The 72,089-nt window shown below is 40.7% G+C and overlaps 1 long non-coding RNA gene across 1 annotated transcript; it reads left to right on the forward strand.

Moving 5' to 3' along the window:
* The first annotated feature begins 19,977 nt into the window (after window positions 1-19,977).
* LOC126284770 (uncharacterized) lies at window positions 19,978-52,124 on the forward strand. The gene is made up of 3 exons (XR_007551554.1): window positions 19,978-20,087; window positions 37,050-37,214; window positions 51,422-52,124. It is a non-coding gene; the product is annotated as an uncharacterized LOC126284770 (long non-coding RNA).
* Window positions 52,125-72,089: the final 19,965 nt, after the last annotated feature.

Genomic DNA, 72,089 nt, shown 5'->3' on the forward strand with positions numbered 1-72,089 from the left:
CATATTCATAGTCTCCTTAATGGCACGCAGCTTCTTGTGTGTGCTGTTATGCCATTCCATCTCCCAAAGCCGGAAAACCTTGCAGTGTAAGACAGAACGCAGGTCATCTCCAGAAGTGGTTTCCGCATCGCCTATTTGGTCAGCCTGTTAGTAAGTTCGTTACAGAGCATTCCGAAGTGTCCTAAGGTCCACACAAACACCACAGATTGGTGGGACTGTTCCAGGGCAAAGATGAACTCCTGAATGGAAGCTATCAGAGAGTGGCAAGGTTAGCACGGGTCGATAGCTTGTAGGCTGCTCAGTGAGTCAGTACACAGGAGAAATCACTTGCCAGGGCATGAGCTGATGTACTCAAGAGCATGAGATATGGCTGCCAGCTCTGCTTCTAACTGGCAAGGAGTGCTGCTCCACATGTCCTCCATGAATATATGCGAAGTCTATGTGACCATCAGCCATTGAGCCGTCGGTGCAAACCACTTCAGAGCCGCAGAACACGTCAAGAATTGAGAGGGAGTGACAGCAGAGAGCAGCACGGTTAACAGAGTCCTTAGGGCCATGCAAAAGTCAGGATGAAGCTGCAGCCGAGACGTACACCATGGAGTCGTACATGAACCAACCACAAGTAGAGGTGGTAAAGGGAAGGACTCCCGTTCGGAGAGAAGGGACCGCACGCGAACTGCAATACTTAGCCCCGATCTGGGCAGCCGATGCGGGAGATGGACTGCCACGGTCAGGAAAAAGAGATGGTAATTCAGATGCTCAGGGGAACTATGAATGTGTGCTGCCTAACTGGCGAGCAGTTGCACACGTCTGATCTGCAGTGGAGGGACACCAGTCTCCACCAGTACTCCACCACAGACTCGTCCTAAGAGCGCCTGTTGCTAATCGAACCCCAACGTTGGGAACAGGGTAGAGTAAATGCAATGCTGAAAGTGCTGCCAAACCTTAAACCACACTTCCACAATCAATTCAGGATTCGACAAGGGCTCTGTAGAGCTGCAGCAGTGTAGAGCGATCTGCTCCCCAATTGGTGTTGCGCAGGCAACAGAGGGCATTGAGGTGCTACCAGCACTTCTGCTTAAGCTGGCGAAGATGAGGGAGCCAAGTCAATCAAACGTCGAAAACTAGTCCTAAGAATGATATGTCTCCATTACAGTGAGTGGATCGTCATTAAGGTAAAGTGAGGATTCTGGATGAACAGTACGACCCTGATAGAAGTGCATGACACACGACTTGGCAGCTGAAAACCGGAAGCCGTGGGCTAGAGCCCATGATGGCGCCTTGTAGATGGCTCCATGGCGCCACTCAGCAACAACAGTACTGGAGCAGCAGTACGAAATGCAGAAGTCGTCTGCATACAGAGAAGGTGAGACAGAGGGCCCAACAGCCCCTGCTAGACCGTTAATGACCACTAAAAATAGAGAGACACTCAATACAGAGCCCTGCGGGACTCCAATCTCGTGGATATGGATGGAAGTCACCAACTTGGATCGAAAAGTACAGAGCGACAGCAAGTTTTGGATAAAAATCAGGAGTGGTGCCCCGAGACCCCACTCACACAATGTGGCAAGGATATGATGTCCCAAAGTTGTGTCGTATGCTTTACCTAAGTCAAAAAAGACAGCAGTCAGGTGCTGCCATCTGGAAAAGGCTGTTCGAATGGCAGACTTGATGGACACAAGATTATCAGTGGTAGAACGACCCTGGCGGAAGCCACCCTGAGATGGAGCCAGCAAGCCACATGACTCCACGACCCAACCCAACTGCCAACATACCATATGTTCCAGCAGCTTACAAGGAACATTGGTGAGGCTGATCGGCCGATAGCTATCCACATCAAGCGGGTTTTTCAGAGTTTGAGCACCAGAATGATGGTGCTCTACTGCCATTGCGATAGAAAGACGCCATCCCACCAAATCTGGTTGAAGATGACGAGAAGATGTAGCTTTTAGGAAGATGGAGATGTTTAATCATCTGTCTGTGGATACGATCAGGCCCAGGAGCAATGTTGGGGCAATGTGCAAGGCACTGAGGAGCTCTAAATGGGGTGTTATAGCTGCATTGTGTAGTGAATGAGAAGACATTCCCTTCCAGCTAACATACAAGGTACCAGGGTGAATAAGATCCACTGCCATTCTTAGCCTGACGTTCCTTCCATGGTGTGGCCAGGGAGGGGAACGATTTGTGGTCATACTTCTGTGCATTGAATTGAGCTCATGATCGCTTAGAGAGCAAGAGAGCAAGAGACGATGGACTACACTTCATTGCGTGTCATCCACCCTCATGCCACCCTCTCCAACCAGGGGCCCTCCCCACAGGTGCCACCCAGCTGCAGCAAAGGCCACCTGGCAGGATGGCCATTACCGGGTGTCCAAATGCCCCAGGGGGATGGGCATCTATGCCTTGGCATACGTGGGGAGTTAACGGTGCAGGCACCAGCAGAGCAATCCCTGTGTGGTCAAGGGGGCTACAACCAACAGGGTACATGGTGGCACACCACAACAGAATGGCTACCGTGTTGGATATCAGGTGCAAAGAAATCCATGGTCATTGTCGATGCAGAAATCAACACTGCGTAGTGCATGGTGGAAAACGCACCCAGGAATGTGTCCTCGCCCAAGAGAATGGGCAAGACTGCAATGCGACGACGAGAAAGTGGGATAACAACCTCAATGCACAATGGACACGATGCACCTTGTAAGGTGCCCTTCCCCAATTGGCTCGCTCTTCAGGAAAATTTTTAAGAATGGAGATCAAATCCTACAGGGGCCCATCGCATAAAGGCCGAAAGTGTGAAACTGCTTTTAGTCGCCTCGTGTGACAGGCAGGAATACCTCTGGACTAAACTAACCCCCCGACCTGCAGGGAGGGAACATCGTCAGGCTCTGGTGCAGAGGATCGGGATGAAGTGAGAGCATGATCTAGCTCCCTCATAGTAAAGGCAGTTTCTAGCACTCATGATTCTGAGAAGAGAAGGCTATCGCCCGAGCCGCCTCCGCTCGTTTCCGATGGAAAAAGGTGATAGTGGGAGGACTCGAAATCTCAGCAAAATGGTGGCCCAAGGTAGCAATAGGGTCCACTATGACCGTCTGCTACCGTCATGCCAAAATTGGGGAATGGATCTTGGTACCAGAGAACCATCGAGTTGGCCTACACAATGGAAGAGGGAGTGGAACTGTTAAAAGAACTAGTGAATAAAATCGGGACAGAATTTTTGCTTTCCCAAAGAATGCGACGACACAGTGCATGCAACTGTTTGTAATGAATGCAGTTTGCCATCGAAGGATAATTAAAAACGCGGAGAGGAAATGCCCACGCGAATTGAGTCGCGGCACACCTCAGCCCACAAAAGGACCGGGAAATGGTGTGGTAAAGAGGAAGTGCGAGGAATGGAACCTTCCGCAGCGTTAAGGATAACATTTGTAATATAATCTACCTGCTCTTCACAACGGAGGGAAATGATGTTCGTGGAAGTTCGCCAGGGAGAAGTAAAACCTGCAGTCGGGAAGAAATGTGAGAGCTCAAAGCGGTCGTGAGGACGCAACTTTGTTTCCTGAAGGAAGAGAACAAGTGGACAGTGCGACACTAAGACCAGCTGTAAACACTCTTTGTTGGATCAAAGGGCGTGAACGTTCCATCGCAGGAGAATCATGATGAAAAAATGAAGGGGTGTTACCTTGACGGTTGCCGAGTGTCAGCCCTTCAAGACTGACTGTTACAGGGTGGAGAGGCTGGAGGATCCTGCTTCATGAGATCTACAGAGGCGTCGGCATTCTCCCTCTGTCTATCTGCAGGGTCCAGGGCAGAAAAACGTCTGGTGTTGCGACTAGTGATGTGGAGGTCAGCTGGGCGAAAGTATCACATGGCGACACGATCGAAGAGGATCTCTGAGGCGGCGAAGGAGAAGAACGTTTCCCTTTGTTTGACTTCTTGGACCTTTCCGGTTGGAAAAGAAAGACTCAGATGTTTATTATTGGTTGGAGGGGCATAGGAAGTCTTCACAGGAGTATTTCTTCTGTTCTTTCCGGTCTGCCAGTTATGTATCAGGTAACTTCGGCCCTGTAGGTGAATGTTTGGTGTCTTGTTGCACAGCTGGACGAGAAGATGGCAATGCTACCAAGACACTGGGCGACTTCACAAACGCAGTGCTGAATTTGAGGTTGCATGTCTCTGTAGCTGTGCCATTCATGGAGCGAGATGTAGCAAGAACATGGGTAGTTTGTGTATTTAATTTACAAACACTTCGTGCTAAATGGCTGAGCCACGATGATTAGAAGTCGCTGGCCACTGTCAAGAGGAAGCTTTCGACATCAACTTGCGAGAGACCAGGTAAAGCACTTTTTCCTTTACCTGAATCACCAGGACAGCTCACTCATCGATACACATGGGAAAATCTCGAAAGTGTATGGCATGATCGCCACTGCAGTTGATACAGCAGAGAGGAGGCGGCAATCGCCTTCATGCACAGCCCTACCATAGGTTACGCATTTGGCTGGGCGTGGACAAGACATTCAAGTTTGGTTGAAATGATGGCACCAGTAGCAGCGCATCAGGTTTGGAATTTATAGTCTGACTGTGGTAACTTCATTGCCTGCTTTGATTGTGCAGAGAAGCACCATATAAAGGTGAGAAAAGAATGCTTGTGGACACTAAGGATGTATCTACCTTTTTTATCACCCAGTGGACGGCAATGACATCCTGATCAGAGAGGTACATTTGAATTTCTAACTCAGTCACATCCTCGAGGAGCCTCATGTAAATAATACCATGGAAAGAATTCAACGTTATATGGCCCTCGACATTAACAGGATAGGTGAGGAGAAGTAAAATTGCAAACAGTTGTGCTTAATAATCAGAAGTTGTCTCCAAAAGCAAACTGCCATTGCGTAAAGAAGAGCAGGATTTCACAAGGCCAGCAGTTGCATCAACCCCTTTCTGAATAACAAACGGATTTACCATTCCAAATGAATGTCTTCAACACGTGAAACCACGAGGAACCATGTTGTAGCTGGGTCTTTGAATCAGGAGCTTCATTTAATTTACATTTGGTGGATGTGGACCGCGAAGATGGTGATTGGCTCATTACGAGAAAATCCTCCACGATTGACAGCATCTCCGATGGCGCATTCCCTCCAACTGGATGCTGCCCCCTCAGAGAGAGGCTCGCCCACCTTAGGTGACTGTTCACAGCTTAGGTCCCACCTCCCAAAGATCTGACAGAGGGGCCAGTCGGCAATTTGGGAAGGTAGCAGCTCAGGTCATCATACCTCCCTGAGCCTGGCCTGTACCAAGGGTACGTGCGAACCCTACCTGTCGAGCTGGGGCCGGGAATTGCACGTTACCCAGTCACCTGTTACGCATCTGACGCGTGAGCTGACCTTCAGGAGCGCACAGGGATGAAGAAGAAGAAGAAGAAGAAGAAGAAGAAGAAGAAGAAGAAGAAAAAGAGGAGCCTCAAAAGCTGATGCGGAGGAACGATGGGAGAAGGGGAACGAAGAAAGAAAAAAACGAAAAACAGTGGTGAGACTGTTCTTATGTCATCTACTGAAAATGCGGAATACATTCCCAAAAAAAGAAGACACGTTCCCCAAAGGAGTGGAAAAGGACAGACATGCAGCACGGAAGGAAAAAGATGCTGCGAAGACGGGCCCTGTGGTAGCAAAGTACAAACCCGCTGAAGAGTGGTGAGCCCCCTGGGGTGTTACCACTTGGTGTCGAAGGCTTCCTCTTGACAGTGGCCAGCGACTTCTAATCATCGTGGCTCAGCCATTAGCACGAAGTGTTTGTAAATTAAATACGCTAACTATCCTTATGAATTACTCTACTCATTATGTCAATCCAAATCAACACCTCTACAATGGTACATGATATTTTTGACTTACTGCAGTATTTTCTTCATGTGATATCGTTACAACTGAACAGTTTTCACATTTTTTTTCTTTACATGCGCTGTGAAACCTAAACCAATTTCATGATTCTAGGTTAAAGTATTGTAAAGATTGTGATGAATGTTTGCTAGTATCAAAATATGACAAATGGCTGTATATTTTGATTACAGTGACTTAGATGCTTCAATTTTTTATACCGCCAATGAACAGCAGACGTTAGTACCTGTCAAATTTGATACTCGTTCCAAACAAAATTGTCTTAACAGTCCGACAGACTCAGTGATCTTATAAGGGTTCTATTTTTGCATATTGAGGTAGAGAAGACTAGAAAAAGCGACAATTTACGGTAATTGCCTTGGGCTAGTCCGGTACAGCAAGGGTTGTGGATTCGATCTCGTCCAAAGCGAATTTTTACTTTCTTTCCTATTATTACTCTTTCACTTTTGATAACTGACACCCGCTTTCATTATGCTGGTTGTCAAACTGATTTCACATTTAATATGTGGCTTATAGTACAGTCCTCAGAGCAACATCGGTTACAAGATGTTCTTGAACCACGAGCATTCCAACGACGGCACGTTGCCACAGCACCACTAACTTGACAGTGGAAAAACATCTGTCAACATTTTGTAATGCTGGTTTTTCCATTAGCTGATTTTGCACCTATAAACCAGCGTCTGTTCTTTTCCTTTATATTCAGTAACATCAGAGCGTGTTGATGCCGACATTAGTAAAAAAAAATTACACGATTCACTGAGCCCCGCACGTGCCAGTCTTAAACCGTACTCGCTCGTTTCTCTCACCATCTTTTTAATGAATGGCAAGTAAATTCGCTTCACCTGCTTTCCGGATTGTCTCCTGTACAAAAGACACAAGGTGAACGATTTCAGGGTGAGATAACGTGTCAATCTACATCACGCTTCGGTCCACTCTCCAATCACCATCCCCGTCCTACCCTTCTCATAAGACAGTTATGTTCAAGTAATTTGTTTTTAAATGTACAAACATACACGAGTTCTGTACAAACGACAACAGTTTCAAAAACTTCAAATATTAAATTTTTTTCGAGATGACATTGGCCAAGGGTTTCTTTCGACGGTATATGTATTCAAATTAATTATACTGTAAATAACTGTTGGCGAAGTGGTGTACGGGGAATACTGACAAGAGACCCGGTCTACGGTCTTCCATGCTAGGCTTTGGCGCGAAGATATGTAGCGTTCGACGGCCGTCCACCAGCTACAATACTGAAGTATGAAATTACTTGACAGGTGTCACTTCACGCCATGGAGCTCGTTTCCTCCAATCAGAGCTCTCAGTGTCACGCCCGAACAGTTCGTGGTAGCTCAAATGCCACTACGATTTCGCATTTCATACACAGCAATAGCCGAACACTACTGGATTCTTCTGCACTGGACGCGATTCAGTGTCACACATACAGCCGTTAAAATCACAGGGATCAGTTTACGTAAGGTAAGCTACGCACGACATTACACTGAGATGAATTTTTGAAGGCTGCAATTCATCGTTGCTCGTGTAGTACCAGTGCAATAAATGTAACAGCTTTATTCAGCACAATGGCTTAGGGGAGTGGCTAGTGTATTAACCCGTTGTATAGAAGGTCGTGGGTTTGAATTTCGTGAAATACAGCGATTTTTATTGAATCTAATCACAAGACTTTCATTATAATTCTTATTCAGATACTTGATTTAAATGTAATTTTGCCACCTCATTTTCACTCTCGTATTGTCTTTTAATTTTCCTTCCTAATTTTTCCGTTGAATCTACCTGTATCGTCTAAAACCTACAACCAAGGCCGCTCATCGTGTGGGAAACTGGCAGTTGGAATAGCCAGATTGAGGATGGTTTCAGGCAACCAGTGAATGATAGCGAGAGTTTAGTTTTTTAGCGCTGAAATTTAACATTTTTCTGTGTTGAGTTTCATCATAAAGGTTAGCTTTAGTCGTCGTGAACAAACTGATTTTATTAACGCCGCTGGTTGCTGCCGTCGTTTTCTCGGATACATGGCACATCACGACGTTATGCTTAGATTAGGAAATGAGTTTAAATTCAAGTCTACAAAACGCGTCGTCTGCCTCAGTTCAGTCAACTGTCACTTATAATCAGCTGTCAACAGAGCGTCTCCCATTTCCGTTCTACCTCGCGATTGCCGCTTCGAACATTGCTCCGCATTACACATTAACAGCGTTTGTGAAGAGACGCGCCGATTTGCGTGTCACAAAAACCGAGCAGTAGCCGGCAGCCGATGCGGCAACACTGTAGCGGAAAGTGACAGCCAACTATTAAGTGACTTTCATCGAACTATAGTTCCCAGTAGTCGACGATGAAAGTGAATGAACAGTGTAGTACTAGCCTTTTGTATTATGTAATAGCATCTTTGCACTCATGAAGACTACTGTAAACTAGAGAAAAAGTGAATGAGGCTGTGGTGTTTGAAACACAGTGCATTTGTTTTCGCGAGGATGAAGATTAATTCCCAACCAACGGTATATCCCAAACTACTTTAGACAAATGGTGGGATGGCCCCTACGTCAAGGCCAACTACTTGTCAATCCTTGTGAAACAAAACCAGTCCGATATCCTTAACGTGATTCGCAGATGAAAACCAACACCTTTTGAGCTCCAAATATTTTTGATACAGGCCAGGGCCCGAAGTGTAGCTATCAACTCCACTGTAGAATTTTGTGCATTCATTAGGTAGAAAACGCTGTTCGAAAAAATTAATATGGGCGTTTTCTTCGTCTAGCGCCGCTTGTGTAGAGCTGATTGTACGATACATGTTCTAGAAGGACTAAGTGGAATTAATGGTGAATTTCTCGAGCTGAATCAGCCTTAATGCCGTGCCTAAGGTCACATGGTGGGACAGGCACCATGCTGGTACTTGTGATGTCAGTACATGAGTTCAAGCTTAGGAAGTTGAAACTATTCCGCTTATAGTTTCTATTCCTTTTAAAAACTCGTTTCTTCCTCGACTTTCAGCTAATTGTTCTTATGCCAGTGTGGAATATGCCATGTACAGTGCTAACTAAATGATTAATTTCTTATTTACAATACTATTTCACTTAATTTCCTAACTTGTGTCAATTTAGAAATTTCTGTTGATACTGGTTTATTTACTATCTCTGTGAACTTTGTTAATTACAAGAAATGGTCATTGAAATTGTTACAACAATATGTAATGGTGAAATCTGAGTAAGCTAATCAGTAATTGCAATCGTGTGGATGCCACTCATGAAGTCCAGTGCAATGTACATCTGTTGGCCCAAACTTTTTAACCAGGTAACTCTTGATTATCCAGTTAAGCCCGTAATTACAAATTTGCATAAAATAACAAAATTTCAAACATGACACCTAAATACACGAGTAAGTTGCGACAGAGAAGGTCAGGAAAGTTTTGCAAACGGTGCTTCTCAGACTGCACTAGAATTGTCAGTGAGCTAAGTAGTGCAGGTTACAAATTTGGTGTAGTTTTACTTTCCTTTTACAGAGCAGTTAAAATTCCTTCTAACCATATCTTTTTGAATAGTGATGGCACTCCAAAACCTAAAATAATCACTCACTCTTCCCTCGCATCTTTCCAACTCTCAGGTACATATCACTTATTAATCTCTCTTCCGAATACGTGTCAAGTCTGTAACCAAAATCATGTTGTCATTTCTGAATTCCTCCTACCTTTCCGAAACTTTCCATTTATGGCTGTTGTCAGCCAAACTATCTCAGCATTATTATATCTTTTACGCAAATATTTAGTTTTTTCTAGTCCTCGAATTGTGTAAATGTGTTAGCCCCCTTGTTAAATTATTTACCATATGCTTTCTTAGTTTTTTTTACTATTGTACCTGGGTTTTTCTTTAGTACTCTCTACCACTCCCTCCTGTTTAGCACTGCCCAATACTCCTCAATGACATTTTCTGCGAAAGCATGAAATCTTATGAACGCATATTGCACATTTGCACCCCAATCCAATTTTACTCCTAAAGTGATACACTACCTCCGCTTTACATGTTCATCTAATCCAGTGTCAGTTGATTTTTCAAGCTACTATAAATGATATTGGATATCTTGCAACGACTGGCTCAAAGTGGGTGCCACTGAAACGGTTCCTACCGCTGCCTCGCTTGTCAGAGCTATGACTTCTAAAACCCTCTTTTCAGGCACTTATGCTATCCTCTATTTTTGAGATGGTGTCTTTTTCCTTCTCTTTCATAGCCTCAGTAAGCTTTTGGAAGACATGACAACAGTTTATTTCATTTCTTCCATGCCTACTCCCTTTGATTAGGCCCAAAACATTTTTTCCAACTCATACCCGTCTGTTAGCTATAATTTTACTTGTATAAATAGTGTTATGACATTTATATTTTACATTCTACTGTCCTTTGTTTTATTCATCAAATCTTTTTCTACTTATTGTTTATAGGTGATATTGGAGGTATTAATCCAAATGACTCAAAGCGAATGCCACTGAATGATTCCTACCCCTACCTAATTTGTCAATGCTATGGCTCTCTTAAGACCTTTTCAAGCACTTATCCTTAATTTTTGAGTTGGTCTCTTCCTTTCCATCTCTTCCCCAACCTCATGAAGCTTTTAGAAGACATGACAACAGTTTATATCATTTCTTCCTTGCGCACTTTCTTTGACTTGGCCCAAAATATTTTTCCAAGTCATTTTCCTGTTATCTATAATTTTACTTATATATAATTATTTCAGTTTTACATTCCCCTCTACTCATTTGTTTTTATTCCCTGTGTGTGATTTTCCACTTCATGGTTTATTTCTACTTTGAACTTCTCACACTGCTCTGAAGTGATTATACTTTCCTCTAGCTGTTGATTAGCTCCTCCATAGGTTTTTCCGAATCTCTCCTCTCTTTAATGTACGTGAACTACAGCTAAATTCAGTGTCTCACTGGACGTTGTTCCTTCGAAACGATTTCTGACATTCAGGTTTTACTCACACAAAATTTCATCTTCTCTCTCTTCGTTCATCAGCTGCATTCCATCTTCTTCAAACTGTCTCAATAATTGCTTAATTATTGTTTCTGACACTTTTATATTACTTCTCTCGTCATGCTGCATCTGACTACTGGAAATTTTGAACAAGCTACTTCAAAGGTTCTTTGACAAGATGGGCTGTGACTTACTACTTTTACCATAGGGACGACTACTGCAGGAGCCACCTACAAACTAAGTTTGGTTGCTCAGGTGGCTAAATGTGTGTTAGAAAAACACACACACACAGACACACACACACACACACACACACACACACACACACACACACACACACACACTTGTTTAGATTACCCAGCTGCAGGCAGTTCAGATAATAGTGTAACAGACCTCTAAGTATTAGCTTAAAACCCAAAGAAATGCCACTCATAAACTCTAGCATTAAAATCCTAGTGACCAAGTGCTGAATCACTGGAAAGAAAGTGCCAGAGTTTGAAACGCTTCTAACCAGCGGTTGGGCTAGCTAATAGGTACTGGAACGTGACAGACTTTAAACAGAGTCGTGAAATTTTTAGGTAAGTCTAAGTGTATATCGAAAAGATAAGCTAATGGAAAATGAAGGTGGTGAATTCTTCGCAACACACAAATTCATTCTCACCAAGATGGAAATTGAAGTTGCATGCCATTTCGTTTGGACATGACTGGGTCCTATCGACCACCATACCCATTTCTAAAAGAAACCAAAAACATTACAAAAATAATATGTATCAAGTCTGCAAGACAGTCAAGTCGAGATTAACATTTAATTGACTTATTTCACTCAATATCATGAGAGCGTTGATCTTTGACCTAAGCGACATACTCAACCAACTACTCCGAACTCTAAATTCCAATGACTGACGACGCTCTTATTAAACTGAGCAAACCCGGTCAGTAAAAAAATATTGACTGCGACTTTGGCTGTCATGCAAATTTAATTTCAACAGTGGGTATTTCCCATGCAGCAATGCCTGCTCTCACTAAATCTCAGATAGGTTTAGTGATTCAGCAATGAAGGAGACTAATCAGCCAAGAAACTATTGGGATACTTATGGTTTTGTAAGTAATGGGTACATCCCATGAAACACTAACTGCCTTCACTAAAACTTCTGAAGAGAACACAAAGGAAATATATTACATTTAACAGCAACAGTACTGACCTCTTAGAATGTCCACATTGAAACTGGCAGCATCCAATGTATCCATCGTTAACGTTGCATCTGCCTTACTTCTGCAGCTGAAAATTTCTTTAGTTGACTCTTCCTCAGGCACTTCTTCATGGGCTGGAAGCAAATTTATACCGAAGAGAATTAAACCCTTAAACTACTAGCACCGAACTACAGAGTGTCTGGGACGAAAGGGCGAATTTGAAATTTGCGGCATTGTCATATAACGGTTAGTAGCTGTTGTTTGTTATTTGTGATCCTTCCCATTATATAGCTTTTGTCTGATGAGCACTGTTGTTTGATGTTTATTTTCGTCATGGAGCAGATGAAAACTGAGCAACATATCCAAGTGATAAAAAGTTATTACAAAATCAGTTAAAGTCCAAAAGCAACCGTCCATGAATTGCGTATGACACTCGGACGTTAGACTACTCCAACCAAATTATTAGTTCGGAAGTTGATCCTGAAGTTTGTTTCAAACGTTCAGAAATCAGGACGACCGCATTCTGTTCGATCACAAGAAAACACTGCTGTCGTGCGCGACTGTCACCGTAAGCCCCAGAAAATTGGTTCGCTGACGAGCTCAATTGAAATTATCAGGAAGTTCGCGGCATGAAATCCTTTCAAATGATCTGAAAATGCATGGGTACAAGACTGAACTTACACAAAAGTTGAAGCCTGCACATCATGTAAAGAGACCGATTTGCTCAGTGGGTCTTGGCTCGACAAGCAGCGAACGAGAACTTCACAAAGTGTAATTTTCTCAAATGAGGCTCACTTCCATCTCAGCGAAGAACTGCAGAATATTGGGTAATTAAGTCCGCGAGTGACTGTGGAAGAGAAGATGCAGGACCTGTGGTGTTGGTTCTCGGCAGTAGTGTTCGGCCCTCATTTTTTTAAAATGAGGGTGCTGCCGTCAGGTTTTTCCTCTTATTGGCGAAAATGACGATTTTGGTTTCGACAAGATGGTGCAACATGTTACAACCCTTGAAACGATTGCTCTGCTGAATGAAAAATTTCCTCAAAAAATTCTCTGAGGGGGCAACTAGAAATGGACTGCCGAATCATGCGATCTCACGCCTCTTGACTTTTCTGTGGGTATTCGTAAAATCAAAAGTGTACGTGAACATACCACAAACAATCCACCAACTGAGGGATTATATTAAAAAGGTTATTAACGGCATTTACCAGATGTCTGTGAACGCGTGATCGAGAACAATGGAAGCATTGCTCGTTGCCGCGAGGCCTTGTGTGGTCATATGGAGGATATAACTTTTCGTACATAAATGGAAGAACGTACTTTGTGTGTTTGTAAAAGCATTACATTTTCAATACATTTTGTATGTTCTATAGCACTTAAGTATTCGTATCTACTTCCCGGACATTGTCTACAACGGCATCGTGACTCGTCTATTGAACAAATTCGATGCATCCACACATGAAAGCTTTGTACTAGAAATGTATGCGATTATATACAATTATGAATCAGAACTATTGACGTTAAATGAAATATGTGCTACATGAATAAATCCACCGAGCAGTGAGTACAGACCAAGAAACGTGAGGAGCAATGGCAGTCCTGATTTCATCGGAACATTTATAGCAGACGAAAAATTAATGGTATTCAAACGTAGTGTTATCATATAGCGATCTACGGAGACCATGTACATATTTTCTACTCATTGGAAAGAATGGTGGGGGCACTCGAAAATGTGGTGCTACTTTTAAATTTTGTTTGGCTTATGTAACGAGAAAAATCACATTTAAGGTTCTCCAGTGTAACTATTGTAACAAGTAATTTATCTCTTTTACCTGTATAACTCAAGTAATCGAGTAAGGTGGGAGTTCCACTTATTAGGATGGTTTACATCACATGCCGAGCTGGGGAAGTGAGCAAAGTGCTTCAAATAGCTCTGAGCACTATGGGACTTAACATCTATGGACATCAGTCCCCTAGAACTTAGAACCACTTAAACCTAACTAACCTAAGGACAGCACACAAAACCCAGTCATCACGAGGCAGAGAAAATCCCTGACCCCGCCAGGAATCGAACCCGGGAACCCGGGCGCGGGAAGCAGGAACGCTACCGCACGACCACTAGCTGTGGACCCGCAAGTGAGCAGGGCCCTGCCAGTTAAAGGAACCAGTTGCCTCCATTTAAAATTCCATCACTTAAAACACTTCCGAAGTCACCTAATAGGCATACAAAAAATACACCATTGAGTACACAGTGCTAAATCTTTGTCTATTACACTTATCTTTGGACGTCAACTTTGATACTTCCTTTACTAGAGCAAGTCTGTTGGCGAGTCCATTATCTGCAGCGAGTATGTAAATGTTCGTTTAATAAACAAACAGCTTTTTCTTGCTGCAATCTATTCATGTTTCAGACGTGTTTCGCCTTTTACATTAAGGCATCTTCAGTTTATTCAGTCGGAAATAGTCTTGCTTTTATGAGCCATACTCTTAGATAAAACTATTCACGTCAGTGCTTACATTAATACATTACTACTTTGGGCTGTTCCTTTTTCCAGCGAAATCGACGAAGGAAACAAAACCACTATTCCCTATTAAATGCATTTAAGATGCCATAACCTAAAAGGCGAAACAAGAAGCATTGAATAAACAGTGGAGGAAAGAAGGCGCTTCAATTTATAAAAACGAACGTTTAGTTCAGAAACAGTTTCCAGGAAAATGTCTATCCCAGCTCGCGTAATAAAAATATACAGTTCACTGTGAAACGTTACGCAGTTTGAAAACTGCTCGTCATTAGAAGTATCACTAGCAACTGGTTCTGGAAAATCTTCGCCGAGAGCACCGAAAAGAAGCTTTCCCTCGGCAGGAGATTTTAAGCAGTGCCGCTGCCTGCATCGCATCCAGTCCTAAGTTTGCAACTGAAGCTGTGATTATCCTCATGAAGAGGGGGGCAATTACTTTGACCGCCGTAATGCATAAACTGCAACGTCTAATTTACACGTGCTCCCCGCCAACGAGCATACATTTCTTTCTCGAAGGTAATAGTTTCGCCGGTGCTGTGAAGTTTCCAACGTCAAGTTATTGCGTCTTTATAAATTTCGGACGTAAGGACCGAGGATATTTAAAAACCACATTAAACAAAGACATTAAGAAGTTGAACTTGGAGCAACACGAAGGAAGCTGCTGACCATGAAGTATCTGGCAAACAGAAAGTTACAGAATTAACGACGTTAAGGAGAAAAATCGAGGCGGAGACAAGTTCATATTTCGCACTATAATTTGAAGTGTTGTTAATAAACCCTTCTTGCCGTATGTTTCACGATCCACCCATAGCAACACGAAAATAGGTAATGGTAAATGAATGCGCAGAAACAAACGCAGCTGTCTAAAGGGTCGAATATTGGCGATTTAACACAGAAAAACTGATTGCCGGTTAGTGCAGTCGCTACGGCTCCCACCTCTCGTTTAACACTATGCCGTCCAGCCACACCACAGTGGTGTCGTGTGCATAGTATCGCTCAGTGAATGGCGACGACACTTAGTATCTTTTACGTTCTGCTTGTATTTTGCTTTTTATAAATACATGTGCCCTTTCAGCATGGCAGACGAAGGCGACGATACGATTGTTTACGATAAATGCGCGGACGTCTTGTCTGACGCTCCGGACGACTTGGCAGACTGGGAAGACACTGAATATAAAAATAATGAAAGTGAAGCAGAATCGTCCGAAGATCGTCAAATACGTCCTGGAACAATTCGGCGAACGCTACGGATGCTAGTTAATTCAGATGAATCCGAAGAAGCAGACAATTATTTTTACATTTTTCCGACAATAAACCAAATGATGCCGACCGGCTTTTCAAAGAGCAATTCGTAACTGGTTATTTTTCCAAAAAGTTTAAAGAAACCTTTAATCCAAGTCAAAACATCTCAGTTGATGAAGGCATGGTACCGTGACGTGGACGGTTAAATTTTAAAATTTACAATCCGTCGAATATTACAAAATATGGCATACTTATTCGGATGCTGGGTTATTCAAGTACGGGATACATTACCCCATTCAAGATATATTTCGGCGCTGGAAAGCCTTTGGCAAAACCAGTGATGAACTATTGACACCTTATGGAAAATTGAATCACCTCTACATGGATAATTATTATAAGTGTAAAACTTGCAGAAAAGTTACTTGAAAATAAAATTCGATTTTGTGGAACGATACGGAAAAATACAGGATTTCCGGAAAAATTAAAGCTCGCAAAAGTCAATGTGTTTGAAGCTTGTCACCGGAAAGGTGAAGTAATCGCACAGGTATGGAGAGCTGCGAAAACTAAAGCGATACGAATGATCTCACAATACTTAATGCCACTTTGACACTCAAAGATGATGTAGGAAAACCAATTAAACTATAAAAAACCCCAAAGTGTATTAGACTACCACAATACATGAGAGGAGTGGATCGGGCAGACTAGTATTTTAGATATTACCCTATATACAGAAAAACTAGAAAATGGTTAAAAAAGGTTTGTATGTACCACTTTAATTGTGCATTATTTAAAGCGTTCCGTACATGGCAATATTTCAATACAGACCTCAAGAGTCTCCGATTTCACGATTTTTTACTGAAAGTGTCTGAATCGTGGAAAAACGACCATGTACCTGCTTCAGAGTAAAACTTGGGGGTTGCCACTACATCGCGCACGTCTCATCCTGATCCAGTTGACAGACTTCCCGGTCACATAAAGCAACACCATTAATATTTATTTGCGAAACGAATAAACGACAACGAAGGAACTGCCACGTATGTTCCAAAAACAAAAAGAGAAAAACTAAATGTGGGGTTCCGTTACATCTTGGAGACTGTTTCGCTGCATATACGAAAGAGAAATAGTACCAGAGACAATGCAAATAAGCAAATATATGAAACACGTCTTGTAATTATTTACGTATGTAAATCTTCGAAATTTTATGAAAGCAGGGGAACAGGGTTGTGAACTTTGAGAACTAACGATGAGATTAGTAAAACTTAATTTATAATGTCAAGAACGGCCGGCGACTAGCCAAGTAATCCGAATCAGGGCTGTCGGCGCCAAGCGAATAGATCTGTACGAAACGTGCGGACGGCAAAGTTAAGTTCCGTTTATATTACAGCAGCACGCTTTACATGTGACTATTCTGAGCATATCTGAGGCTTATCGTAGCTTACAATAGTTAGTATGAAGAAAAACCTTGCAGGAAATGAAAGCAGGTAGTAGAAACGCAATGAAATAAAGTACACACGTCACTGTCAAAAGCTGGTGTCGAGTAACTACAGGTTGCCCATTCCCACTGGCCGTTTACGGCAAGAATTACGTCGAACCGCTCATTTCGCAGAAACAATCATTGGTACCTCCCGTCTCCAATTTTGTTTCCAGCCGCAACCCCCAATATCAACCGGATTCAAATGCAGGAACTTTTCCTTTCCGAGCACCACCCCTGTGGGTGGCGGCTTTAATGAAGTGCAGCTGAAAGTAAACGTTCTGTAAACTGGTCCGTAACAACTTCCGAATGGAAGGTAAGCTGATAGCCGTAACAAGTTTATAGTCGCCCGTGACGTGTTCAGCAACTGAGGAGAGCAGACTGCAGGCTCTAGTCTGGTGAGCTATTGCTTCTCTAGCGTACTCGCCCACAACAGCCAATGTTAAAACCTGATACTGGATGTTTCGGGTTATTGTCCTCTCGCTTTTCAGTCTTACTGCCTGCGCGGCATTTTTCTGAGTCGTCGTTATGTCAGACGCGTATATTTGCTGGTTTGGCCGTCTGTCCTTTCAAGCAAATAGATTTCTGCACAAATCTATAAATTACATTACCTCTGAATACATTATGGGAGTGAACAGTGATCAGTGTTTTACAAATATTTACTATCAAAAGCAGTCTTGAGCACTATTTATTACGGTGACCGGTTTCGACCACTACTGTGGTCATCGTCAGAGCAATCAGTAAGAACCTCCTTCTGCTGGAGAATCTTCAGCAGGAGGTGGTTCTTACTCATTGGTCTGAAGATGATCACAGTAGTGGTCGAAACCGGTCACCGTAATAAACTGTGATCGAGATTGTTTTTGATAGTAAATATCTATAAATTACGATTCAAGCGGAGGTTACTGAAATAGGAAAGAAACCTTCCTATTGTTTCGCGTTGACCAGCAAATGTTAGGAGACCTACACACGATTTTAAGTCTACTATCATCTGTACAGTTCATGTTGAAATATCTCGGTATGTATGCACTCACGGCCTCTTGCAGTGCAGCTAAGCTGCAACTAGGGTGATTTAAAAATTGTTAAAATATCAGAGGTTACTAGATTTAATAAAAATCATTTACACAGCCAGGGAGGAATTTTCTTTGAAAAAATGTCGAAGATTGGCTGTGGTTGCCCGCCCTACAAAACAGTTGTCCTCGGAATTATCCAACGGAGGGCTGAGTATCACTGCAGCTGGGGTGACTTCAGTTATCCTAAATTAGTTAAGAAAACTGTTGTATGGGGTAGGTGAGATTGTAGCCAACAAAACGTGCACACTTGTCTCACGATGACTCAGAAAAGTGCCTTGTTTACTTAGAATGTTACTTAAAATTAAAAACGATCTCACAAATCGAAATTAGCTTCCCCAATAGAAAAATTGAAGCCTATTATGGCGCACAAAAATTTTAGATGTAATCAGTCTTCCAGAGACCGATAGATTTCAATATGTGACACGTGTTCTCAAATATAAGATGTGTGTATTTGGCTCGGGAGGAAGGCGTGGCTGATAGTTACCCGCGACGGCGACGGCGACGGCGACGGCGACGGCGACGGCGACGGCGGCGGCCCGCGGCCGCTTGCTCTGCCCCGTGGAGCCGCACTGCGCGGCGGGCCTCGGGCTGTGCGCCCCCTGTCGGGCAACAGATTATCGGCCGACCGATCTCGTGTCAGCCTGCACACGTCCCGGCCTGAGGCGCCGCCGTGTTGTTGTCGTTTGTGTAGCTCAAGTTAGACGTGTTTACTCCCTACGGCATACAGCTCGGCTTTACACAAAAAAAAGCGCGTATTTGCCCTGGCTGTTTTCAAAAGGAAAAAGACGAGAGAAAGCTGTCGGCAAAGAAGTGACCAATGCAAGGAAAGAAGTTCGTCATGTTATGTTACGCAGCTAGGATTCGACGATTTTCATAACTACTGAATGAACTGCACATTTCTGAGCTACTGAACAACACAAAACCACTCTTAACGAAAAACAAAACAGTCATACGAGAGGCTGTAAGGTGCGGGGAGAGGCTATTGGCAACTTTATGATTTCTAGCAGCTGGCAGAAGTTGAGAGGACCTCAAAGTCAGTGCAGTTGTATCCCCACAGTTGTTAACTAAAATGATTGCTGGATCCTACAACGTGATTTATAGTTGACTGAGGAAATAAATACTGCTAAAGGAAAATAAATAAAACAAAATACGTTCGTCTAAATGTTATTAATTTATTTATATATGTAGCGTAAAGAATGATTGTGAGCTTAAGAAACTCATTTCAAATTCGAACAAGGAAGACTACACATGATGGTGGCGCACATCATCTAATGAACACAATAACAGGGACATAAGAAATGAAACATATAGCACCTGTCAGACAAGTGAAAAAAAAATCCCACACTTCGGCCCTCATAGCAGAGCGCTTGGATGTAGGTGTTTCGGTTTTTACATTTAATTTCCAATAAGTATCAGAAATCTCTCATTCTCGCTAACTGCAACACCGAAACCATTAAATAATAAAAATGAAAAAAAAACTTTCTTGCATCTGTATTTCTATACTCCTCGCACGACGTGTCCCACAAACATGTACAGTGTTTAAATTTCTCCAGAAACTCTGACCTTAAAGTTTGGCCCGCCTCGCACCCTGTCGTATATAATGAGAACGGCATTTAATCCCGCGCAGTGACAAAAGAGGAACTTTGGTCGGGAGGTTGGCACGACCGTGCTGCAAGCGGCACAGTTGGTTGGCTGGAGGCGTGAGGGGGTCGTCAGTCGAGTGGCTATCTCCCGACAAGGTATGTTCGTTGGTCGGCATGTCAAAATGCCTGCACACGTCCAATTTGTAGATCAGTTGGTACCTGTGTACAGCCTTTAAGGCTCACATGTTCAGTAATATTGACAAACCGTTAATATGTTGACTGTCTGAGGACGTATATTTTCGTCACTAGGAATTCTAACAAACAGTACTGACACCTCACAAATATTCTCAGTATTGTCAGTAAGTAGTGAGCGTGCGAGGTCCAGAACTGACTTTTGACATTATTCGGCTGCTGACAGAGCTCCACTAACTAGCCACACGATGTTCGTGTTCACGGGTTTCAGTTCGTCTTTCAGTATAGCATCTAAGATTCAGTTTTTCAAGAGCTCTTGTAACACAAAAGAGTGCCAAAAGAACTATGCAATGATAGCTGTATTTAGCATAGGATGGTTAATGAAGGATTGACAGTGGATTACTTTCTTTATTAATTTCAAAACATGGTAGGCCTCGCCATATACTGTACATGCAATGACAGCGAAATACCACAAAACGCATAAAAATGTTGTACGTTAATTATCTGAATACATAATTGCAGGCCAGATACAACTAATCCATAGGTTTCAATAGCGTTTTTCCTAATTTCCTAACTTCGGGATGACCTGCCTCTCGCCAGAAATCTTAAAATTACACCTAATCTCTCGCCGACTATTATTGCCTCTTTTATTAAGATGCTTTGCTTGTCTATTTTATGTCGTATGAGCACGATTAATTTGTCGTGAGATCCAGAACTCATCCGAAAATTGTTTATGTAATCTTTGCACTACGCGTTTGTGGTTTCAGTCAGTAAATTAACATATGAAAAATTGCTGTTTTTTCAATCATTGCCGGACCCATTTTCTCTTTTTCATTGTTTTCTGTTTTTGACCTCCTGTAGCTAAAATAACTGCGGTACACGCTTTCTTTTGGGTCTTCCATAATTCAACCTTGTAGAATCGCGTTCTTAACTGACGTATTAACATTTATTTATTTATTTATTTTACATATTAGTGCGTAATATAGGGCACACGCTTCGACGTCACGACTAAATCGCTCCAGGCAAATGCCGGTGTGGTTCCTTTAATAGGGCACGTCCGATTTTTTTCTCCACCCTTGACACAATCTGAACTTGTGCTCCGTCTCTGATGACCTCGATGTCAACGGGACATTTAACTAAATCTTCCTTCTTCCTTTTCCGCCTGCCAAAAGTGTCAACTGAGCTGCCTAGATTTATTTAGCCACTGTTTGTCAATCTTTAATACATGAGACAGTCTTCCAGGTGCTGAAGGAGTATCCGTTTATAGCAAGCACTTTGTACATTTTTCTCACGTGCTCTTCGTGTATGGAATGTTTTAAAGAGCATTTGCGAACTCAATTACTGCCTAATTATTAGTAGCACAATCTGGATTCTGCATATATTATCTTACCAAAAATATTAGGACGCCTGCATTGTGCTGGCTACGAATCACGCAAAGCAGCCGGCAGCATTCTCGCCGACAGGTGCGTAAAAGAACGAATGCCTCACAACCACACTGGGCTCCACTGTACATAAGCCGAAAGTCAGCGCGTCAGTAATGATGCATTGTTATTAGCAAGTCACAATCGTGTCATACTGTCCCTAGCAAAGTTCTCCCATAAAAGGAATCTGACTGCTTTCCTCAATAAACCGGACAAAAGGTAAGAAATGAAAACAGCGATTGCCCTAAACAAATAAGTTGTCCTGACGTTGCACATTCTGTAGCGTAATTTTAAATACTTTGTGAAACCCCCAGTCCTTGAACTGTTCACCGATCCTCTGCAATTCGCTGCACTCTACCAGCACTGCTATAAGCAGCTTACCTGTCTTTTTGTGCATACACGATTGCTCTCCAGCCAGAAACACCTATTTATGCAGTAATAGTAGGTGTGTATATGTACTACAGTGACAGCTACATTAAATCACTAGTAGTGTGCCCGCAGTTGCCCGGTTATGTTTTTATTTCATTTCTAGCAGACCATCTCCTCCTCTCTCTCTCTCTCTCTCTCTCTCTCTCTCTCTCTCTCTCTCTCTCTGTGTGTGTGTGTGTGTCCATCTCCTCTGCCTCCCTCTCTCCCCATCTCCTTCTCCCCCTTCTCTGTCCATCTCTTCCAGCCTCTCTCTGTCCATTTCCTCCAGCCTGTCCCTGTCCATCTGCTACTCCTTTCTCTCTTTGTCCATATCGTCTCTCTCTATGCCCATCTTCTCTTTCTACATCCATCTCCTCTTCCCCTTTCCCTGTCTACCTCCACCAGTTTCTCTGTCCCCCTCTCGCTGTATCGTACAATGAAGTATGTGGCTACTGTCTGCCAAATGTGATGTGAATGGAGTTGGTACCAAAGAAATAACACATTTAAAAATCATGACATCAAGACTGATGCGACAATTTTACTGGATGAACAGCGAAAATGTAGTAAGCAGTAATTTTTTTCTCTTTCCTCATTTTGAAGAGGTTGTTACCGAGAAAAAGTTTGGTAAAGCTTTGAAATTATGTGTAAAGTTTGTTGCGAATCACTAAGTGCCCTCATTCTCAAATATTGAATGAATAAAATCTGGGTGTTCTTGCGCCGTGGTCTAAACTTTTTCACCCCTACCCTACCCCTCTGATAGGTGGGTGGACCTTCTTTCCAGCCAGTAAGTGATACGTGTACCAAGTTTGGTTGAAATCGGTCCTGAGGTTTCGGAAGAGATGTGGAACATACATACATCCATACATATATACATAGTACATGCAGTTTTATAATATGTATGCATTTTTTTTCGTTATCCTATTTTGATTAATGTGCGTAGTTCGTGGTCTCGCCGTAGCGTTCTCGCTTCCCGAGCACGAGGTCCCGGGTTCGATTTCCGGCTGCGTCAGGATTTTCACCTGCCCCGAGATAACTGGGTGTTGTTGCGTCGTCTTCATCGTCATTCATCCCCATTACGATCGGACGAAGGCAACGGCAAACCACCTCCATTAGAACTTTGCCCAGTACGGCCGTGCGGTTCTCCCGCATCGTTCCCCTATGCTCTGTCAAGAAGCATGGGACTCCATTTCCGTTTTTATCCATTTTGATTAATAAAGCCTATAGGGTTCTCAAAGCTATACTCAAGTTATCTGCGAAAACATCATGAAAATTCGTCCAGTTGTTTTGGATATTATCGTGTTCAGACAGACAGACAAGAAAATGTTCAAAAATGGTTCAAGTGGCTCTGAGCACTATGGGACTTAACTTCTAAGGTCATCAGTCCCCTAGAACTACTTAAACCTAACTAACCTAAGGACATCACACACACATCCATGCCCGAGGCAGGATTCGAACCTGCGACCGTAGCGGTCGCGCGGTTCCAGACTGTAGCGCCTAGAACCTCTCGGCCATCCCAGCCGACAAGAAAATGTTAGTAAAATTTTAAATTACGGTATATTTTTTTCGGATATCTCATAACCTGATCTATTTGTAGAGTTTTCGATAGTTGTGATCAACAGTCAGGGATCGGTAAGCACATGGGCCCATCGTGACAATCAACGTACGTCTGTTTTATTTTATTTGTAATACACCACAAAACGCACTTGAAAATCGGTATGAATTTACCGAAACGTGTCATGCAGGAGATAAATAATTCTAGTTTGGGTCTGTCCGGGTCGGTGCTCGTAGGTATTCTGTGGCGGTTTAATGCCAGCAGCACAGTGGGCACTGCGACGCACACTGTTACGTTTTCTGTATCGTTAGAGCAGTAAGGACTACACACAGGTGTGAAGCATCAATTACCCGTAGGTTCCATCAGTATGTGAGTATTAAGAAAATGTTTTGTGCACTGAAATGGAGATACCTCGAAGAAAAACAACGGTCTTTTCGTGAAACATTGTTGACAAAATTCAGAGAACAGGCATTTACAGTTGTCTGCAGAATGATTCTACTGCTACCAAAGTACATGTACGGTACAGAAATTAGGGCTAGTATGGAAGCACATAGACAGTCATTTTTCCCTCACTCTGTTTGCAAGTGGAAAAGGTAAGCGAACGAATAGTAGTGGAAAAATTTCGTCTGTAAAGCGTTTTTGGGGTATGCTCCTGTCCGTGAAAATCTGGTGAGATTTTTTTTTCTTCTTTTTATCTTACGGCTACGACCTTGCCCCAGTGGTAACGCCGATTCCCGCGAGACCGCCGAGGTTAAGCGCTATCGTGCTGGGCTAGTTCTTGGATGGGTGACCATCCTGTCTGCCGAGCGCTGTGGCAAGTGGGGTGCACTCAGCCCTTGTGAGGCAAACTGAGGAGCTACTTGATTTGGAGGTAGCGGCTCCGGTCTCGGAAACTGACATAACGCCGGGAGAGCGGTGTGCTGACCACATGCCCCTCCGTATCCCCATCTGGTGACGCTTGTGGCTGAGGATGACACGACGGCCGGTCGGTACCGCTGGATCCACCAAGGCCTGTGGACGGAGTTTACGTTTTTACGGACATGACTGCCGAGTATGCGCAAAGTAATTATAGGTGGCCGTCTGTCCAGTTCTGCAGCCCGACACTCCATCAGCCGCGACCTGCACAAAGTAAAATGCATGACATTGCTCCCTGCCTCCTATGAGATGCCGCAATCCAGTCTCTAGGCGAGTGCCAACAGATGTAAACTGATCTGCAAAGGTCAAGACACATAGCCTAGACTAGATATGCAAGGAGTGCCATTTTAGTATTCCACACAGAAGTCATGGATTCTAAAGGAAAAGATGCTGTACATTCTAAAACGGTACTAAATGGTCATACCTTAGGCTAGGGTTCCCCGTTTTTATTGTTTAGATTGCAACGTAAGGTATGTGCTTGAAAATTAAATGTAGAATATATTAAATATAAGGGGCATTAGCAAAGGACGAGCCAGATGCTGTAAAATCAAAACCGCTGGAATGATCGTAATGCCATAACGATGCTGCCCTTTAACACAAAACGAAGATAGACCACCTTATCCATATGAAATAAGATTAAAAAACAAGATTTACGAATCAACAGGAAGGACAACAAGAGACCATACACAGCAAAGAAGAAACGAAATTCCGGAGCATGCTGATAAAATAGCTCCATATTTAGCCATCACATACAAACAATCGCTCATTGAAAGTCGCACAAGAAACACCAATACCCAAGAAAGGAAATAAGAGTAATCCGCTGATTTACAGACTCATATCATCAACGTCGATTTGCAGTAGGATTTTGGAAAATATACTGTGTTCGAACATTATGACTTATCTCGAAGAAAACGATTTACTGGCAAACAGCCCTACGGATTCAGAAAATATCATTCTTGCGGAACACAACTAGCTCTTTATTCTCACGAATTAATTATTACTATCGACAAGGGATGTCAAACTAATTACATACTTTTAGATTTCCAGAAGACTTTTGACACCGTTCCTCACAAGCGACTTCTAATCAAATTGCGTGGCTATGGACTATCGTATTAGTTGTGCCACTGGATTCGTGATTTCCTGTCAGAAATGTCATAATTCGTAGTAATTGACAGAAAGTCATCGAGTAAAACAGAAGTAACATCTGTCATTCGCCAAGGAAGTGTCATGGGCCCTCTGTTGTCCCTGATCTACATAAACGATTAGGAGACTATCTGAGTAGCACTCTTAGATTGTTTTCAGATGATGCTACCGTTTACCCTCTTACAAAGACGGTTCAATCCCGTCTCCGGCCATCCTAATTTAGGTTTTTCGTGATTTCCCAAAATCGTTTCAGGCAAATGCCGGGATGGTTCCTTTGAAAGGTCACGGCCGATTTCCTTCCCAATCCTTCCCTAACCCGAGCTTGCGCTCCGTCTCTAATGACCTCGTTGTCGACGGGACGTTAAACACTAACCACCACCACCACCACCCTCTTACAAAGTTATCAGATGATCAAAACAAATTGCGAAACGATTTAGAGAACATATATGTATATTAGGAAAAGTGGCAATTGTCTCGAAGTTATTAAAAGTAAGAAGTCATCCACATGAGTACCAAAAGGAATCCGCTAAATTTCTGTTACACAATAAACAACAAAAATCTAAAGGTTGTAAATTCAACTAAATACTTTCGGATTACGATCACATAGATAATGTTGTGGAGAAAGCAAACCAAAGACTATAATTTATCAGTAGAACACTGAGAAAATGCTACAGGTCTACCAAAGAGACAGTCTACGCTACGCTTGTTCGCCCTCTCCTGGAGTACTGCTGTGCGGTGTGGGATCCACATCAGATAGGATCGACGGACGGCATCGAAAAAGTTAAAAGAAGGGCAGCTCGTTTTACGCTAAGGCGAAATAGGGGAACTGCTCCACAGATATGAAACGTGAATCGGCATGGCAACCATTAAAAGAAAGGCGTTTTTCTTTGGGGCAGGATCTTCTCATGAAGTTTCAGTCACCAACTTTGTCTTCAGTGTGTGAAAATATTTTGCTGGCACCCACCTACACAGGAAGGAATAATTATCACAATGAAATAACAGAAATCAGAGCTCGTACAGAAAGATTTAAGTGTTCATTTTTCGCGCATGCTGTTCCGGAGTTGGACGGTAGAGAAATGGCGTGAAGTGGTTGAAGAACCCTCTGCCTGTCACTTCATTGCGAATTGCAGAGTAATCACGTAGACGTAGATGTAGATATAACTTCATACAGCAGTGGCATGTGTAAAAACTACATATAAGTTCACGGATAACAAGAAAAAAAATTACTAATATTGTTTAAATTTCAAATAAAATAAAATGTATATGTAAATGACATTATTATAAAATCTATAAATGCACATGGCTGAATAGAGCATAAAAAAGCTCTCAAGCAGGTTGCCCTTTTGTCCCTCTCAGAGCAGGGAATCAAAAATAAAAAATAAAATAATAAACTCGCAGCTAGACGGACTCTGGCGCCAGAGCGAGCGCTTGTGCGCGTCGGCCGCCCACTATACCCCGTCGTGCTCGGAACAGGCAGTGCAGGCCTGAGGTTGGTGAGAGCTGCACGTCTGTTGCCTTTCACCATATCCTCCCGCAGTTAATGTGTCACACACAACGACAAACTCACTTGGAATTATTGCGGTTGACTCCACTGCCGCCATCACACGTTTCACGAAGCCAGGGCAGCTGTAGGTCCCTCACTGCATTTTCGAGAGGAAAGGATAAGGAATGACTTGCGGTAAATATTACCACAAATACACTTCGATAATGTAGTATGTGAGTGTCAAACTCACAACGGAACAAGAATTGGACGGAAAGATGATCTTTTCAGATTTGACCATTTTGTAAAAAAAAACGCTAGACATGCATTTCAAATCTACAGGAATTCGACACGAACCGATGTGATTATCAGTGCCCATTTCAATCATCCTCTACACCAGGCACATGCATGCTTGTACTCTATGAAACGTAGAATAAAATACTTCCCACCATTCAAAGATAATACGAATATACGTGTCTCGTTGCTTCCGTGAACTCTTTCCTGACGAGTGAGCAGAAAGTTTTATGAAATTGTTGGGAATACCGTTTACTCCCGGGCTCGTGTGTCTTTGACATAATTTTTATTATGGCATTTATTACTTCTTCGGACACTGTTTCTTACAAAGTAGGTAGTAACACCCTAGTGCAACAGATATACATACAACCGTTAAACCATAATGCTGTTTTTGTATTTAGCCACATATTTTTCTTTCGTTCTCTTGTAAGATGGTAAATGCTCCACTCATTATCTGACTGGTCACCGTAAACATTAGATGTGGTGATTTTACCTTCTGGTACGCTTTCTTGAAGCTCTAAAATCTTTTTATTATTATTATTTAAATCGCTTGCTCAATCTATCCCCACCTGCTTGCGCAAGAAAGTAGCCGTATGGGGGAGGGGGGGGGGGGGGGCGGCAGGAGTCCGAGTCCTGCCTGTCATTACATACCACGTATTTGCCGTGTAGTGAAATTGAAAGATATAAGGATGATCAAAAAGTTTCCGTTTGAGGGGATTTTGCGGTGTTTTGCAACTTAGAATGACTCCGGTGCGGGTATATAAGGTTCAGAAATGGTTCAAATGGCTCTGAGCACTATGGGAGTTAACATCTGAGGTCATCAGTCCCCTAGACTTAGAACTACTTAAACCTAACTAACTTGAGGACATCACACACATCCATTCCCGAGGCAGGATTCGAAACTACGACCGTAGGAGCAGCGTGGTTCCGGACTGAAGCGCCTAGAACCGCTCGGCCACAGCGGCCGGCTCCCTTACCATAGGTTACGGCCAATTCCTTTCGAGTTCCCTTTATTCCTGACAGATTACCATTCCCTGATAGAAGCAGCCCCTCTGCTTAAACGAAAATAGCTGCAGCGAAGGTGAGCCGAACATCTCTTCGGAGACTCCCGGCACTAAAAGCCACATTTACATTGGAAGGCAACTAGCGATAGTCATTTTATACTACGTATCTGTGAATAAAGTTGGTTCATTTGTCGGACTGCGATATGCCATGTCTTCAAGTTTAACTACAAGAACGATATTGTACTGTGAAATGTGTTATTCGTAATACCCTTGCAACAGTGACTCCAGCCGTCACAACTCTAACGTACTTATAGATAAACGTCATACAGACGACAATGTATGTTGCAAATCCTCCTCCCGCCGGAGGTTCGAACCCTCCCTCGGGCATGGGGGTTTGTGTTGATCTTTGCGTAAGTTAGTCGAAATAGTGTGTAAGACCAGGCACAGATGACCTCAGCAGTTTGGTCCCTTAGGAATTCACACACATTTCAACATTTTTGCAAATCTCAGAGGAGTTTATTGGCATCAAACACTGTATAACCATAGTCTCATGGGTAAACACAAACCCAATTATGAGACCATATAAATTGAAGTCTAGTTGGAAGTACTGCGTGAATCAGTGTTAAGATCCCAAAACTGTGGCTCACAGTATTTATGTGTTCTATTTTGTATCAAGCTGGCCGTTGAAATAATAATTTAAAACATTTTGATCACTTGAAAACTGATTCTAATAAAATGAAAGATACTTTAATAAAATTTGAATTGAGGAATATGGGTTGCTTTGATGTGCTGAAGAAATTCTGACTTGGTTTCACATAAGTCGTAAATTTAAATACGAGATTGTAGCATAAGATGGTTCAAATGGCTCTGACCACTATGGGACTTGACTTCTGAGGTCATCAGTCCGCTAGAACTTAGAACTGCTTAAACCTAACTAACCTAAGGACATCACACACACCCATGCCCGAGGCAGGATTCGAACCTGCGACCGTAGCGGTCGCGCGGCTCCAGACTGTAGCGCCTATAACCGCTCGGCCAATCGGCCGGCCGTAGCAGGAGAAAAATAGCCACTGTCAAAAGAACTTTGAACCTGTTTCACTTTATAAGTCTTTCAGCTCAATGTTTAGCTGCTTCTGCTCAGCGATTGTGAAACTTATATTAGAATGTCGAACTGAATTTTGTTAGCAAAGAGGTAATACATTAATGTATTTTAATTCGTTTCGCAAGTTGTCATATTGCCAAATAAAGAAATATTTAATTTAACTGAAGGCATTGAAATACGTCGAAACCTACACATCGAATCAAAACAAGTTAAATTCCAATGTTTGTCTCGGAAGGGGTATCCAACGGTACAACACTCGACCCGCCACCCGACCCATGCGTGGGTGGCGTGGGGCAAGTTTGAAATCTACAATGAGAACCCCCGTTTTATACTGCAGATTACAGTTCTACGACAAAATCGACATACGTTTTGTCTGAAACATTTTCTTCGTTTCGCCACAGACTGCTCTGTAATCGGAGAGATAGAAATGGGTACACAATCGTAAATTACGACATGCTACTCAATGGCCCTTGAATATCCAATGGCACGTGGTACACCACCTCCTTGCTACAAGGGTAAAACAGGCCAGTATTTCATAGCTTCTAACTGGAAATCATATTTGCAGTGTTGTATTCCTCCATCGTATACAACAGGGGACTCCTCGATTCGGCACCGCGGCCGCGTTGCCAACGACAGCGTATGCACTACGACTGGAGCTCACATATTGTGCAGACGTGGACCAGATAGCGACTATAAATATTGCGGTACTTGTGCAGTGTTTATTGCCTTCACATCTAGCTATCATTTAGCGAATAGACGTGCAACTAGACGAATGTTGCAACCACAGAAGGAAAAAACTGAAATTATCCTAAGTTGTGGAGAACGTAGGAGGAATGTTGAGGCTGCTATTGTCTAGTGTGCCGAGCGTTTTCCAGAGAAAGCTAGCTCTCGTTCGTTCTGGTACAAGGTTGTGAATGCACTTGCCTGGGGGCGATTTAGGGAAATCACGGAAAATCTAAATCTGGATGGCCGGACGGGGGTTCGAACCATCGTCCGAATGCGAGATCCAGTGTGCTAACCACGGCGACAACTCGTTTGGTGCAATCCACGGATAAGCGCTCACCAATTACACCGCGATTCCAGTATGTTAGCAGGTGTTCGAATCCTGCCTCGGGCATGGATGTGTGTGATGTCCTTAGGTTAGTTAGGTTTAAGTAGTTCTACGTTCTAGGGGACTTATGACCACAGCAGTTGAGTCCCATAGTGCTCAGAGCCATTTGAATCATTTTTTTGTTAGCAGGTACTGCGTCGTCATAAATATCATCCGTGCCACCTATACTGCATCAAGAACTTCATGGCGCCGATGTCCATAACGTGGTAATGTTTTGTGAATGGGCATGTCAACAAATGCAAATTACCTCTACGTTCTTTGGGTCTACATTTACTAACCACGGTAGTTTTAGGCGGTATGACAAGAATTACTGGAGTCTAGAGAATCCCCACTGGTTACAGCAAGTTGAACATCTACGACCTTGGTCGGTATGGCATCATTGGGAACAAACTCATTGGTCAGTATTTTATCGATGGCACGGTTAATGGACACAAATATCTAACGTTTTTGGAACAGGAGCTATCGGTATTACTGCAGGATGTTACGCTGGACATTCGTTTTCTTGTCGGCTGGGGTGGCCATGAGGTTCTAGGCGCTACAGTCTGGAACCGTGCGACCGCTACGGTCGCAGGTTCGAATCCTGCCTCGGGCATGGGTGTGTGTGATGTCCTTAGTTTAGTGTGGTTTCATTAGTTCTAAGTTCTAGGGGACTGACGACCTCAGCTGTTAAGTCCCATAGTGCTCAGAGCCATTTGAACCTGTACATTCGACAACTTGTGTGGTTTCAGGATGACGGTTGCCTAGCTCATTACGCCACTCAAGTACGGTAGGTATTGGACCGTGTTTACACCTGTCGGTGGATCGGCAGACGTGGCCCTATTAACTGCCAGGTCAACGGATTTGACGTCGCCTGTTTTCTTTCTGTGGAGATATTTAAAAGATAAGTGACCTTCCCCCCTCCCGTTTGGATACCCTCCTTTTGCTTTTACTCTCCTCCACCCCATTTCCCCCCTCAACTGCCTTCGTGTCTACTCTATAGTGCAATTTACGCGAGTGCTCAGTGTTCTGTGTCCCCTTTTCTTTAAGTGTTGTGAGCAGATACCATACTGTCGTTAGGTGTGTTTCTTAAATCTTTCGAACAGAAACCAGACTGTCGCAGTGTTGTTTTTTTAATTGTGCCTGTCTAATTCCTATGTGTTTTAATCAGCATCACCAACCCTTCGTTTTTATATTTTCACTCCCCAAATTTTCGCCATGTTACAATTTCAAACAGTCGTCGTTTTATCGTCTGTCTCTACTGTTTTTTATCTACTCGTTATGTTCTTAACTCTTCTGTAGGCTGCAGAGCGGCATGTTACACTGCTGCCAACCCCCCCCCACCCCCCCCCCACCCCCACCCCCACCCCCACCCCCACCCCCACCCTACCCACCACCCTGCCTTTCTGGGGGTCAGATTTGTTAAAGGGGCCCTTAAAAGAGGCTCATATTTTTCATTTTATGCTGAAGGCACATGTATTTATTCATTACTTTTATGTTTCTTAATTTGCTTTAAGGGCGGCCTTCCCCAGAGGGGGGAATCGGAAAAAAAGAACAGGCCGCGAAGACATCGTCGACCTCATCGGCCATTTGAAAAGTGAATCACTAAGTGTATCGAAGTTGGCAGTACTATGTTTGAACACTTACTCAAATTAGAATAGTAGAGTAGCGTTCACTTCGGCATGTCGGAAGACTGCAACGTTGCGAATGGGGATTCCAATCAAAAGTTTTGAAATACGGGCCTCTCCTACCATCGCATCGTGAAGGTGCGGTCCAAATTGCCACTGCATTTTCAAGGGCCATTGAGTAACATGTAGTAAAATACACTTGTGTACTGCAGCATCTCTATTTCTCCGATTAAAGTGCCGTCCGTGGCGAAAGGAAGAAATTGCTTCAAAAAAATGCCTGTAGATTTTGCCGCAGAATCGTAATCTGCAATAAAAAGCGGGGTTCCCCATTGAAGATTTGAAAGTTACCTCACGCCACCCACACACGGAGTGGGGAGTCGAGTGTGGAATTATTGGAGATTACAACTTTCTTTGATACAATGTGTAGTTTTGCAAATATGCCAATGTCTTCAGTTAAAATGAACGTCCTGTATATATACAGGGTGTAACAAAAATTTACAGCTCATATACAGAACACATTCCTCTCACGTAGATGAAGAAATTATGTTTTCCGAACATGGGTCTAGAAAGGCTTTGTTTCCATGTCTCAACTGATTTTCTCCAACTCGTTAATCATGGGAAACAGACACGAACAAACACGTCAGCAACATGTGAGGAACGTGACCTGCAATTTGTGCCGCACCTTTTCGTTACACCCTGTATACTTTTTATAATATGTCATTTTCTTGCTTAATTTTATAGACCAAATATTATTTGTATGAAGGCGTCCCTTAAAGCAAATTATGTGCATAAAAGTAATAAATAAATATATTTGCTTTCAGCATAAAATGAAAAATATGAGCTTTCTTAAAGATTCCCCCCCCCCCCCCCCCCCCCCCTTGACAAAATCCTGGCGACGTCCTTGGCTTTCGCTTGCACTTCACGAGTTAGGAGGTAGTAATATTCGATTTTCTTTTACTCTTTGTCACTTTTACGAACTTTCATATGAATCTACTGCGGCATGGTAGAAATGCCTCCAGCTGACCCATAACTGGCAATGAGCACCCATTCGATTTACAGCACGGTACAGTTTAATTCCCAATATCCTCTACCAATTAATTTGGAAGAGGTAGACCTCTTTACTTATGTTATTAGGGCGTGGTGGTTGGAAAATGTGATAATAGTGACATCTTTGCCTTTAAATATGTCTGCTTGTGTCTGTGTATGTGCGGATGGATATGTGTTTGTGTGTGTGTATGTGTGTGCGAGTATACACTTGTCCTTTTTTCCCCCCTAAGGGAAGTCTTTCCGCTCCCGGGATTGGAATGACTCCTTACCCTCTCCCTTAAAACCCACATCCTTTCGTCTTTCCCTCTCCTTCCTGAAGAAGCAACCATTGGTTGCGAAAGCTAGTAATTCTGTGTGTGTGTTTGTGTATTTTGTTCATTGTGCCTGTCTGCCGGTGCTTTCCCGCTTGGTAAGTCTTGGAATCTTTGTTTTTAATATATTTTTCCCATGTGGAAGTTTCTTTCTATTTTATTTACATCATCAGAAAAAGTATACCATTATACAACACATAGTTGAAGAGACACATAATAAACATGTGTGGAAATGAAACTGCAGGGTGAAATTTGCTACAGATACAGGTGAAATATGTTTGTCATGTATGTACATGGACAAAGCCAAAGGTCAAAAGTTCATCCTAAGAAAAGCCATGGGTAAGAAGCCCATTCAAAACCCCTGAAATAATTTCAACAAAATTTGGCTCAGATATAAAAAAAAGATTTGGAAAGATATATTGTCAGTGTTTATTAGGATGGGTTGATAACATGGAGAGACAAGGGGGAGAGAGATGAAGATTGACAGACAGAGAAAGGTAAGGAGGAGACAGACACAGTTAGGGACAGGAGGAGGTGGACAGTGAGAGGGGAGATGAGTGGCTGGACGTGGAGACAGAGGAGGGAGAGATGGAATAGAGAAATGGTATCTCATAGAGTATATGGCAATATCACCATTACTGCTGCATTCATAAACCATACAAAAATTTCAATTCCTCTTAATGTCTATTGTTACTCGGATCTTCTCAAGATGAAAACACTGGTAAAAGTGAACCTCTCAGCAAATGGACTGTGTCTCACACAACAAAGAAATTTATAAGTTTGTGACAACCACTGAAATATAAGAGGAATTTGCAGAATATGTTGTGACAGTGGGCAATATGTACAAGATTGAGACTCAAACACGGGCCTTCATTTCACATACCTGTCACCATAATTATTATATTGATATCAGCACAACTGAAGCTATAACACATTCATTTAGACTCATTGTTCCACCTATGAATTCATCGTAATCTGACATTCTCCTATATAGTATATGAAAATATCATAATTAACGCAATGCTCTTCTAAATGTTAATGAAAGAATTCAGTTTGCCTTCTTTCAGTCACATAGTCTCAAGGTAAAAACATAGGAGAAAGTGAATCTCTTAGGGCATGGAATATGTCTCATACATCAACAACAAATTATAACTTTGCGACAACTGATAAAATATTAGAGAAATTGGAGGAATATGGTGTGACAGATGAAAATACATACTCACACCTAGACACTGGTTTCTCGCATATGTTGCCTTAGTTATTATCATTTCAGCACAAATCATGGCTGACACATTGATTGTCACTCATTATTCCACCCATGAAATGCAAGTAATGTAAGGTAATTGCATAGCAAATAGAATCTCTTCTATTCATGATGGTAATTGGATAGATAAAAAAGCAGTGGATTTTTTTTATCCATCCAGTTACGTAATATTGTCAAAAATTGATTATATTCATTGTTATATTAAGCAATGTAAGGTGACATTCATCCATGGGGTTTGTGACAGCATCACCATTACAGAAGTGATCTTGCAAACCACAGATAATTTTTTCAATTGCATTTAATGCCTTCTGTGAATCACATATTCATAACATAAAAACACTTATGAAAGTGAATATCTTAGGACATGGAGTATATATATCACACATACAAGAAATTTACATATTAGCCACATCCATTAAAATGTCAGAGCAATTTAAAGAGTATGTTGTGGTAGGGGACATCATGTACAAGAATCGATTGTCACATCTATCCCCTTGATTATCATGTTTATATCAAAGCAACTCATGGTCCACAATGTTCATTGCAACTCATTATTCCACCTATAAATTGCTGCAAGCAGAACAATAAGGTATATGTCAATATCTCCGTTACAATAGCAGTCTTGTAAACCCTAAACACAAATTTTAATTCTTCTTAAAAGCTTCTGTCATTTACAAATTCTAAAGACAAAATCATTGGTGTAAGTGAATTTCTTCGAACAATACGTCTTGCTTATCAAAGAATAACAATGACACTGTCCCACAAACTCACGACCTTGTAGACAGACACTCGATGAGCAGCAATTACTGAGATGACGTGGTCCTGCGAACTGGGAGCTCAAAGGCAGTCCACTGCTAATCCCATTGACCTAGAATGCTAGGCACCTGTATGCAGTCACAAGCCAACACTGCAATGCTGCGCCTTTCGGAGAGGGTGTGAGAGTGAAAGGACACCTCGAGCCGTGCAGTAATAGCAGCAGCAGGCGTAGTCCGTAGCCAAGACTAGTAGTGGATACTTGAAGCAGCATAACTGACTTCCCTGGATGGACCATCAACCTAACTACACACCTGTGGAAGGAAAGAGCGTGTGGTATCACCTTAGCAGGTGACTGTGCAGAAATAAATTAGTGCCAGTGATGATAGTGCTGTGTGCTGCAACATGCACACCACTCAGTGGCAATGATTGTGTTGCTGGACACTGTGGCAGCTTGACTGTACACAGTACCTTGCACATTCTATTTGTAGACAACCTCCTAGGTGAGGCAGGTGCAGTACCTGGCTCTCAACATATACACATAAGTGTGGTGGCCCAAATATGCAGAGGGCACCCTGTATATACATCACAATGATTGACATATCATAATATAATATGTGCAAGACAAGGGCCAAAACCTGGAAACTTGTCTCTAACATATGTTGTGTTAATTATTACAGTTCTCTGAGAACAACTCAAGGCCTAAAACATTTTTTGTCACTCATTATTCCATGTGTGGATTGAAAGCACACTAAGGTGACATTCTCCCAAAGGGTATATGGCAGTATCATCATTACAAAAGTGGTCTTATAAACCACTAACTGTGCCTGACAGTGTTAGCCACAGTTAAACAATTATTTATTAAAAAAATGCCCAGGTATGAACTTATTCCAATCTTCTAGTTGTCCATGTCCTCCATCCATCCATTCACTTCACCCATTTCCTTCACACCTATCTCTCTGTTGATCTCCCTCTCACCCTTCTCTCCCCCCCCCCCCCCCCCCCCTCTCTCTCTCTCTCTCTCTCTCTCTCTCTCTCTCTCTCTGTCCATCTTCTTCTCTTCACTTCCACTGTCCATCTTCTTCTCTTCACTTCCACTGTCCATCTGCTCCTCCCCATTATCTGTGTCCATATTCTCCTTCCCTCTCACTGTCTATCCATCTTGTCCACCTCCCTCTTCTCTCCATCTCATCACACCCCACCCTGCCACAGAGCAGACTGGTGGTTATTACCCCCCTCCCCCACAGTATTTATTTCTTGTTTCTAACCAATATGTGAACTAAATTTGGTTGAAATTGTCCCATGGTTCTAGGATGAGCTTTCAGCCTAATGTTTTGCCTATGTATGCACATATAAAAGTTATTTCACATATATTTAACATATTTCACATGTATTTGCATGGATATTTCCCTTATTATCTCTAGCAAATTTCAGCCCGCAGTTACATTTTTAGGCAGCTCAATGATTATGACATTGTATTTACAGAACTATGGGTTTACAATAATATATTTTTCTAGGTACATTCAGCTATATGTGTGGATACTGTCTGAGAAACAGAACTGGTGGCAAAGAAGAAATAAATTTCTCTCAATGAGATAACATTCTGTAAAGTTTTGAATGTATGTATAAAGTTGTTGCAACTCATTAAGAGCTCTCATTCTCAAGTACCAAATAAAGGAAATGTGAGTATTTATGTATCATGTACTACACTCCCCACCCCCCACCCCCTCCCTGTAGGTAGGTATATAAAAGGTTTCTATGTGTTAATTCACAATACAAGCTACCTCCTTTCCAAACTTCTCTCTCTCTCTCTCTCTCTCTCTATCTCTTTCTCTCTCTCTCTCTCTCTCTCTCTCTCTCTCTCTCTCTCTCTCTCTCACTCACACACACACACACACACACACACACACACACACACACACACACACCACACACTCTTTGGCTTCGGTAATCTATATAAGATAAAAAAATTGTCAGTTGATCGTAGTGTCATCAGTGAATCCAATATTTTCAAGACAAAAACACTGGTAAAGTTAATCTCTTAGGACATGGACTATTTATCAGAAATCAAAGAAACCACTGATTTATCATACAAATTTAAACATTATGCTGGAAAATTTGACAATATACACAAGACCACAACTCAAACACAAATTCTGGCTTTTCACATGTCCCACCTTAATTATTATGTTTAACTGGGCATGACTCAAGTCCTGACAACCATTGTCACACATTATTGCACCTATGAATTGCAAGCACTGTAAGCAAAATGTCTCCTATTAGGTATATGGCAACATCCCCATTACAGAAGCAATCTTATAAACCATAAATAAAAATTTCAATTCATCTAATGTCCCCTGTCAATCACATACAACAAGACAGAAACATTGGTGAATGTGAATGTGTTATGGTATGGAATATATCACAGAAATCCAAGAAATTTATAAATTTACAATTGATGTGTTCTTAACTGAGTGGTGTGGGTGGATGTAGTGAAACACACTATGAAATAAAATCTGTTTTTTACAGGAACCAAACTAAATACAATTTCTGAGAGTAATGTCTACACAACTTGAGAATAGCAATGTCGTGACAAGCAGGAAAGAATAACTATACAGTCTCATGAGGCACTGAACTCTTAGACAGTCACCCAATCAGCAGCAAGCGCTGAGATGATTCAGTCCTATGGAGCAAGGAATCAGAAGCAGTTTACTAATAGTGACACAGTCTTATGTTGCTAGCAGCTCACAGGCAGACGCAAGCTACCTCTGTCATTAGGTGCACTCGAGAGTGGGTGCAAGTGTGAGGTGACACCATGGTGTGCAGCAGGATTGGCAGTGGCTGGTGTGCTCCACAGCAGAGACTCATAGCAAACACTTGAAGCAGTTATTTGTATCTCAGAGATCTGGACATAACTGGGTCTCCCTGTGAAGAGCACAGCTAAGTACCCATCTGTGGAAATGTACAGTGTGAGGCATCACATGAGCATGTAACTGTGTGGACATAAATTAGTGCCTGTGACTTACATGCCATGTAGCAGGTTGGCACATCCAGCCGTTGTGGCAGCTTGACTGTACACATTGTATTGCATCTTCTATTCACATTTAAGCTACTAGGTGAAGCATACACAAGTACTGAAATGTTGGTAAAATTTAATCAGTATGATGTAACAGTGGTCAATACATGCAAGACTGGTGCTCAAACCCAGACATTTGTTTCTCACATCTGTCACCATAATTATTACAGTTATTTGAACACATCCAAGGCCTGACACATTCATTGGCAGTCATTATTCCACCTATGATTTGCAAGCGCTGTACAGTCAGAATTTCCCATAGTGTGTATGGCAACATAACCATTACAAGAGCAGTCAAATAAACCTTAAACAAAAATTTCAACTGATCTCAATATCTTCTGTCAGTCACATTGGTGGGAGTGATTCTCTTATGGCATGTAAAATATCTCACACATAAAAAAATTATAAATTTGCCACAACCAAAAAAATATCAGAGAAACTTGAAGAATACAGTTTGTATTTGAATAATATGTGCAAAACTTGGACTCACACACAGTCAGTAATTTCTTGCATCTGTCACCTTTTACAGTAACTTGAACACTTCTCAGTGCCTGACACAGTCACTGTCACCCGTTATTCCACCAATAGAATATATGGTAACTTCAACATTATAGAAGCACGCTTAAGAATCAATGGTTCTCAAACTTTCTTCCTCCAGGCTCTCCTTCACGAGGAGAAACAGTGTCAGGCTCCTCTCCTAACCCCCAGTCTAGTTAATTAATAAAAATTCATTTCTTAAGATTTTCTTTGCCTTGTTCTCTGTTTTACAAAATCGCTTTAGGAGGAATTTACACAACAGAAACCAAAACTACATGAATTATTATAACTAAAAATACCATTATCACATTTACTGTCAGAGACAACAAAGGACTTGGAAGATCAGTTGAACGGAATAGATAGTGTCTTGAAAGGAGGATATAAGATGAACATCAACAAAAGCAAAACGAGGATAATGGAATGTAGTCGAATTAAGTCAGGTGCTGCTGAGGGAATTAGATTAGGAAATGAGACACTTAAAGTAGTAAAGGAGTTTTGCTATTTGGGGAGCAAAATAACTGAGGATGGTCGAAGTAGAGAGGATATAAAATGTAGACTGGCAATGGGAAGGAAAGGGTTTCTGAAGGAAGTCATTTCTGAAAGTATTTGTATGGAATGTAGCCATGTATGGAAGTGAAACATGGACGATAAATAGTTTAGACAAGAAGAGAATAGAAGCTTTCGAAATGTGGTGCTAGAGAAGAATGCTGAAGATTAGATGGGTAGATCACATAACTAATGAGGAAGTATTGAATATGATTGGGGAGAAGAGAAGTTTGTGGCACAACTTGACAGGAAGAAGGGATCAGTTGGTAGGACATGTTCTGAGGCATCAAGGGATCACTAATTTAGTATTGGAGTGCAGTGTGGAGGGTAAAAATTGTAGAGGGAGACCAAGAGATGAATACACTAAGCAGATTCAGAAGGATGTAGGTTGCAGTAGGTACTGGGAGATGAAGTAGCTTGCACAGGATAGAGTAGCATGGAGAGCTGCATCAAACCAATCTCAGGACTGAAGACCACAACAACACACATTTTCATTCATTCAGAAATATGAAATGAACAATATTTACAATTCAACAAACATGAATTACAAGATCATTAAATTTTTAATTACGTAGCTCAATGGGATGATTTTGAAAAGTAAGTTTCTCAAGATATGGCATGATAGCAGAAACAGGCACTCGAAGTCTTTGCTTACATTTAGCTTCGAATGGTGGTTCAACTTCGTAGGTGCCAAAGCTGCAAATCCAGTCTCACGCAAGTACATTGTTGCAGAAGGAATAAGTATCTTCAGTGAACATTTCCTCAGTGTTAGCAAAAAAATTGCTAATATGTCTGCAAAACTCCAACAAAGACACTTTATTAATTTACTCTTCAGTGAAGTATCATAAATGAGAGCAATACATTTTTCCAGTTCTTTTATATTTAGACTCAATAGTCCAGCAGAACTTTTGAATGGAGTTTTAATCCAATTAAATTCATCAAAATCATCACTGAAATACCTTTTGAAGTGAACTTTCAGTGTTGCAAGATGATTCAGAAGACAGGATTTTATCTCCATTGGAAGTAACAGAATATCAACAGATTATCTGTGTCCTCTATCAATGATACTATAGTAGTGAATATATCTAGCATGCCACTTTCCATTTGGTATTGCCACAGTTCTAACTTCTTTATGAACATCTTCACTTTTTCATTCCAAATAGTAAAGTTCCATGATTACCTCGAAGTGAAGAGTTAAGAATACTGAGTTTCTCATAAGCTATTTCCAGTAGAAAAGCTCTGTTGCAGAAACAGTCTGCTAGAGAGTGACTTTCCACCTTTAAGAAACAGGATACCTCATTCCTCAGTTCATACAGTATTTTTTGTACTTTACCCACTGAAAGTCATCGAAAATAACTAAAAAAGAGCATTTGACTGTGTTCACCACCAGTTTCCTCACATAGCACTTTAAAAAGCCTTGATATATAGAGTTTGCCTTAGTAATATTATGATTACTGAAGAAAATTTCACCAGACAAGGTCACTAATAAAGCATTTTATTGGATGACCAGATCTGTTATGCAGATCTGCAAAAGGATAAACAGAAGTTGATAGGAAGGTTTTTTGCAAATCATGATGTTATAAGTTGAAAAACTGTCTTGTTACATAACCTATGGCATTACAACATACCATCAAACAGGGTGATTTGGACGATTTTGTTGTTATTTTGATTGTAACTTTCGTATATATTGTTAGATTAAATTGATTGTTATGGAAGTGGTAGGCCATATGTGTAATGAATAAAATATCCCAGAACCAGAAAGTGTATGTGTAGATATATTTATCTGAGGTAGTTAAATTAAGTGTCCCAAATCACCCCATGGATTTGGGTGATTTCGAACACGTGTTTTTTTTTTTAATCTCTGTCCGAAGTTACAGTATATAGAGGGTGAATTCAGACAATTACTGCCTTTTTTTAAATTCTCCATGCTTTTTATTTGATTTTGGTGACACTTTACACATTTTAAAGAAGCCCTTTCCTACAAATAAGTAATATGGAATGATATAATGAATTTTATGTATTACAGATACGTTTTTATTTTGCAAGAATTTAAATAAACAGTCACATTGTTCACTTGTGTATGAGCTCATTTAATATTTTCGCTTAAGCAAATGGAAAGATCTTCTGACTGTCGTTTGAGGAATAAATACACCCATTCTTCTCCTGGCAAGGTATTACAAAATTTCTTCTCTTTTCAGCTAGATTTATCAAGGAAGCCTTTAACTAAATATCTCGTATCCAATTTAGTGAAGGGAAATCCCCAATGTGCAGCCCTCAAGATACCTTGCTTCAACATTTCTTCTTCTTCTTCTTCTTCTTCTTCTTCTTCTTCTTCTTTATTTATCACTGGTTGTCCCATTTTTTATGTGCTTTCTGCACTTTATTTTGTAGGGTTCATTTAGGTATACCATACAAATCACATGCTTTTCTGTACGATAATTTACCACTCTGAATATCACGAACAGCTTTATCTAAAAGTTCTGGGTCATAATAATACCGTACTGTAGCACCTCTCCTGCTCTTAAACGTTCTTGGCATTGTCCGAAATCACCCCACACAGTACACAGTTTTACAAAAACCATCGTTATTTTATAACCTTCATGAGAAACTCTGCAAACTTGTACAGAAATTGTCTAAATGCTGTTATCTGCTGAGCGCATCGACAATTACAGTTACAATAACTTCCCACTCGGCACAACAATAGAAAGTTTCCACTTTACGATAATGCATGAATTTTTAACACTGAAACTGTTGGTCAATTATTCACCTAGGGAAACAATTGATGCAAAATAAAAGTTGTGGAAAGTGATAAATGCAATCTTGCACTTAAAATAACTGGTGCACAGAAGTTAAAATAAGTAACTCTTTGTCTCTATGCAGCTGTTGTTGTTGTTGTTGTTGTTGTTGTTGTTGTTGTTGTCTACAGTCCTGAGACTGGTTTGATGCAGCTCTCCATTCCACTCTATCCTGTGCAAGCTCCTTCATCTCCCAGTACCTACTGCAGCCTACATCCTTCTGAATCTGCTTAGTGTATTCATCTCTTGGTGTCCCTCTACGATTTTTACCGTCCATGCTGCACTCCAAAGATAAATTTGTGATCCCTTGATGCCTCAGAACACGTGCTACCAACCGATCCCTTCTTCTAGTCAAGTTATGCCACAAACTTCTCTTCTCCCCAATCCTATTCAATACCTCCTCATTAGTTATGTGATCTACCCATCTAATCTTCAGCAGTCTTCTGTAGCACCACATTTTGAAAGCTTCTATTCTCTTCTTGCCAAACTATTTATCATCTATGTTTCACTTCCATACATGGCTACACTCCATACGAATACTTTCAGAAACGACTTTCTGACACTTAAATCTATACTTGATGTTAACAACTCTTTCCTTGCCATTGCCAGTCTACATTTTATATCCTCTCTACTTTGACCATCCTCAGTTATTTTTCTCCCCAAATAGCAAAACTCCTTTACTAATTTAAGTATCTCATTTCCTAATCTAATTCTCTCAGCATCACCTGACTTAATTCGACTACATTCCATTATCGTCATTTTGCTTTTGTTTATGTTCATCTTATAACCTCCTTTAAAGACACTGTCCATTCTGTTGAACTGCTCTTTCAAGTCCTTTGCTGTCTCTGATAGAATTACTATGTCATCGGTGAACCTCAAAGTTTTTATTTCTTCTCCCTGGATCTTAATACCTACTCCAAATTTTTCTTTTGTTTCCTTTACTGTTTGCTCAATATACAAATTGAATAACATCAGGGATAAGCTATAATCCTGTCTCACTCCCTTCCGAACCACTGCTTGCTTCCCTTTCATGCCCCTCGACTCTTCTAACTGCCATCTGGTTTCTGTACAAATTGTAAATAGCCTTTCGCTCCCTGTATTTTAGCCCTGCCACCTTAAAAATTTTAAAGAGAGTATTCCAGTCAACATTGTCAAAAGCTTTCTCTAAGTCTACAAATGCTATAAATGTAGGTTTGCCTTTCCTTAATCTTTCTTCTAAGAAGACGTAGGGTCAGTATAGTCTCTCATGTTCCAACATTTCTACGGAATCCAAACTGATCTTCCCCAAGGTCGGCTTCTACAAGTTTTTCCATTCATCTGTAAAGAATTCACGTTAGTATTTTGCAGCTGTGACTTATTAAACTGATAGTCCAGTAATTTTCTATGCAGTAGCAAAGAGAAAATAAGCCACACTGTCCTAATTCGCCCCGGTGTCCAAAATCACCCCGTTTGACGGTACTTACTCTTTAAAACATTTTACAACACATTGTCCACTAATGATGCAAGTTACTTCATGTTGTATGTGCACTTCCCACTATCATGAAGGTCACTACACATCGGCATGTTAAATATAAAAATATTATGAAGAAACAGAAACAAAAAAATAACAATATTCAAGTGATTACAAGTAGCTATTTCTGTTCACCACCAGTTGGCAACTGAGAGAGAAATGGTGTAAACACAATGACCAACATGTATGTCTGCCAGGTGGCACTATAGTAGTTGACTGGATAATCATCTTGTATATAGCATAAGACATACACTCCTGGAAATGGAAAAAAGAACACATTGACACCGGTGTGTCAGACCCACCATACTTGCTCCAGACACTGTGAGAAGGCTGTACAAGCAATGATCACACGCTCGGCACAGTGGACACACCAGGAACCGCGGTGTTGGCCGTCGAATGGCGCTAGCTGCGCAGCATTTGTGCACCGCCGCCGTCAGTGTCAGCCAGTTTGCCATGGCATACGGAGCTCCATCGCAGTCTTTAACACTGGTAGCATGCCGCGACAGCGTGGACGTGAACCGTATGTGCAGTTGATGGACTTTGAGCGAGGGCGTATAGTGGGCATGCGGGAGGCCGGGTGGACGTACCGCCGAATTGCTCAACAAATGGGGAGTGAGGTCTCCACAGTACATAGATGTTGTCGCCAGTGGTCGGCGGAAAGTGCACGTGCCCGTCGACCTGGGACCGGACCGCAGCGACGCACGGATGCACGCCAAGACCATAGGATCCTACGCAGTGCCGTAGGGGACCGCACCACCACTTCCCAGCAAATTAGGGACACTGTTGCTCCTGGGGTATCGGCGATTACCATTCGCAACCGTCTCCATGAAGCTGGGCTACGGTCCCGCACACCGTTAGGCCATCTTCTGCTCACGCCCCAACATGCAGCCCGCCTCCAGTGGTGTCGCGACAGGCGTGAATGGAGGGACGAATGGAGACGTGTCGTCTTCAGCGATGAGAGTCGCTTCTGCCTTGGTGCCAATGATGGTCGTATACGTGTTTGGCGCCATGCAGGTGAGCGCCACAATCAGGACTGCATATGACCGAGGCACACAGGGCCAACACCCGGCATCATGGTGTGGGGAGCGATCTCCTACACTGGCCGTACACCTCTGGTGATCACCGAGGGGACACTGAATAGTGCATGGTACATCCAAACCGTCATCGAACCCATCATTCTACCATTCCTAGACCGGCAAGGGAACTTGCTGTTCCAACAGGACAATGCACGTCCGCATGTATCCTGTGCCACCCAATGTGCTCTATAAGGTGTAAGTCAACTACCCTGGCCAGCAAGATCTCCGGATCTGTCCCCCATTGAGCATGTTTGGGACTGGATGAAGCGTCGTCTCACGCAGACTGCACGCCCAGCACGAACGCTGGTCCAACTGAGGCACCAGGTGGAAATGGCATGGCAAGCCGTTCCACAGGACTACATCCAGCATCTCTACGATCGTCTCCATGGGAGAATAGCAGCCTGCATTGCTGCGAAAGGTGGATATACACTGTACTAGTGCCGACATTGCGCATGCTCTGTCGCCTGTGTCTATGTGCCTGTGGTTCTGTCAGTGTGATCATGTGATGTATCTGACCCCAGGAATGTGTCAATAAAGTTTCCCCTTCCTGGGACAATGAATTCACGGTGTTCTTATTTCAATTACCAGGAGTGTACTATTACAGTTACCTGAGCACACATCCATTATCAACCATTTTTCCACCTATGAATAACAGCACTGTAAGGTGAGAGTCTCCCACAGTCTATTTGGAAATATCTCCTTTAAGGAGCATTCATATAAATATTAAATGAAAATATCAATTTAACTTCATGCCTCCTGCCAATGGTAGACTCCCGAGATTAAACAATTAGTGGATACGAATCTCTTATGAAATGGCTTATGACTCATCAGTTACAGATTTTTGTAAACATCCCACAGCAATTGAGAAAATCAGAGATACACAAAAAGAATGTGTTGCAACAATATGTGCAAGACCATGAGTCAAACCCGGATACTGCATTCTTCCAACTGCACCCTTACTTATTTCAGTGCAACTCAAGGCTTGACAAGTACATTGTCACTCATTCATCCACCTATGAAGTCAAGCACTGTTAAGTTACAGTCTCGCATAGGGTATATGACAATAACATATCAGTATCAATTAGCACATATATTAAACACAAATAAAAATTTCAGTTTCACTTAATGTCTTCTGTCAAACATACATTCACAAGATAAAACAGTGGAAAATCCAGGATGGAATACAACAATATTATGAAAAGAATAGTTGCTACTCAGCACATAGTGGTGGTGCTGTGTCGCAATTAGGCACAACAAAAAGACTGTCAGGAAGTAAGCTTTTGGCCAACAAGACAACATAAACATACACACATGCAAATGCAACCCACACACACATGACCACAGTTTCTGGTCAGACCCAGTCTGGCTATGTAGCCAGAGCCATTGTCCAATTGCTTTTGGAAGTAGAGTGTTATAAAACAAGAAAATTCTTACATTATTACTTAAAAAGAGTTATTGGCTATTCACTGGGCATTTGACAAGTTTCAAAATTATCTGTCAGATCATAAAATCAAAAAATAACTCAGATCATAAAGCATTAAGTTACCTTCAAGAGTGCAGATTACACAATGAAAGACCCACAAGATGGGGTATGTTTTCAAGGATTTTGACTATGAAGTAGTCTACATCAAAGGTACTGACAATGTTGTTGCACATGCTTTATCTAGCTTACCCTTAGACTGAATTACATCATCGGAAGTAGGAAAAGGAGTTTAAGATGAGATATATGAAGGGTGTTCACGATGAGAAAGGCATTACAGTCGTGTGTAACAGAATCAGGAGAAACCAAGTAAAGAATTGTGATCCTGTGATAGATCTCATATAGTAAAGATAAGTAGTAGGGATGTCAGGATGAAATGCTGAACATCATTCCTAAGAAAACATCGACTTCCATGGATCTTTATCAAAGAGTAGAGATGGCCACAGTTACATTTTTACTATGGTTGAGATTTTTTTCCAAATTCAAAGAACTGCCAAGTGAAGAGATTATTTCTAAGATTGAGAACATTTACTTAAAAATGTAGAAAAACCAAAAGTCATTCTGGCAGATAATGAACCACAGTTCATATCTAACAACTAGAAAACATTTGTTGAAAGATCAGTACTTAAACAAATTTTGATTTCAGTGTATAACCCATCGTCAAACCCTGCAGCGAGGTACATGAGAGAGATTGGTCACCTATGTCATACATATTGTAGTCATAAGGATCCTACTTGGTTTGAACACATCATGAATAGGTTACAATACAGTTCTGCTGATACAAAGAAATGACACAATTTCAGAGACTTTACTGGTCTCACACACATATAATTTTATGTGTACAGACTGAAGCAGCCTGCTTCAGTCTACATACATGAACAGTCACAACTGGAAGAAACTTCTTTTTTATGACGTTGCCAGTTTGGTCCGGTTTAAACCATCTTCAGACCTACCACCATGATGGTAGATGGTGGTGGTGAACGGAGCACATGCTACAGCTTCACAAATGCTAACTGGAGTCATAGTGCCTGCTCCATTCACCACCACCATTATGGTGGTAGGTCTGAAGATGGTCTAAAACAGACCGAAATCTGTAATCTCATAATAAAAGAAGTTTCTTGCAGTTGTGACTGTTCATGTTCATTTTTAAGTAAAATAAACTGCTGTTCTCCAAGAGAAATGTTCTCAAAAATTACAGTTCTGTTAGAGTTACACCTTTTGAGATTATATTTCATAAGGAACCTGCAAATATTCTATGAGTTTTGACTGAATACCCACGATGTACAATTTTGTCTACACAGGAAAGAGAGGAGATTGTCAGAGAACCTATGAAGAAACAGGAAAGGGCACAAAAAGGAGACATGACAGAAAGTAAAAGTACCACAGTTTAAGGCTGGAGATTATGTATTTGTGAAATCACAAGTAAGATCTAAAATGTTAAAAGAAGAACTAAAGAAATTCTTTGGCATATACATTGGTCCATTCAAAATCATTGAAAATCATCATCCTAATGCATACCGTCTGATTTACCTGAAATCTAGAAAACTTTTTTGGTTGAGAAATATCACCTCATTAAAACTGAAGAAAGAAAGAAGTAGATTATTTGAAGTCTTGTGCTTCATAATGACATCACTGATTAAAAACTAACTTTTTCACTGCTAAATAGAAAATTAAATGCTAAACAAGTAACTTAGTATGAATTTAAATGAAGTATGATTCAATCACTTATTTTTAACTCTATTTTTGCTAAAGTCTCTGCAAATATGTTGTCTTGATATCATGATTGTAACCCTAAGAGTACACATTGCACACATTGTACATTACATGCTCAGTGAGCACAAAGGCCTTAGCAGTTGCATTACAGCTTCTTCTGCTATCTTTGAACCTATCAATGTATTCTTCTATTGTCAATACTATGAAAACACCAACCATGAAGTAACACTTACATATTTACCTGGACATCTTAAGATGTCTCAGGGCTGAGCTCTGGTAAGTCTATCACTTATGCATCTGATCTCAAAACAGGTCACTGGACACTATACATCATAAACTGTGTACTTGTATATACATTTACCTATTTCAAGGGATTTTCACTATTTAATATAACAATTTCTATCTCATTTTTGAAAACATTTATCTTTAGCTATATATACGTTACTGACCATTAAAAGTGCTACACCAAGAAGAAATGCAGATGATAAACGGGCATTCATTGGACAAATATATTATACTAGAACTGACATGTGATTACATTTTCACGCAATTTGGGTGCATAGATCCTGAGAAATCAGTACCCAGAACAACCACCTCTGGCCACAATAATGGCCCTGATATGCCTGGACATTGAGTCAAACAGAGCTTGGATGGCTTGTACAGGTACAGCTGCCCATGCAGCTCCAACACGATACCACAGTTTCCTCAAGAGTAGTGACTGGCATATTGTGATGAGCCAGTTGCTCTGCCACCATTGAGCAGACGTTTTCAGTTGGTGAGAGATCTCGAGAATGTGCTGGCCAGGGCAGCAGTGGAACATTTCCTGTATCCAGAAAGGCCCGTACAGGACCTGCAACTTGCGGTCGTGCAATATGCTGCTGAAATGTAGGGTTTTGCAGGGATCGAATGAAGGGTAGAGCCACAGATCGTAACACATCTGAAATGTAACGTCCACTGTTCAAAGTGCCATCAATGTGAACAAGAGGTGATCGAGACATGTAACCAATGGCACCCCATACAATCACACCGGGTGATACGCCAGTATGGCAATGACGAATACACGCTTCCAATGTGCATTCACTGCGATGTCTCCAAACACAGATGTGACCATCATGATGCTGTAAACAGTACCTGGATTCATCCAAAAAAATGAAGTTTTGCCGTTTGTGCACCCAGGTTCATAGTTGAGTACACCATCGCAGGTGCTCCTGTCTGTGATGCAGTGACAAGGGTAACCACAGCCATAGTCTCTGAGCTGATAGTCCAAGCTGCTGCAAACATTGTTGAACTGTTCATGCAGATGGCTGTTGTCTTGCAAACGTCCCCATCTGTTGACTCAGGGATCGAGACATGGCTGCACTATTCATTACAGCCATGCAGATAAGATGCCTGTCATCTCGACTGCCAGTGATACGAGGCCATTGGGATCCAGCACGGCATTCCGTATTATCCTCCTGAACCCACCAATTAAATATTCTGCTAACAGTCATTGGATCTTGACCAACACGAGCAGCAATGTTGTAGTATGATAAACTGCAATCGCGATAGGCTACAATCTGACCTTTATCAAAGTCGGAAACACGATGTTATGCTTTTCTCCTCCATCAAAAGAAGGTTTCACCAGGCAACGCTGGTCAGCTGCTGTTTGTGTATGAGAAATCGGTTGGGTACTTTCCTCATGTCAGCACGTAGTAGGTGTCGCCACCGGTGCCAACCTTGTGTGATTGCTCTGAAAAGCTAATCATTTACATATCACAGCATCTGTGTCAGTTAAATTTTGCATCTGTAGCATGTCATCTTCATGGTGTAGCAATTTTAATGGCCAGTAGTGTATATATTTTCTCATGTTTATTGGTAAATAATGATGAATGAACATTTTGAATATCTAATAAATTCTCAGAGCCATGTAACTAGTTATTAAGCTTTTCACTAGTACATTTTTGTGGGCTATTAATGAAAAGCCATTTCTTTAAATTTATGTTTCTATAGTGTTTTAATATTCTGTTTGCAATGTTGTCTCTTATTTAACTAATGAACAATTAATTAGGGTAAAACATATACCAATAAAACACATTTGCTTTTATTCATAAGTAATGAAAACCACATTATTTTTCTCTTCATATCCAAGATAATATGCTTTCACTTTAATACTGTTGCAAATGACACATATTCATTTGATGTACTCAGTAAGATGTTTACTACCCTGGAAAACCACAGTGAAAATCATATTGTTGTCAGGAATAAATATAAGGAACCGCTGTTTGTTGTAAAACTAGTGCTTTTGTCAGGCAGCAGAGAGGTCATTCTGCTCGGCAATAATCTTGTAACTAAATATACCTCTGCATAGAGAAGCAGTGAGAATGGAAAGAAAAAGGAAGTAATATTTTTCAAAGCTGTGTATACCGAAGATTAAAACCACTGGGGAGACAAATAACTTGTTGTTTACTATATGCAAAAAAAAGTAATAAATGTGATATTGAGCTGAATTTGAGATAGAGAGGATGTATTGGGTTGTCACGGTGAAAAAATATTGTATTGAGGTATTTAGTAGGTTGATGATGTTTTGGTGCTGGTTGCACGCATGTTTGTGAGATGAGATAATTTTTTATGAATAGGGTGAAGAAAATGAAGCTTAAATAAATTATGAAGAATCTTTTCTGCATTCTGGTATTACAACATAGTTATAGCAAAGTAGAGGAGGATAGACTTAAAAATGCAAGTGTCAACACAGTTTTAAAAAATGAAGAGTTGAAATACAGAATAACAGACTCCAGATGAATAGTCACAATTAGCCCACATGCTGGCTGAATTTAAAAGGTAGACAGAAACTAATATTCCTGATTAATGAACTAAAATGTACAAAGCAATATGTCTATACTTACACTAAAAATTTAACCAAGCAGTTTATGAAACCACAAGCACAGCATCATAAAGTTTCTCATTTTTCTTAGTACTAAGTTGTGTTGTATTGTTTTATTATGTGTTTTATGTTGTGTGCTTTTATGCTATTGTCATTACTGTATTATCTCTCATTCTGTAACAACTTCCTTCATTTACAATCCACTGTGTCTCATTTTGACATCCCATCCTGAAACCCTTCTGTGTTTGTGGCTTGTTATCTTGCTATTTAGTGACAAAGTGTTATATCTGTTGTAGCTATCTCCAGAAACAGGCAATGATGGTGAAGCAGTATGGGGATGTGCCTTTATTACCAATCATGTTAAAGAACTGCAGCAAGAGAAACTTGCATTGTCATGGGCAAGAGATCAAAAAAATGAGCCGTTCATGAAGAAAAATAAAAAATGCTGTTCTCTACTGTATAAAGTGTAAAACTGTAGGCAGACCAGTTCCCTTTGTTTTCATCAGCCTGTTGTCATTCTAATGCTCACATTCTGACTGGTGGCTTTGCATGATGAAACCAGTCTGACTGCATCATGTTCTATGTACCAAGTGTAATTTATGGTACAAGTTGATTCATTATGCATATTGCGATCCCTGTTTTTTAATTGTCAAACATTTTGTAAATATTTCTTTAAAAAAGTTGTCTTGATTATTTTGATGAATGTAAACATAAGAGAAGTATGTGAGTATGGCGAAATTTAATAATCTTGACCAATATGTTGTTATCTTTGTATTTAACAATCTATGGACTATCCATACGTAAAGTAAGTTAGTTGCTATGGAGTAGTTTGTGGAGAGAAGTTATGTATGGCCACATGTGATCGAAGATGGATGAGTGTTGCCCATTATGTCTAAATAACAATGCCCAAATGTATTTTTTTTTTATAATTCTTAACCACACAGATAAACTGTTATTTTACATTTGTGAAATGATTTCAAGTATATATCAACAAAGTGAAAACCGAAACATGTTCATTGTTTTGATTTGAATTGATTAAACCTGCGAACTCCTGCAAATCCAAATATTTTGTCAATATCCTAAAAGAAAGTCCACTGAATGTGAACCATAAGAAACAACAAAGAAGAATCAGCTAAGTGCCAATTATTTTGATCAATCAACATTTCTGAACTTTACACCCTCTTTGTTCTGTGTGCTGTTAAGCAGGACGAAGTATATGTATGCCCTGTAAATCAGGAGAGACTGAATTTAAATAATTAATTTGTATCAGTAATTATATGGTGGCAGGTCAGAGTATGCATATGTAATACCTTCTATATGTGTGTTTTCCTGCTGCCCCTCAGTGAGTAGATCTATGTATCCAATTGCATCACATATATCAAAGATATTTATAAATATCCCACAACAATTGAAATATTAAGTACATTTAAGTAATGAGTTCTGCGCTGCACAATACCTGCAAGACTGGGACTCAACCCCGGACACTGTTTTTTCGCATCTCTCATCTTAACTACTACAGTTATTTGAGTGCAATTCAAAGCCTGACACATATTCAATGAATTTCCCACAACTACTGAAATACCACTGATATTTAAAGCACAGAATGTGACAGTGGACAATATGTGCAAGACAAGAAGTCAAACCCTGACACTGGTTTATCACCTTTGTCACCTTAATTACTACAGTTATTTGAGCATGGCTCAAGGTTTGACATATGTTTTATCACCATTATTCCACTTATCAATCACAGCACTATAAGGTGGGCCTCTCCCATGTGGTGTTATGCAACACCACTGTATGAGGTGCAGTGTTATAAACCTTACATAAAAATTTCAATTATTGTAAATACACTCCTGGAAATGGAAAAAAGAACACATTGACACCGGTGTGTCAGACCCACCATACTTGCTCCGGACACTGCGAGAGGGCTGTACAAGCAACGATCACACGCACGGCACAGCGGACACACCAGGAACCGCGGTGTTGGCCGTCAAATGGCGCTAGCTGCGCAGCATTTGTGCACCGCCGCCGTCAGTGTCAGCCAGTTTGCCGTGGCATACGGAGCTCCATCGCAGTCTTTAACACTGGTAGCATGCCGCGACAGCGTGGACGTGAACCGTATGTGCAGTTGACGGACTTTGAGCGAGGGCGTATAGTGGGCATGCGGGAGGCCGTGTGGACGTACCACCGAATTGCTCAACACGTGGGGCGTGAGGTCTCCACAGTACATCGATGTTGTCGCCAGTGGTCGGCGGAAGGTGCACGTGCCCGTCGACCTGGAACCGGACCGCAGCGACACACGGATGCACGCCAAGACCGTAGGATCCTACACAGTGCCGTAGGGGACCGCACCGCCACTTCCCAACAAATTAGGGACACTGTTGCCCCTGGGGTATCGGCGAGGACCATTCGCAACCGTCTCCATGAAGCTGGGCTACGGTCCCGCACACCGTTAGGCCGTCTTCCGCTCACGCCCCAACATCATGCAGCCCGCCTGCAGTGGTGTCGCGACAGGCGTGAATGGAGGGATGAATGGAGACGTGTCGTCTTCAGCGATGAGAGTCGCTTCTGCCTTGGTGCCAATGATGGCCGTATGCGTGTTTGGCGCCATGCAGGTGAGCACCACAATCAGGACTGCATATGACCGAGGCACACAGGGCCAACACCCGGCATCATGGTGTGGGGAGCGATCTCCTACACTGGCCGTACACCTCTGGTGATCGTCGAGGGGACACTGAATAGTGCACGGTACATCCAAACCGTCATCGAACCCATCGTTCTACCATTCCTAGACCGGCAAGGGAACTTGCTGTTCCAACAGGACAATGCACGTCCGCATGTATCCTGTGCCACCCAACGTGCTCTAGAAAGTGTAAGTCAACTACCCTGGCCAGCAAGATCTCCGGATCTGTCCCCCATTGAGCATGTTTGGGACTGGATGAAGCGTCGTCTCACGCGGTCTGCACGTCCAGCACGAACGCTGGACCAACTAAGGCGCCAGGTGGAAATGGCATGGCAAGCCGTTCCATAGGACTACATCCAGCATCTCTACGATCATCTCCATGGGAGAATAGCAGCCTGCATTGCTGCGAAAGGTGGATATACACTGTACTAGTGCTGACATTGTGCATGCTCTGTTGCCTGTATCTATGTGCCTGTAGTTCTGTCAGTGTGACCATGTGATGTATCTGACCCCAGGAATGTGTCAATAAAGTTTCCCCTTCCTGGGACAATGAATTCACGGTGTTCTTATTTCAATTTCCAGGAGTGTAGTTTTCCTTGGAAATGAAAAAAAAATGTCTACAGAGGCAAGGTCTGGAGAGCTGAAGCAGCACAGTGATTTCACACCAAGAGAGTAGAATGTGCAGGTGCTTTATCATTATGCAAGAGCCATGAATTGTCTCACATTTTCTCACAGGTGTTGCAACACGTCCCAATAGTACCATCGATTAACAGTTTCTCCCCATGGCATGACTTCATGATGAACTAATCCTTCAAAGGCAAAGAAAACTATCAGCATGCCTTTGGCAATTGACCTGACCTGAGGAGCTTTTTTTTTGTTTTGGAGAATCTTTCCTAACCCATTGTGAAGATTGAACATTGGTCTCAACATCATAACCACAGACCTCCTCTCATCACCAGCTATGATTCTCTTACGGAACATCTCACTCTCATTTTGTGATCCAAAAAACTCTTCACAGATTTTGAGGTGAAGGTCTTTCTGGTCTTCATTCATGAACCATGGGACAAACTTGGCGGCAACATGATATATTTCAAGATGCTGTTTCAGGATTTCATGACATGATCCAGTTGAAATGTTACAATCTTCTGCAATCTCTTGGGCAGTCAGTCTTTCACTGGAATGCACATTTTCATGGATGTTCCTGGCATGAACATCGTCAGTAGACATCGTAGGGTGTCTTGAACAAAGGTCATCTTTAACTTCTGTCCAGCCATTTTTAAACCATGTGAACCATTCATAACACCGAGTATGGCTTAAATACCCATCACCGTAGGCTTCCTGTATCATTTAGTGTGTCTCTGTATGAGTTTTCTGGAGTTTCACCCAATGTTTAATACAGATGTGTTGCTCCTCAACACTACCATTTCGAAATTTACAAATTGTGTGACACAACATTCTACTCAATACAGCACTGAACAATAACTAATAGACATACAGCAATGAAATTTCCAACAGTTACACATTAAACATAGTCATGTGCAGGCATGCCAACTGCATTTGGCTGCAACACACCATTTGGGCGAATGTTCTGGAATTTTTTGAACAGACCTTGCATGTTGTCACAGTGGTCATTATCTGTAAGAGTGGAACTCAAATCTGACACTGTTTTCTTGCATCTGTTTCCTGTTTATTACAAATATTTTGAGGACAACTCAAGGCCTGACACATACCCTGTCACCATTATTCCACCTATGAGTTGCAACACTGTAAGGTGAGTGACTACTATAGAGTGTTATGCAATAAATCTTAAATAAAAATTGCAATTCAAGTAAATGTTTTCTGTCAACCACACACTCCCAAGATAAAAAATTGGAAACAGAATATGTCACATACATCAAAGATAGTTATAAATTTCGCAAAACTATTCAAAAAGATCAGTGAAATTTAATGATCACATTGTCACAGTGTACAATATGTGCAAGACGGACTCAAACCCCAACATTGGTTTCTCACATCTATTACCTTAATTATTATAGTTATTTGAGCACATCTCGAGTCCTTGCAATATGTTGTCGCCTACTGTTCACCTATTAATTGCTCCCACCTCATATATGGAATATCACCATTGCATCAGCATTCTTACAGAACTTAAATAAGAATTTCAATTGATCTAAAGTCTTCTGTCAAACACATACTCTCAACATAAAAGAACTGTCAAATGTGTATTTATGAGGAAAGTGAATAGATCTCACATCTCAAAAGTTATTCCAAATTTGCCATAATAACTGAAACATCAGAAATTTAAATATTATGTTGTGATAGTAGCTAATATGTGCAAGTCTGGGACTCAAACTGGAGCACTGCTTTCTTCCAAGTGCACCCTTATTTAGCACAATCATTGGAGCAAACTTTCTAGGCCTGACACATAAATTATCACCATTATTTCATCTACGAAGCTGCAAGCTAAATGTCTCTCTTAGGATATTATAAAGTATAACCAATAGACACACAGTCTTATTAACCTTAAATATAAATTTCAATTTCACTAAATGTCTTCTGCTACTCACACAATTCTCAAGGTAAAATAAGTGGTGAAAGTGAATATCTTGGGAAATGAATTATGTGTCACCAATCACAAATATTTATAAATTTTCCACAGCCATAAAAGTATCAGAGAAATTTAAAGAACATATTGTGACAGTGGGTAATATATGCAAGACTGGGACTCATATCAGGAGACTGGTTGTTTCAATATGTTGCCTTAATTATTATAGTTATTTGAGCACAACTCAAGTCCTGACACATACATTGTCACCTATCACTCCATCTGTGAACTGCCACTTGATAAAGTGGTCTCTCCCATGGGTTGTATGGCAGTATCACTTCTAGAGGTCCAATCTTATACACCCTAAAAAAAGTTTCAATTCAACTTAATGTCTTCTATCACTCATACACTCTCAAAACAAAAATTATGTTGAAGTGAATCACTTTGGATATCGAATATGTCTCATAAATAAAAGATATGCATAAAGTTCACAAAACCATTGAAATATCAGTGAAATTTAAAAAATTTGTTGTGACAGGGGACAATTTGTACAAGACCGAGACTCAAACCTGGACACTGTTTTCTTGTATCTGTACCCTTAAATAGTACAGTTATTCATGCACAATTCAAGGCTTGACACATTTATTCATCTATTTCCATGGACTTCCTGTACAACAATGTTGGAGAAGTTTATACGAAGTTTGAAAAAAATTCTAAAATACATAACTGCATGCATACATGAATAAAATGGCTGATTTCTTCAAAAATAGCCTCTAAATTACAAGCATCTAAAAAACATTGATATACATATGGAATTGAAGCCCCATGCTTATTGACAGAGTGTAGGGAAACAATGCAGGAACTCGCACTGCCATACTAGGCAAGGTCATAATGGAGATGGTTTGCTATTGCCTTCCTCCGACTGTAATGGGGATGAATGATGATGATGAAGATGACACAACACCCAGTCATCTCGGGACAGGTAAAAACCCTGATCCAGGCCCCCAAGCTCAGGATGCGAGAACGCAACCATAAGACCATGAGCAGTGGACTGATACAAATATATAATTACTAAATGTTAAAATCAATTTATGCTTTCCAAAAGTTTTTTATGTTATGTGCACAGTTACAAAGGGAAACATATTAAGTGGAGATTGTACATTATGTATTTACAATGTTAAATTTGTTAATTGAAGGTACATTTATCTCGTGAACAGTTCATGATAATGTTACAGAATTGTAATGGTTAGTGAAGGAAGTCTCTCTTCATTGATCTATTTTTGTACATAAGTTACTTGCATAATTTATTTTTTAGAGAATTTTTTGCAAGTTGTGAAACTTTTTTTCACATATTTAAGTTTTATCAATTCATTATTTCTACAATGTTAAACTGAACTTCTTTTAAAAATGCATCATTGATGTTCAGCTCAGTTTCTGTAAGTTCTATATGTTTCTCTGTTCTACAATGGTAAGTTCCCAAAAAAATGAAATCTCAGGAATCCGGTTTAAAGATGAACATAGTTTGTTACTGACCTTAGAACATCCCTGCACCATATCCTGGGTCATCTGCATTTATTTTCATCCTCCCTGGCTCTCTTAGCATTCCTTGAGTGCTTTCTTGCCTTCGTAGCTATAATAGTTACTTCATAATCTGCTTTCTTCACATGGACAGCATCCAATTTGGAACATGCCATCACCATATTTTCCCCAGGTTGTATGCCTAACTTCTGAAGTAGATTAACTCTCCACACATTGCCATCATTAAATGAAAGAACTGCACCATAAACACTCAGATTCAATGTATCTTTACCTACAAATACTGTTAAATGTTTCATTTGGGTGACTGCATGGTCTTTATGATAATATTAGAAGCTGTAGTTGTGTTTATGTAATAACTGAATTTGGTTTCTTTTGTCAATTTTTTTATATGATCTCTTCTTGCCTCTGCTTCTGTAGGCATTACCTTTTGTTTGGGTTTATCTGAGATTGTTCATACACAGTTTCTAGCTCTTCTCTCTTCTATTTTACATCTGCTGTGATCCAATTTTTACTGCACTTAACATTTGTATTCCTTTGACCAATGGACATGCAGGATCTATGTGAAGGGATAATGTTGTGCAGAATGATTCTGGTCCCTTATTTATGCTTTCCATTTGGTATATGTTGCTCCAGTCTTTATAATGCATTAATTTTTGTTGCCTCCATAGGTTTGTTTGCTTTGTTCATTACCACTCTTTAAAAATGTTTTCTGACATTGTTTTCTTGTCTGATACCTCTATTAACAGCCCACAGTGGTCAGCAGTAGCTGTGTTTATGACATTCATTGCCACTCATTATTCCACCTATGATCTGCAAGCACCATAGGCTGAGAGTCTCCCACAGGGTGTACACCAATATCACTATGTCAAGAGTAGTTTTATATTACATAAATAAAAATTACATTTCAACTTAATGTGTTCTGTCACTCACACATTCTCAAAGAAAAAATATTGGTGAACATAGTTCTCTTTGGATGTAGAATATGTCTCCTGAGTCAATTACATTTATGAACTGGATCATCAGAGAAATTTAAGGAATATTTAGATTAGAGATTAGATTAGATTCAGTTTTCGTTCCACAGACCCAAAAAATTAGATGATTCTTGTGGGTGTGGAATATGTCAGAAAGTATGAAATAAAAACATAAAACATTTGAATATAATACTTACTGCTCATTTGTCAGGAGATAGTCAAAATTAAGTTAATACAATGTAGTAAATTGGGACAGCTAATGTTTACAGAATTAACACACTGTCAGAATGAAACACTGTCATGCACTATTAATAAATTTATCATATGCAAAATACCTAATCTTGACTGTTGTGACCAAGTGCTGTCAAAACTGAAATCTAACAGATACTTTTACTTAAGTTGACCTAACAGTCTCTGTTAAGATATTCATCTATGGAGTAGAAGGAGTTGCCTATCAAAAAGTCTTAAAGCTCTGTTTAAACCATGCTTTATCTGAAACACAGTGGAAAGTATCTGTAAGACTGGGACTCAAACATGGACACTGTTTTCTCAGATCTGTCATCTTATTTATTACTATTATTGGAGCACAACTCAAAGCCAAACACATACATTGTCACCATTATCTCACCTATAAATAGCAGCACTAATTTGTGTCTCTCTTAGAGTATATGGCAACAGAAGCTTTACAGAAAGAGTCTTTGTTGTTGTTGTGGTCTTCAGTCCTGAGACTTGGTTTGATGCAGCTCTCCATGCTACCCTATCCTGTGCAAGCTTCTTCATCTCCCAGTATTTACTGCAACCCACATCCTTCTGAATCTGCTTAGTGTATTCATCTCTTGGTCTCCCTCTACAATTTTTACCCTCCACACTGTCCTCCAATGCTAAATTTGTGATCCCATGATGCCTCAACACATGTCCTACTAATCGGTCCCTTCTTCTAGTCAAGTTGTGCCACATACTCCTCTTCTCCCCAATTCTATTCAATACTTCATCATTAGTTATGTGATCTACCCATCTAATCTTCAGCATTCTTCTGTAGCACCACATTTTGAAAGATTCTATTCTCTTCTTGTCCAAACTATTTATCGTCCATGTTTCGCTTCCATACATGGCTACACTCCATACGAATACTTTCAGAAACGACTTCCTGACACTTAAATCTACACTCGATGTTAACAACGCTTTCCTTGCCATTGCCAGTCTACATTTTATATCCTCTCTACTTCGACCATCATCAGTTATTTTGCTCCTCAAATAGCAAAACTCCTTTACTACTTTAAGTGTCTCATTTCCTAATCTAATTCCCTCAGCATCACCCGACTTAATTCGACCCCATTCCATTATCCTCGTTTTGCTTTTTTTTATGTTCATACCCTCCTTTCAAGACACTGTCTATTCTGTTCAACTGCTCTTACAAGTCCTTTGCTGTCTCTGACAGAATTACTATGTCATCGGCAAACCTCAAAGTTTTTATTTCTTCTCCATGGATTTTACTACCTACTCCAAATTTTTCTTTTGTTTCCTTTACTGTTTGCTCAATATACAGATTGAATAACATCGGGGAGAGGCTACAACCCTGTCTCACTCCCTTCCCAACCACTGCCTCCCTTTCATGCCCCTCGGCTCTTATAACTGCCATCTGGTTTCTGTACAAATTGTAAATAGCCTTTCGCTCCCTGTATTATAAAATATAAATAAAAATTTCAGGTGACCTTGGTATCTTCTGTCAACCATATTCTCTAAAGGAAAAATATTGGTAAAGTGAATCTCTTTGGATGCAGAACACGCCTCATAAATCAAAGATATTTAAAATTATTTAATTGGATAGAAAAAAAATCTCCTCACCAAGCGGTGGCAGAACACACACATAAAAGATGGTTGTAATTACAAGCTTTCGGAGCCAGTGGCTCCTTGTTCAGGCAGAAGGGTTGAAGAGGAAGGAAGAAGGGTGAAGGAAAAAGACTGGAGAGGTCTAGGAAAAGGAGCAGATTTTGGGAAAGCTACACAGAACTGCAGGTGAGGCGAGACTTACCATATGGGATGAGAAAGTAAGTCCTTTTCCTTCACCCCTCTTCCTTCCTCTTCAACCCTTCTGCCTGAAGAAGGAGTAACTGGCTCCAAAAGCTTGCCAATTACAACCGTCTTTTGTGTGTGTGTTCTGCCACCGCTTGGTGAGTACATTTTTTTATCTATCCAATTAAATAATTTTGGCAATAATTGACTGTTTTCAAAGATATTTAAAAGTTTCACACAACCATTAAAATATCTGTGAAATTTAAAGAATGTGTTGTGACAGTGGACAATATGTCCAAGACATGTACTCAAACCCTGACACTGGGTTCTTACATCTGTCACCTTAATTGTTACAGTTAGAGGATAGCTCACGGCCTGCTGCACATATTGTCGCCCATTACTCCACAGAAGAACTGGAGCAGTGTAAGGTGAGTGTCTCCCACAGTGTATAAGGCAATATCACCATTACAGTAATATTCATATACATATTCTCAAAATAAAAAAATATTGGTAAATGTGGATTTCTTAGGACATCAAATATGTCTCACAGTCAAATTTGCCACAACCATTGAAATATCAGAGAACTTTAAAAAAATTGTGTGACAGTGAACAGTATGTGTGCAGGACCAGGACTCAATCCCAGACACTGGTTTCTCACATATTTCACCTTCGTAATTACGGTTGTTTGAGCTCAGCTCAAGATGTGACACATACATTGTCACACATTATTCCACCTATAACTGCAAGTACTGTAAGGTGAGAGTCACCCCATGCGATATATGGCAACATCACCACTGCCACTAATACTACTACTACTACTACTACTTCTACTACAGTTATAACATGTGCAATACAGAGACTCAAACATAGATACAGGCTTCGCACAACTCAACCATCACCTTAATTATAGCAGTTATTTGAGCATTTCTCAAGGCATCATTCACAGTTTCAATGTCACTTATTCTTCCATGCATGGAATGGATGGGACATCTATAAACTGGAAATAAAATTTCCCATTAGATGTTAACATCTACAGTCATTCACCAAGTCTGAAAAGGTAAACGCTCATCAAAACAAACCTAACAGGTGACCGAACATGTGTTGCAAACAAAGATAATATATAATATGCCAGAACTATTGAAATATCAATGCAATGTAATGAATATGTTGTGACAATGAATATTCTGTGCAAGAAAAGGACTCAAAAATGGATTTCAGATTTTTCACAACAGTGAACTCAGCAATTAACATTTAGCACACATCTAGGCCTTACTCATACTTTGATAGTCACTAATTCTTCTATTTGTAGTCTGCAAGTACCGCAATCAGAAGTTCTCTCATAGTGCATATGGGAATACAGCTACTGAAGGAATGGAACTGATGGGGGACTGTGCAGACACGTTCATATAGCCCAACAGTAAATGCTGCTCACAAAAACTTGGAGCTGAAGATTTAAGTATTGGTGTGATACACATTTCAACAGTCATTAATTGCAAGTTTACTACTTGAAACTGTTGGCACTAATTGTATTCTCACCATTGTATCTTCAACATCTCTGTCATCATACATCCATTCCCTGGAATTCTGTGAATTAATTTCTAAGAAAGAGAGTCATTCTTCTCAAAGAAAATCAAATTTTAATAATAATGTTTAACCTATCACTATCTTCAATACTTAACATTCATCAAGACCACTTCATTTGCCTATAAGGCTAATGATTTTGTAATACAACACCAGCAAGGATTCCAACAACTGCTCATTCTTAAAATTAAAATTCTAAGTGAATGAACCATGATCTTTGTAACTGGCCCCTACAAGTCTTACCTTGTTCTCAGCATCATTTTTGTTGAATATGGTATACTTTTTATTTTCTTCTGGGATAATCTTCTGGGTCAGTGCACTGTAAGCAAATAAAGTACTTTTTTTTTAGAAGGAAGGGATGCTAATAACATTGTGTATGGTACATAACCGCATCTTCCAGAGATCTTGCATTTCTTCCAGTTCCCACCCAGTACATTCCCTTCTTAATGGCCTTTGTTGCTGATAATAACTTAGTTTGAGCTGAACTGTGATCTGTACAATACGAATACGAGTTCATGAAGCCTTTTCCTCCTTTTCTAGGGTATGGAGTGCTCACTGTGAAATTGATGAAGAGTTATCTGCATATTGTAAATGTTAATGAATGGATGGCTCCAGGTAGCCTTAGAACAATTGAACCTTATTAACATGACACATCCAGCAAATTCAACCTAAAACCATTTCATATTGTTTATGCTAGGTGTGGTCACTGAGTGAAGCATATTGGTCTGTCTGAATAGTGTATCACTGACATGGCTGGGAAATATCTGAACATGGACAACATCCATGGCTGACGCAGCTACCTATGACTTGATGGTTTCAGTGTGGTCGGGAGGCCATGTGCTCCAAATGGTGCACCATGGATGTGGCTGTCATGCTTGTTGAATTAAGAGATAATTTGTGCAGTTGGTGTTAAGCTCTGAGAACTGCAAACTATGAGCTCTGAATGCCGACTGCCTGGACAGTGGTCAGACAGCATCCAACACAGCTGTACAGCAGAAGAATGCCAGGAAAGTGTGGTGGTGACACATGATTCATGGAAGCAAAATAGTGCCAACGATAGCAGTGATGCATGGGTAACTGTTTTTGTTTAATAACAATACTGTAACGAAGTAAATATTAAGTCAGGAACAGAAGGCAAACAATAGCTTTTCTTAATCTCATCATCAATGTTGATGATTCATCTCAGTATCATATAGCCCAGATGTATTTTATTACAGGAAAGATTACAGACTTCTTCAGATTGCACACTGACGATCATTCATACAATGTACATAACTTATTTTGGAGTACGCCCTTCATCATGTGACAAATCTGAGAAACAAATCACATTTACATCCACTCAAGAAACTATGTCCATGCACAGGCAGACAGCCAATAATCACCAGTTTACTGACACACTACTTTACTACATAGGTAAAAATAATTTTATTGCAATTCAGATTTGGCCAGTACACTTCAAAACTAGTTTTGGTTTCATAGGTATTGTAAAACAAAAGCAGTTTTCACAGTAACTTATGTAATCCCATCGGCATTGTAAAGTGATATGGCAGGGAACTTGTGGTTATCAGCTATCCATGTGTGGATGTATTTCATTGCATTGATATAAATGTGATTGGTTTCCTGGACACACATGATGATGGAACGTGATTCCAAAACTAATAATATATGTTGTGCGAATAATAACCACCAGTAAAGTGCAGCCTGTACAAGTCTGTAGTCTTTCATGTAATAAAATAAACAGAAGTTACTTAATATGACTGATGAAGAAGGAACAAAAGCACAAATAGTATTAAGCATGACAGTTGTAGCTTATTGTTAAGGTACTAAAAACATTAAGTTATTGTGGTTTCCATATCTTTTGATAATGTCCACCTTGACAGGTTCCACAGCCACAAAGATTCGCCACCTTTGATCAGATCAGTGAAACATGCTGAATAATTCAATGGTTGAATGTGGTGTTAACACAAATATTAAATACCCATATCAAATGACCATGGATGTATCTTGTATAATTAACAAATCTACCACACTACAGCAAAAATGAGCAACCATAATTATCGTAGATTCCGAATTCAATGTATTTTTATATGTTGCAGTTTATAATAGATTCAGAGGTCAATATATTTTGACATGCAGTTATAAATTGATCCCACAGTCACCACAATGCTCAACATATTGTTAGTATAGAAATGCCATGTTCAGAGACAGTTGTGTGCCTTGTCATAAAGGTGCTTCTCATTACAGAAACACTAATAAAACTCACTATCAATCAAAAGAGGTATTCACACCTTTAATCATACAGCATCAATTTCCAGCAATTCCAGCTTCATTTATATTACACTGCTCACAATAATTCTGACAGCTGGCAACTTAGATGCTGTCAGCTTCACACGACAGCTCAAAAACAAGAAAATTTCCACACACATAGTCCTAAACATCTGTACCACATGGTCGCTGTCCACTCCATGTCACAGAGCATACAGGTGCACTACACAACAAGACCGCTAGCCAGGAAGCTGTATACAGCATACACACAAGGATTTTTTGGGGTTAGATGGCTTTTCATCCAATCCAGATAATGACAGTTGTAGAAGACCTGAGGATAGCAGTATAAAATCCAAAGAAATATCTCCTATAGTTGACAGTATTAAAATCCTAGTGATTAATTGCTGAAGCACCTGGAACACTTCTAAAAATCAGTGGAGCTTACATAATACTATCTACAGAAAGCTGATTAAAATCCAGAACTGATAGCAGCGAGACTTTTGGGGAAAACATAAATATATATCAAAAGGAAAGGCTAATCAAATGCAGGCATGTATTTGTCACAGCAGATAACAAAGTCCAATCCATCCAGAGAGAAACTGAAACTGAAAGCAAGACTGCTTAGGCAGGACTTTGTATTTAAGGGGGACATTAGCTTTTAATCAAATATTTCTATCATGCATTAGACTCACCCCCAGATGTAACTGAAAACTATAAAAAAACCTCAGTTTATTAGTACTGAATACGTGTTCTCCCATCATAATGTTATCATTGGAGGAAAATTTAATCATTTTATTGGTGTAGTTACAGTTTTGTAAAGTAGTGAGTATGGCAAGACATCTCATGAAACATTACTTAATGCCTTCTCTGAAAATTACAAAGCAGATAGTTTGGAAGTCAATTCTTGATGGAAATACACTGGATCTAACAGTAGCACATAGATGTGTCCTCTCTGAGGATCCTGATGCTGATGTAATGATTATCACAGTACAAAGAATAATTAAAATAAGCAGAAATAGAATAGAATGTTTATTAGCTTTTCAGTATGTGTTTGATGCAGTTAGCTTCATCAGGAGGTGCTTTACACTGATACAAGTACATTTACAGTCAAGTACATACATTTACAAGTGATTCTCATTACACGTTTACATACATATGTGAACAAGTACACCATTCTCTTCTCCAATTTCATAATATATATCTACATTGCATTCAGCTAGTTACATTACATACATACATATTATCTAATTAAGTAAACAGTAGCTACATGATAAACTTATATGCAAGAATTAGGGACTGCAGTATTTAGGTTACTGAAATTACTTTGAAGTAATTCTTTTGACTGAATAATACGCTTTAATTTTAATCCAAGTATCTTAATACCTCTAAGATTTTTGTCGTTTGTCACAATTATTTTATAAATTTTAAGTTTAAATTTTTGTGGCTCTTGTGTGTGACAGACAGCCTCAAAAAAGATATGTCGGGCTTACAGCTGTTTCTTTTACTGTACAAATGTGCATTTGAGAGAGAGAGAGAGGCTTGAGGAAGTCATTTAACAAAACTTTCTATGAAATAGTTTTTTATGGGATTCTTGATGACCCAATTCTATGACACATCTGACTGCTTTTTTCTGTCATGTGAATATACAATTTAATTTGATCCTGATGAGTGTCCCCATAACAGAAGGCACAACATGACAGAAGCAGTAAATTCTTGCTAACATAATTTCTTAGTTTATGTAATAGAAAAAGTGTGCACGTAAGTTTATGTCTCAGCCCCCGATAATAATCTTTGGTTTATTGTTGTTGTTGTTGTCCTCAGTCCTGAGACTGGTTTGATGCAGCTCTCCATGCTACTCTATCCTGTGCAAGCTTCTTCATCTCCCAGTACCTACTCCAACCTACATCCTTCTGAATCTGCTTAGTGTACTCATCTCTCGGTCTCCCTGTACGATTTTTACCCTCCACGCTGCCCTCCAATGCTAAATTTGTGATCCCTTGATGCCTCAAAACATGTCCTACCAACTGATCCCTTCTTCTAGTCAAGTTGTGCCACAAACTTCTCTTCTCCCCAATCCTGTTCAATACCTCCTCATTAGTTACATGATCTATCCACCTTATCTTCAGTATTCTTCTGTAGCATCACATTTTGAAAGCTTCTATTCTCTTCTTGTCCAAACTAGTTATCGTCCATGTTTCACTTCCATACATGGCTACACTCCAAACAAATACTTTCAGAAACGACTTCCTGATACATAAATCTTTATTCGATGTTAACAAATTTCTCTTCTTCAGAAACGCTTTCCTTGCCATTGCCAGTCTACATTTTATATCCTCTCTACTTTGACCATCATCAGTAATTTTACTTCCTAAATAGCAAAACTCCTTTACTACTTTAAGTGTCTCATTTCCCAATCTAATTCCCTCAGCATCACCCAATTTAATTTGACTACATTCCATTATCCTCGTTTTGCTTTTGTTGATGTTCATCTTATATCCTCCTTTCAAGACACTGTCCATTCCGTTCAACTGCTCTTCCAAGTCCTTTGCCGTCTCTGACAGAATTACAATGTCATCGGCGAACCTCAAAGTTTTTACTTCTTCTCCATGAATTTTAATACCTACTCCAAATTTTTTTATTGTTTCCTTTACTGCTTGCTCAATATACAGATTGAATAACATCGGGGAGAGGCTACAACCCTGTCTCACTCCTTTCCCAACCACTGCTTCCCTTTCATGCCCCTCGACTCTTATGACTGCCATCTGGTTTCTGTACAAATTATAAATAGCCTTTTGCTCCCTGTATTTTACCCCTGCCACCTTTAGAATTTGAAAAAGAGTATTCCAGTCAACATTGTCAAAAGCTTTCTCTAAGTCTACAAATGCTAGAAACTTAGGTTTGCCTTTTCTTAATCTTTCTTCTAAGATAAGTCGTAAGGTCAGTATTGCCTCACGTGTTCCAGTATTTCTACGGAATCCAAACTGATCTTACCTGAGGTCGGCTTCTACTAGTTTTTCCATTCGTCTGTAAAGAATTCGTGTTAGTATTTTGCAGCTGTGGCTTATTAAACTGATTGTTCGGTAATTTTCACATCTGTCAACACCTGCTTCTCACCAGATGGTAGAGTTTTGTCAGGACTGGCTCTCCCAAGGCCGTCAGTAGTTCCAATGGAATGTTGTCTACTCCGGGGGCCTTGCTTCGACTCAGGTCTTTCAGTGCTCTGTCAAACTCTTCACGCAGTATCGTATCTCCCATTTTGTCTTCATCTACATCCTCTTTCATTTCCATAATATTGTCCTCAAGTACATCGCTCTTGTATAAACCTTCTATATACTCCTTCCACCTTTCTGCTTTCCCTTCTTTGCTTAGAACTGGGTTTCCATCTGAGCTCTTTATGTGTATACAAGTGGTTCTCTTATCTCCAAAGGTCTCTTTAATTTTCCTGTAGGCAGTCTCTATCCTACCCCTAGTGAGATAAGCCTCTACATCCTTACATTTGTCCTCTAGCCATCCCTGCTTAGCCATTTTGCACTTCCTGTCGATCTCATTTTTCAGACGTTTGTATTCCTTTTTGCCTGCTTCATTTACTGCATTTTTATATTTTCTCCTTTCATCAATTAAATTCAATATTTCTTCTGTTACCCAAGGATTTCTAGCAGCCCTCGTCTTTTTACCTACTTGATCCTGTGCTGCCTTCACTACTTCATCCCTCAAAGCTACCCATTCTTCTTCTACTGTACTTCTTTCCCCCATTCCTGTCAATTGTTCCTTATGCTCTCCTTGGAACTCTGTACAAACTCTGGTTTTTTCAGTTTATCCAGGTCCCATCTCCTTAAATTCCCACCTTTTTGCAGTTTCTTCAGTTTTAATCTACAGGTCATAACCAACAGATTGTGGTCAGAGTCCACATCTGCCCCTGGAAATGTCTTAGAATTTAAAACCTGGTTCCTAAATCTCGGTCTTATCATTATATAATCTATCTGATACCTTTTAGTATCTCCAGGGTTCTTCCATGTATACAACCTTCTTTCATGATTCTTAAACCAAGTGTTAGCTATGATTAAGTTGTGCTCTGTGCAAAATTCTACCAGGCGCCTTCCTCTTTCATTTCTCACCCTCAATCAATATTCACCTACTACGTTTCCTTCTCTCCCTTTTCCTACACTCGAATTCCAGTCACCCATGACTATTAAATTTTCGTCTCCCTTCACTATCTGAATAATTTCTTTTATTTCATCATACAATTCTTCAATTTCTTCATCATCTGCAGAGCTAGTTGGCATATAAACTTGTACTACTGTAGTAGGTGTGGGCTTCGTATCTATCTTGGCCACAATAATGCGTTCACTATGCTGTTTGTAGTAGCTTACCCGCATTCCTATTTTCCTATTCATTATTAAACCTACTCCTGCATTACCCCTATTTGATTTTGTGTTTATAACCCTGTAGTCACCTGACCAGAAGTCTTGTTCCTCCTGCCACCGAACTTCACCAATTCCCACTATATCTAACTTTAACCTATCCATTTCCCTTTTTAAATTTTCTAACCTACCTGCCCGATTAAGGGATCTGACATTCCATGCTCCGACCCATAGAACGCCAGTTTTCTTTCTGCTGATAATGAACATCCTCTTGAGTAGTCCCCGCCCGGAGATCCAAATGGGGGACTATTTTACCTCCGGAATATTTTACCCAAGAGGATGCCATCATCATTTAATCATACAGTAAAGCTGCATGTCCTCGGGAAAAATTACGGCTGTAGTTTCCCCTTGCTTTCAGCCGTTCGCAGTACCAGCACAGCAAGGCCGTTTTGGTTAATGTTGCAAGGCCAGATCAGTCAATCATCCAGACTGTTGCCCCTGCAACTACTGAAAAGGCTGCTGCCCCTCTTCAGGAACCACACGTTTGTCTGGCCTCTCAACAGATACCCCTCCGTTGTGGTTGCACGTACGGTACGGCCATCTGTATAGCTGAGGCACGCAAGCCTCCCCACCAATGGCAAGGTCCATGGTTCATGGGGGGGGGGGGGGGGGGGGGGCGGGTTTGGTTTATTATGAGACCCAATAGTTTGACACTTCAATTCTCTTTTTTGACCATTAGATTAAAATAAATGTCCTCTGCATGATTGGTTAGCTTTAAACGAGGGGCTAGTACTTTCAGCTATCTCCCTATTTTTATGTAAAACTACATGCAAATTCTCAGCTGATGTGAGCAACATCATGCTGTTGCATTAGAGCAACATGTCTGTCGCAGAAGAAAATGTACCCTGTAGTTGTAAGAGAGCACAAGTCACACTGGTCTACAAGAAGGTTAACTGAACTTATCCACAAAAGTAGCATAACAGCACATTCTAAACTCAAACATAATGAAATATCTCTATTGGAATTATCTCTTACAGGTCAACAAGCATGGAATCTGCAAACACAGATACTGCAAACACAACTAGGACTTCTCTTATGTGACACCTGAAAGCCATGTATGAAATGAAATGAAATGTCATCTGGCTAGGGCCTCCCGTCGGGTAAACCGTTCGCCTGGTGACGCCACTTCGGCGACCTGCATGTCGATGGGGATGAAATGATGATGATTAGGACAACACAACACAACACTCAGTCCCTGAGAAGAGAAAATCTCTGAGCCAGCCGGGAATCGAACCCGGGACCTTAGCACTGACACTCCGTCACGCTGACCACTCAGTTACCGGGGCAGCGTGAAAGCAGTCAAGTAAACACAGCATTTCTTTATTTCTGAAAAGTATTTGACTTATTATGACAGCCATGATTATTGATGAAAGTATGGTCATATGTGACATTAAACTTTTACTGGTAAGGCAGAATTGCTGTTTCTGTATTATATTGATGACCTGGCACACAGTATTAACAGTAACATCAGACACTTTGCAAATGATGCAGTTATCTGTAATGAAGTATGGTTGCAGAAATATTCACACAGATCTTTGTAAGTGATGCAGAGATGGGCACTTCTCTTTAAATTGTTAGTAATGTAAGACTTAGCACTTTGGAAAATGCAGGAAAGTGTTATAACTATAATATCCATTAAGTCACAGTTAGAACTGGCCTGACTATAACATTTTGTGGAGATATGGAATGGAACAATCACATAGGCTTAGCTGTAGGTAAAGCAGGCAGAAGACTTTGATTCATGCTAGGACACTGGGAAAATGTAGTGAATCTCCAAAGGAGACTGCTCAAAAAACACTTAGACAATCCTTTCTATAATATTTTTCAAGTGTGTGGGACCAATACAAAATAAGATTAACAGCACATATAGAATGTATAACAAAGAAGGGCAGTACAAATGGTCACAGGTTTATTTAACTCATGGGAGAGTGTCACGAAATGCTGAAATATTTGAACTGGCAGGCACTTGAAAGAAGACACAAATTAGCCTGGAAAAAGCCTACTTTCAAGGTTTCACAAATGGCCCAAGTAGGGAGCCGCATGTGTCAGCATGTCGCTTCTGGGATCTGGGAATTTGCATCAATCGTGTATCAAATCTGCATGGCAAATTAATGATTCAGTTTCCCACAGCTGGCTAGATGAATATACCCACTACATGACTCACTTACACAGTTAGCAAACATTTTCACACATTCACATGGCATGACACTAGATGCAGATAGGTGGAGTACACAAATTTCATTCCAGGAAGGGGGTAAGGGGTGATGACTGGAAGGGCACCTGGCCACTCTCTACCACTAATATTGTCAAATCCAGACTAACATGCTGATATTATGAAGATGTGGGATAAGTTTGGGGAAAAGGAAAGAAGACAAAGTTTCAAGATCTAGTATTAAGTGGAGACACCAGGAAAACACTTCAGCTCACTACGTATCACCCCCATATGGAGGGAAGATTAGACTACTTATAGTCTACAGAGGTATTTAAGCCCTTAGAAAGTCATTCTTCTGACTGCATGCACACAAATGGAATGGAAAGATATGTCATACGGTGGCAAGTACCCTATGCATCATGCTTCACAGTCATTTGCAGTGAATGCTTGTAGAACCAGCCCTCCAGCCACAACACACTCCACTGAAACACATTTCATCACACAAGGCTATCAAAAGGAAATGTAAATAATGAAAAAATTCTCATCTGAGGTGCATTACTATGACATCCACACAGTTTACAGACTAAACAAAATATCTGAAAAAATGATAAGTATAACACAATCAGCATCCCTATACCTTGTAATTATTACATACCTTGTACAGCACACACTACAAGAGAATGTAAAAATAGTAAGCATGATATGTATGAACACATAGTGTCCTGTGACTTAGGAGACCACTCAACACAGAAAGCATGGAAATATTTAAGCAAACTAGTCTCCACAACAATCAC

Source organism: Schistocerca gregaria, chromosome 8 (assembly GCF_023897955.1).
Source record: "Schistocerca gregaria isolate iqSchGreg1 chromosome 8, iqSchGreg1.2, whole genome shotgun sequence".
NCBI classification, from domain to species: domain Eukaryota; kingdom Metazoa; phylum Arthropoda; class Insecta; order Orthoptera; family Acrididae; genus Schistocerca; species Schistocerca gregaria.